This window comes from Lactuca serriola, chromosome 4 (genome assembly GCF_051521515.1).
Source record: "Lactuca serriola cultivar US96UC23 chromosome 4, Lser_US96UC23_V15, whole genome shotgun sequence".
NCBI lineage: Eukaryota > Viridiplantae > Streptophyta > Magnoliopsida > Asterales > Asteraceae > Lactuca > Lactuca serriola.
The window spans coordinates 221,407,897-221,479,985 of record NC_136411.1 but is presented as its reverse complement, the minus strand read 5'-3'; the positions used below and the strand labels follow the sequence as shown (position 1 = coordinate 221,479,985).

General features: G+C 36.8%; 2 protein-coding genes and 1 long non-coding RNA gene across 3 annotated transcripts; all 3 read right to left on the bottom strand.

The window, feature by feature from the left end:
• Positions 1-24,708: 24,708 nt before the first annotated feature.
• LOC145100548 (uncharacterized) lies at positions 24,709-25,696 on the bottom strand. Its single transcript, XR_013705117.1, has 2 exons — positions 25,399-25,696; positions 24,709-25,262 (listed from the first exon to the last, which is right to left on the bottom strand). It is a non-coding gene; the product is annotated as an uncharacterized LOC145100548 (long non-coding RNA).
• Positions 25,697-26,127: 431 nt separating this feature from the next.
• LOC145103304 (protein RER1B-like) lies at positions 26,128-27,665 on the bottom strand. The gene is made up of 4 exons (XM_079040859.1): positions 27,390-27,665; positions 26,735-27,105; positions 26,441-26,621; positions 26,128-26,370 (listed from the first exon to the last, which is right to left on the bottom strand). Exons 2-4 carry the CDS (start codon positions 27,082-27,084, stop codon positions 26,308-26,310), a joined length of 594 nt encoding a protein of 197 aa, XP_078896985.1. The 5' UTR covers positions 27,085-27,105; positions 27,390-27,665; the 3' UTR covers positions 26,128-26,307.
• An 11,102-nt stretch (positions 27,666-38,767) lies between these two features.
• Positions 38,768-40,752, bottom strand: LOC145103303 (proteasome subunit alpha type-1-A-like). The gene is made up of 2 exons (XM_079040858.1): positions 40,271-40,752; positions 38,768-39,415 (listed from the first exon to the last, which is right to left on the bottom strand). Exons 1-2 carry the CDS (start codon positions 40,619-40,621, stop codon positions 38,951-38,953), a joined length of 816 nt encoding a protein of 271 aa, XP_078896984.1. The 5' UTR covers positions 40,622-40,752; the 3' UTR covers positions 38,768-38,950.
• Between the last annotated feature and the right edge of the window lie 31,337 nt (positions 40,753-72,089).

The following is a 72,089-nucleotide window of genomic DNA, read 5'->3' as shown; positions in this document are numbered from 1 at the left end:
CTTTGATTGGTCCTAAGATAATCCAAGGCCTTATCCAAGCCCCCTTGGACGAAATCCTAAGGGTTTCCCCTATAGATTTCGTCCACCTCCTTCCAAGGAGGTTCTGGAGCCTTCCACTCAACTGTCTGATAATTGCAAACTAGTCCCTGCACTTTATAATTAATACTTTTAACCCCAAAATTAATTCTGATTAATTTCTAGCTAACTATTAATTAAACATAATGATTTTTAATTAATATATTAATATTTCAACATACTAATAAATCATTTATATTAATTTATTAATCTTATAATAAATCAATATCTCTCCTTTCATAATTTCCTTGTCCGATTGCTAGGTTTGAGGGCAACCCAAAAGGACAGTGTTGCTATCAACTCAAGTACATACCAATTATAGTTATGGGCTTAGACACCTAATCCAACAGTTATATCTAGAATTTTTGTTATTTATGTACCTAGGATTGCATGCTAGATATGTGAAGGCTTTGGAAATCATTTTGCATGTATAATAGAGAAACATAGTTCCATAGCTTCTAGGGTTGTATGTGCACCTTAAGGTTGTTAGGATGCTCATAACCCATCAGTGGTATTAGAGCCTAGGCTTGTTTTCTGTTATATTTATGTTTATGTGATTTTGCAAAGCTGGAATCTGTCCAGACTGCAAAACTCGACGAGTTTATGTAGAAAACTCGACGAGTTCATGACTTTGGGCATGAACTCGACAAGTTCTTCAAGGAACTCAACGAGTTTGTTGAGTAGAATGCATGTTGTTCGAGTTTTTTTAGCCAGAATTGGGTTAGGATCATTACCTATAACTATTTTGAATCATATAAACTGTTTTTAATGATATGGTAATGATTATCCTAATCCAATTACAAGGTAGTTGTCATACATTCAAGATTAGTGTTAATATGATTATTCTACTTGTCTTGAAACTTGATGATATGAATTGTCTTGAACTATGAGTTTGAATATGATCATGTATGTATGTTTGTTTGATTATTATGATTAGTTAAATCCATGATTATATGTTTTAATGGAGTTCATAATTTTTCCTCAAGTTATGGATTACCAAAAGTCTTTTTCATTTAAAACATTTAAAGAACTCATAGGTTACATAAAATAAAGAGTCTTTATTTTATTGGCCATTAACTCATAAGTTATGAATTTGAAGAGTCTTGAATAGTTTCAAAACTTGCCCTCAAGTCTTGGAATTTGTAAAGTCTCACACATTAATACTTTAATTCCAAATATATCCTTGGAATTTTAAATAGTTTAGAATTCAACCCTTAAACTTCTATAATATTAAAAGTTTAATCATTATATATATATATATATATATATATATATATATGTATAAGAATTAGTCAGTATTACCGCTAGTAGGCCTCATTCACGAAGCCAGTCTATAAGGGGGTATAAAGTTACTGCCTATTAAATGGCAGTTTAATGGGTGTCCACTCTCACCCACCGCTTCCTTGACTGGTGGAGGGTCGTTAGCCGAACGGGTATGATAGGACCTTAATCCTCATTAAAAGTAAAATGAAATTATAAAGTAACTAAACCTTTATTAATTCCCAATCTTAGTTACTTTAGGAAAATGTGAAATAGGTGCTAACCCATGAAATTACACTCTGTACCTTAGCAAGTTGTTAGTGGAGCGTGTGTGGTTAACCGGCACACTAACAAGGACTAGTAAGAGTGGCAAATGGTGACTTAAGTTTTATCATAGATCAGTGGAGCGCGTGTGGTTAACCGGTACATCGATTAGGTGTTAAAATTAAGGGTACCAAGTCAATTTGCATGGTTATTCACACCTTGTTTGTGATCCTCGGCATCCCAGTCACAAACTTGATAGGGCACAATCGAGATTCCAACATGCCATTGAAAGTTCAATGTATCTCAAAGATCTAGGAGTTTCAAATCCAATTAAAACTTAATAATTTATTTCGTTTATAATGGTGGAAATTGGTAAATCGTCATTTGCCTACCTTCAAATATTTTATAGCTTGGATTACGGCATCCCTCTTCCAAGTTATGAAATAGTTTGTAGGGTCCTAGCCTTAATATTTTATTTGGGTGACTTTTTAAGGATTCTTCATCTAATTAAACTTGTCCTTCTTTCTAGCCCTATGAGATGCACATGGATCTGATGGATAGGTACCATCAGAGCATGCGTCAAGAGAGCCTATCAATGATCACTTGCAGAAGATGCAAAGGTTCGTGGACCGGTTGCTAAAGCTCAATGTGGACTTCCCCGAGGACATGGCGATTGATATCAGTCTCCATTCCTTAACTCCAAGTTATGACCAGTTTCGTATGACTTATCATATGAACAAGGAGGAAGTCACACTTAGCAAACTTCAAGGGCTTTTAAGGACCGTTGAAAGTGGCCTTAAAGGTAAGTCGATTGTTACTTCTACTCCTACTCCTACAGCATCCCCTATTCTGGGAATTGGGTAGGGAAAGGGAAGAAGAGGGGGTACCATTCGAAGGGTACCAAGGGAAAGTCCCTTGATGGCTCCTCTTCAAGTGGGACCAAGAAAGGTCTCATTCCTCCTTCTTCAAACCTAAAGGAAGCACAGTGCTTCTACTGCCACAAAAAGGGGCACTGGAAGCGAAGCTGCCCCAAGTACTTGCAGGATGTGAAGGATGGGAAACTTAAACCCACCCATGCAGGTATTTATACTATATTGTCTGGTAACTCATTGCATACTAACTCTTGGGTGCTTAATACAGGTTGTGGTATTCACATTTGTACTGATTTGCAGGGCCTAAAAAGTAGTTAAGAAGTGGAGCATGGGAAGATAAACCTAATCATGGGCAATAGGAAAGCATCACCTGTGACCAAGATTATAGTTTATTATTTACTGCTTAATAATGGGTTAACTTTAGATTTGAATAAATGTTATTACTCGTCATAAATGGCGAGAAATATTATTTCCCTTCATAGTTTGTACAAACATGGTTTCACATTTTCATTTGATAATAAAATTGGTGATATTGATGCTTTTTATAATGATGTGTTTTATTTTAAAGCATTACCTTGTGATGGTGTATATGAAACTGTGTAGATTGTAGACAACTTAGGAAATAATGTATATCATATTGACTCTTTAGTGAGCTTAGATAAAGCATCCTTGTGGCATTGTCGTCTTGGACATGTCAACAAGAAGCGCATAGGCCAACTTCAGAAGGCTGGAGTTTTGGAATCATTTGACCTAAGGTCAGATGATAGTTCTGAATCTTGTTTACATGGAAAAATGACAAAGTCACCCTTCACTGGCACTTGTGAGAGGGGTGAGGGTTTGTTGGACCTCATACACACAGATGTATGTGGACCCTACAAAACAGCCACAAGGGATACCAATCGGTACGATGTGACTTTCACTGATGATTATAGCATATATGGATATATCTACATAATCAAGCATAAGTCAGAAACCTTTGAAAAGTTCAAAGAGTTTAAGCAGGAAGTCGAGAATCAGTTGGGCAGGAATATCAAGATGATCCGATCCGATCGAGGACGAGAGTATCTTAGTATTGATTTCCTTGACTATCTTAAGGAATGTGGGATAGTCTCACAATTGACACCTCCTAGAATAACACAATTGAATGGTGTTGCTGAGAGGCATAATCGAACCTTTTTGGACATGGTTCGTTCCATGATGAGTCGAGCTTCGTTACCAATCTCATTCTGGGGGTATGCCTTAGAGACTGCCGCCCATATCCTTAATCTAGTCCCTAATAAGAAGGTGGCCAAAACATCTCACGAGATGTGGACTGGGAAAGTTCCCAATCTAGACCACATCAAGATTTGGGGTTGCGAGGCTTTCGTGAGGCGTGAGTCTCATGACAAGCTTGAACCTCGAAGTGAGAGGTGTATTTTCATCAGCTACCCACAAAGATCCTTTGGTTACCTCTTCTACAGACCTAGTGAAAATGTGGTCTTTGTAGCAAGAAGGGGAGTCTTTCATGATAGAGAATTCATAAGACAAGGAAATAGTGGCAGGCAAATTGACCTTGAAGAGCTTCAAGAGTCAAGCGGTGAAGGAACCTCAAACCCAAGCGACCAACCTGAGGAGGAAACTCATGTTGAGCCGATAGATGAGTCCGTACCTCCGAGGAGTTCCACTAGAGTTAGGAACACACCTGACTTTTATTATGGTTATCACATCACCACTGAAGGTAATACATTTATTAGTGATAGTACACTAATAGATTTGGATGAACCTAATAATTACAGGGAAGCCATGGCAGGCCTTGAGTTTGCTAAATGGAAGGAGGCTATGGACAGCGAGATTCAGTCCATGTATGACAATCAAGTTTGGAAATTGTTTGACAATATACCAGGTCGTAAGATAGTTGGGTGCAAATGGATCTTCAAGAAGAAGACCGACATGGATGGGAAGGTACACACCTACAAAGAAAGACTGGTGGCGAAGGGCTTTACTCAAACTCTAGGAGTTGACTATGATGAGACCTTCTCACCAGTAGCAAAGATTAAGTCTATTAGAGTTTTGCTCGCCATAGCTGCATTTCATGATTATGAAATTTACAAATGGATGTCAAAATCGCTTTCCTCAATGAGAAGTTGGTTGAGGATGTTTACATGGCTCAACCAGAGGGTTTTGTCGATGCAAAGTACCCTAATAAGGTGTGTAAGCTTGAGAAATCTATTTATGGATTGAAACAAGCATCTTGATGGAATCTTTGTTTCGATGAGAAAGTCAAAGAGTTTGGTTTTTCGAGGAGCGAAGATGAGTCTTGTGTGTATGTTAGGGCTAGATCGGAGTATAGTTAGCTTTCTGGTGTTGTATGTGGATGACATATTACTCATAGGAAATGACATCCCAACTTTGTAGGAGGTTAAGTCTTGGCTTGGGAAGTGTTTTGCTATGAAGGACCTTGGAGAAGCTGCCTATATCCTAGGGATAAGGATATTGACAGACAAGAGTAAGAGACTAATTGGACTTAGCCAGAGTACCTACTTGGATAAGGTGTTGAAAAGATTCAACATGCAGTATTCCAAGAAAGGAGACTTACCGATCCAGCACAATGCCAAACTGAGTAAGACTCAAAGTACGAGTACAGAGGCTAAAATAGCTGAGATGAGTCGATTTCCATATGCTTCCGCTGTTGGTTCGATCATGTATGCTATGACTTGTACTCGCCCTGATGTAGCCTTTGCTTTGAGCATGGTTAGCAGATTTCAGGGAAATCCTGGCATGGCGCACTGGACTACAGTAAAGAATATTCTCAAGTACCTACAGAGGACTAAGGACTGAGTCCTTACCCTTGGTGGGAGTGATGGATTGAGAGTGATTAGGTATAGCGATGCTAGCTTTCAGACTGACAGGGATAATTTATGCTCTCAGTCAGGCTGGGTCTTTACCCTAAATGGAGGAGTAATTACTTGAAAATGTTCCAAGTAGGAGATAGTAGCTGATTCTACTTGTGAATCAGAGTACATGGCAACGAGTGAAGCGGCAAAGGAGGCAATATGGCTTAAGAACTTCATTGGAGATCTTGGAGTTGTACCAGCTATACAGGAGCCTATGTATATTTTCTTTGATAGCAATAGTGTGGTTGCCTTAGCCAAAGAACCAAGAGATCACCGTAGATCCAGACACATTAACATAAAATACCACTTCATAAGACACAAGATAGAAGAAGGACTCCTCGTGGCAAAAATGGTATCATCATATGAGAACCCAGCTAATCCTTTCACGAAGGGACTGACTAGGGTTAAGCATTTGCAGCATGCGAGACGCATCGGGCTGAAGGATGATATTAGTTTTAATAATTAGATAGTTTTCTGAAACTTGTAAAATGCAATTGACATTTGATGATTAAATAAAAGTTGTTATTTATTTATGAGTAAAGTGTTACCATTTTATCTTGATTGTTTACTATTGTTTCAATTTTGCATGTTTTGACTTCCAGAATAATCATATATATATATATATATATATATATATATATATATATATGTGTGTGTGTGTGTGTGTGTGTATGTATTATTCAAACTCTCCACAGTCGGTCATATGTTGGAAGTAGATATGAATCAAGACTGTCATGAATTTGGCTTGTAATATTTGTCTAAGGAGCATTAGACATAGCAATAGTTGCTACAACATTCATGAGTGCTCATAAGGCCTGAGTATTGGATTATATGGATTGGGCTATGATATATTTAGGATGGGCTAAGAGTATATGAGGTCCATGGAGCTTTTAACCCATGGATCCTAGGTAAATGAAGAGTCATGGGTATTAGGGTTTAACCCTAATCCTCCATACTATACAAAGGAGTCTTTGGTTCAAGAATTGGCACTAGTGTGTGTGTGTGTGTGAGCATAAGGGTGGGCCGATTTTTGTGAGCTTCATATTCTCTCAAGTATTTCCAAGTTGTTTTGGGTGATTTGTGACACCACTTGAGGCATCCACATTATTGATGCAAGGCTCACAAACTCGAAGCTACTCACTACAAGAAAAGGTATGTAATTCTATCTAGAATTTTTGTTATTTATGTACCTAGGATTGCATGCTATATATGTGAACGATTTGGAAATCATTTTGCATGTATAATAGAGAAAACATAGTTCCAAAGCTTCTAGGGTTGTATGTGCACCTTAAGGTTGTTAGGATGCTCATAACCCATCAGTCCATTCCTATGGTTATCAGGCAGATAAACTAACAAGCTCACTAGTGTTTGGTTCGAGTTAAATTAGACTTATAATAGATTGATCAAATTGGTTAATTGATTCAATTCAGTATATTTTTCTTCATTTATAGTCTTCAATCAAATTCCTTCGCTTCCAGCTTCCATTTCGCTCCAAGCATGTCTTTTATCCCTACATCACACTACATAACAAATTAAGTACCTTTTGTTCTATAAAGGGCATAAAAGTAATATATATATATATATATATATATGCACATATCAATACATGTACGCCCATCGTACGTGGATGAGTCTGCGATCATATGCAAATCCTTATGCCAAGTTTACCTGGATCGTACGCCCAACGTAATGGAAAATTTTTCCAACTTTTAAGACATGAAGCTAAAAAGGAAAATTACCTGGAACATTGGTGTTACAAATCTCCCCCACTTGAATCAAACTTCATCCTCGAAATCCACAGCTGCAAACAAGTCTGGTTAATGCTCCCTCATCTCTTCCTTAGGCTTCCACGTCCATTATGAGCCTTTCCAATGTTGTCATTGCACCTTCACCGGATTCACTTCTTTTTTGTGCAGTGCCTTAGTCTTCCTGTCAATAATTGCAATTGGTCTTGTTGTGTTTTCTATGCATCAAATACACTCTAAAACTAGCCAACGGAAAAATCGAAAAAACAATATACCTAAGTGTACATGCATCCTATGGATCTATGGCTTCATGCTAATTACATCAACCCTAGAAAACTAAAACATAAGTAAGAAAACATACCTCTTATGTAGCCCTTGATCTCCATGCTTGAGATCTTGAACCTCCATGAAGTTGCTTGGAGGAAAGGACCCAAACCAGAATCCCTCTAATGGTATCACACTCAATGAAACCAAAGAGTGGAATAAAAATAACTAGGAGAATGGTCAATTTCACAAACCCAAAGGGATTAGAAATCGTCCCTAATAGGGGGAGGAAGAAGGGTTGGCGAATACTTCAAGCCAAGGTGCAAGGAGGAATGAAATCCCTAAGGCCCTATTTATAGCCTTGGATGCCTCCTAGGGTTAAGTACTCCTTCCCATGTGGGATGGAGGCCTAACCACGAAATTTCACTCCTTTCCCATGTGGGATGGAGTATTTTTCATCCAACCCTAATTCCATAAGGGTTCTGGAACATTCCTGATTAACCAACTATCAATTAATGAACATTCAACCCTTTAATTAATTAAACTGTTAATTAATTCCCATAATATATTTCCAAAATATATTTCCAGTTAGTTTCTAATTAATTATTAACCATAATAATTAATAAACTAATTTCTCCTTTATTTATTCTACTCAATTTAGGTCTTGAGGGCAACCCAAAAGGACCCTGCTATTATTAGAAATATTACCAATAGTTAATGACCTTGGACACTATTCCAACATGTATCTCCTAGTAGTTCATGCGCTCATCGACCTAAATATCATCCAATGGGATCATCGCCGACTCATCAGATACACACTTCCGTAACTGAGAGACATGGAAAGTATTATGGATTTGAATGAACTCATCTGGCAAATCTAGCCGGTATGCAACCTTTCCTACTTGGGCGACAATCCTGAAGGCACCGATAAATCAGGGGCCCAGCTTACACGCTTCCGAAACCGGATGACACCCTTCCAAGGTGACACCTTCAAAAGCACCAAGTCCCTCACCTGAAACTCAAGGTCCGATCATCACCGGTTAGCATAGTTCTTCTGTCGACTTTGCATGACTCGCAACCTGTCGCATAGTTGCTGAATCAACTCTGTGGTCTTAAGTACCACTTCAGTACTCCTCATTACCCGATGTTTGATCTCTCCCCATCAAACCAGGGTCCTGTAACTCCTCCCATGCAACATCTCAAAAGGTGGTCGGTCAATACTAGCATGATAACTATTGTCATAGGAGAACTCGACAAATGGAAGGTAAGTATCCCAATTCCCACCAAAGTCTAACACACACGCCCGCAGCATATCTTCGAGAGTCTGAATCATCTGCTTGCTCTGACCATTGGTATGGGGATGATATGTTGTACTAAAGTGCAGCTGAGTACCTAACTCCTCATGAAACTTCCTCCAAAACTTGAAGGTGAAACGAACATCTCGATCTGAAACCAACAAAATTGGCACCCCATGCCGAACCACCACCTCTCGAATGTAAATGTTGGTTAACTTTTCAGAAAATTTACTCTCAGCGATCGGAATGAAGTGCACACCCTTGGTCAATCTATTAACAATGACCCATATAGAATCAACCCCCCACGCTGTCCTTGGCAGCTTTATGATAAAATCCATAGTAATCTCTTCCCACTTCCACATGGGAATGCATAGGTAGTGGTTGCATCTAGCCATGGGGTCTTTGATGTTTGGCCTTGACCCTCCTGCAAGTCAAGCACCGCTCTACAAACCATGATATCTCCCTTTTCATACAGGACCACCAATAATTCAACTTCAGATCCCGATACATCTTCATGGCCCCCAGATGGGTCAAAAACTTTACTTATGAGCCTCTTCCAGAACTGTATACCACACCGCACCACTAGTCGGAACCCAAACTCTACCACACTGAGTCAACAAACCCCGACTGTCTCTAACAAATAAAGGAATTTGCCCCCTGATTCGCTCTGCTTTCCAATTCTTCTTTTTCGACCCCTCTACCTGAGCCTTCTTGATCATATCCAACAAAGGCGAAATAGTAACCATCCTTAGAAAAAAAATCCCCAAAGGAGCACTCACTGCCTTATGGATCAAGGCATTGACCACCACATTGGCCTTCCTAGGGTGGTACATGATCTCGCAGTTATAGTCCTTTACCACATCCAACCATCTCTGTTGCCGCATATTGAAATTTGGTTGATCCATCAGGTACCTCAAACTCTTGTGGTCAGTGTAAATAGTACACCTAACCCCATACAGATAGTGCCTACAAATCTTGTGGACAAAAACCACAGCTCCCAGATCTGAATCATGCATAGGGTAATTCACCTCATGAGACTTTAGCTGCCTCGAAGCGTAAGCAGTCACGTGGCCCATCTACATAAGAACAACTCCCAAACCCGATATCGAGGCGTCATAATAAACTACAAAATCATCCATACCCTCAGGAAACGCGAGAATCAAGGCCTTACACAGTCTCTGCCTTAGAGTCTTAAAAGCCAACTGTTGATCGGGCCCTTAGCAAAAAGTAACATTCTTCTTCGTTAAGCGGGTCAATGACACAACAATATTGGAGAAATCCTAGATAAATCTCCTATAATACCCCGCAAGGCCTAGAAAACTCCGAATCTTAGATGGGGTTCTCGGGACCTCCCGACACATCACAGCCTTAATATTGGCTAGATCGACCAATATACCCTTCTGGTTGACGACGTAGCCCAAGAACTGCACCTCTTGCAACCTCAACTCACATTTAGAGAATTTGGCATACATCCTCTCTCACCTCAGGGTCTCCAATACTTCTCGCAAATGGTCTTTGTGCTGCTACTTGGTCTTGGAGTGGACCAGAATATCATCAATTTACACAATTACCAATCAATCCAAAATCAGCCTGCATACCCGGTTCATGATTTTCATGAATCATGCTAGTTCATTGGTGAACTCGAAGGGCATCACCATGAACATGTAATGACCATAACGAGTTCTAAAGTTCGTCTTTTGCACATCTTCATCTCTGGCCCGCATCTAATGGTAGCCTGATCGCAAATCAATCTTGGAAAACCAAGATGCACCCTGAAGTTGGTCAAATAAACCGTCAATCCTTAGGAATGGGTAATGATTCTTCATCGTTAGCTTATTCAACTTTCAGTGATCAATATACATCCTATACGACCCATCCTTCTTTTTCATGAACATGATCGATGCTCCCCAAGGCGAACTACTTGGTTGAATAAATCCTTTGTCTAGCAGCTCCAGAAGTTGCACAAACAACTCCTGCATCTCCGGTGGTGCCACATGATATGGTGCTTTTGCTATTGGGGTCGCACCATGCACCAGAGCAATCTGGAACTCGACTTTCCTCTCATGAGGCACTCGTGGCAGCTCCTCAGGAAACACATTGAGGAAATCCCAAATAATAGGCACCTCACTCATTTTCGTCATGCCTTTGACCTGAGTATTGGCCACATAGACCAGAAACCCAGAACAACCCTGTTGAAGATATCTCCTGGCCCTCGCAGTTGAAAAAAGAGTCGACCCATGCGAAATCCTCTCACGAGGAATAACCATTTCTCCCCCACTTGGGGTTTGAAATCTTTCTAGCTGGTGCTTACAATCATTCATGGCCCCATTGGGGCCCAACCAGTCCATCCCAATAATAACCTTCGATCCTCGCAGAGGAATCAACACCAAATCAATAAAGTACCTCTCATTGAATAAATTCAGAACACACCCCCAATGAATCATTGAAGCACTCATAGATTGGTCGTCAACAATCTCGACCTCTAATGGATAATACAAAAATCCAGGAGCCTCACTAAACGTCTTTCTAAGCGCAGGAGATACAAAGGATCGGCTAGCACACGAATCAAACAGAACATGAGCATTCATCCCATTGACTAAGAAATTCCCTATTCATGATCAGAAGCAACATAAGCATAAATAAGAAAAGTAATAAAAGACATGACGAATTTATGTACCGGTAACCACATCTGGTGTCGCTCGAGCCTCATTGGTAGTCAGCTGAAATGTCCTGCTCTTCACCACACGTGCCTCCGCCTTGCCCTGGCGGCTGTCGGTAATACTCAAAGTGGTCGGTGAAGGCGCCACCATTTCCCCTCCTGACAACCTCGGACAATCGGCCTTTTTATGGCTTGTCTGGTTGCAATGAAAAAAGATAAATGCACTCCGGGAGCAATCCTTACTCATGTGCCCAGTCTGACCACACTTAAAACATCTCAAACCCACCAATCGACATACCCCATTGTGTGAATTTTTGCACTTGCTGCAGCATCCTCGACCCTACTGGCCCCTAGAATGTGGCTCTGAAGTTTAGTGCCTCTTTTTCTGGCCCACAACTGTCTGCACCTGCTCCGTCTTGTTCTTCGCGAAGCTCCAACTCAATCTCCCGTTCACAGGCCCTCTTGATCATATCATTCAGGGTCTTACACCCTGAAAAGCTCACAAACTATTTGATGTCATCCCTCAACATGTCATGATATCTTGTCTTCTTCATATCCTCATCCATAGTGTACTGTGGAACCAATAGAGCCCTCTCGCAAAACTTGTATGTGATCTCCGCAATAGTCTTTGTAGTCTGGAGAAGGTCATAAAACTCCCTCTCTAGCTGTTACACCTAGATCGTCGGTGCAAACTCCATCTTAAATCTTGTAACGAACTCCTCCCATGACATGACTGCCACAGTTGTAGTCCCCATAGCTCGACCAACCTCATCCCACCAGTCATATGCACGGTCTCGTAGTAGGCAGAATGCAAACCCTACCTTTTCCCCTCAGGGCAAAAACTCATATGTTGACCATTTTCCATGCCAGCGATACAGTGACGTCTAGAGATGGGATCCTTAGCCCCAAAGAACTCAAGAGCTCCACAAGCTTTGAACTCCCTAAATGAGGAAGTCTGCACTCCTATCTGATCTGCTGCAATCTCGGCTCGAAAGGCTCTGAGTCGCTTATCCATACGGTCCATAATCCACTCCTTGATGGTAACAAACATCATAGGGGTACCATCCAAAATTCCATAGGTAACCTCGGCCGCAATAAGCCTACGCAGCCTCTCATCAATCAGTTTTGTGCTCAAGCCAGAACCTGAACCAGATCCAGAGCCAGAACCTCGTCCTTGAGTGATCATCACCATTCTCAAACTGAAAATGAAAACATAAAATCAATCAGCTTAATTCGAGGAAATCCTCTCACTACAGATCTACTTTAGAATCCCAAAAATTGTCCTTGTCTCGAGTATAGATCTCGTGTTTCCAGTAGTACTAGTCTACTACTACCTTCCGCACCAGTCTGTATTCTCCTCAAACACCATCCTATATCCTTTAAGATACACACTAAATCTATATATCAATACTATGGAATACCTCATACAAGTCCTATTATAACATTCCTTAGACTCATCTAGGAATTCTCCCTCAACCGCCCAATACTAAGAACTCTCATTCCACTCAGTTGGTTGCCTTATGCATGCAAGTTGTACACAAAATGGGACCACAAAGACTGTCAAATAATGATTCTACCCTAATTCCATAACCAAACAAGGAGCACGAAATAAGGCTAAATCAACCATTCTAGGGCTATATGATCCTAATCGTATATAACTTTTAAAGCATACACTTAGCAATTAACCGAACATATAAAATCCAAATCTCCTAGGCTATAAGGCATCACACAAATCAGGCAACCTTATCATACGATTCTTGAAAGTACCCTTAGTCCTAATCTAGCATGCAGTTCATATACCAGGCATACTAATCATAACACATAAGTATGGGTATTTTGGGAATTACTTACTTGAGCTCTGCTAATTACACGCATCACACCCTCTTTCTATTTGATAAAATCTTTTATAAATTCATTTTCTTTGAAAAGATTATCATTTCCTCAGTTTGAGTTCTGGATCGCCGGAAAGTTTGCCCGAATCCTTCAAACTAAGGCTCTAATACCAACTTCTAACCCCCCCGAAAACATGGATAAAATTTTGATTTTTAATTTAATTGAAAGCCGACAAATATTCATATCAACCGCAAACAAAGTATGTCAATATGAGAATAATCATGAAAGTAAAAATCCAAATCATAAACAAAAGAAAACTGAACATGGGTGGATGTGCTGCAATCAAGTCGGGCCCTTCCCTTTTGATCCGGAAGTACCTGAAACCATAAACATAACTGTAAGCATAAGAATTAGTGATCTTCCCCAAATTACCCCATACAATACATATATACATATAACAAAATGTGGCTGTGTCGGGTACATATCAATCCCCGGGTCTATATCAACCCATATGATAGCAAGTAACTGTGTCGGGTCCGTAAGAAGACTCACCTCTATATGAAGATAATTGAACCTCACACTCGAGTTGTTGCTAGCACGACTCCTCACACTCCAAAAGGTGCACAAGGGTGAGAAATTGTTATATCCTAAGGCTTGAGAGCACAACTACTTACTTGATGATCTTCCTTCATAAACAAAAATACATAAAACTCACTCAAAAGCTTCAAATCTCATTCCTAAGGCTAGGGTTTTCGATCTTAGGGTGTAGAGGAATGGAGGTTGGAGGTAAGGATAGGCTTGATGTCATAATGATCTTTAAATAGGGTCCAAACCCTAAAAATTAGGGTTTTTCCCCAACTTGCGTACGTCTAGTGTATGTGGATGAGTCCACGATCACATGCACAACCCTACGCCCAGTGTACCTGGCTCATATGCCCAACGTAAGGGCCAATTTTGCCAGTTTTTAAAACATGAAGCTAAAAAGGAAAATTATCGGGAACACTGATGTTACAATCAATAAAACCATTTAGTGTTAATGTCACTAAATATCAAAACAATTGTTAATTAGAACCGACTATCATCTGTAATCACAAACTTTTGTTGAAAATGTGAGTGAAATAAATTCTATTTATAATCAAAATAACTTGGAAATCGAGTTGGAGGATCTTGTAGTCAGATTTCTTGAAATCTATTTGCTCCCTTATCACAAATAGTTTCACAAGATAACTGATAAAATCTCTATGAATAAAAGTGTTAAGGAAAATACCATATTTGTATTGTGTTCATGTTCATAAGAATGTTAAAATGTGGAGTATATGAAGTATTTATGCTCGTAATATCCTTGATCAAAATGGATAATGATTAAGAATTTTATGGTTTTTGCAGAGTTAGATCATTCATATTCGTGGAATGAAATGTTGTTGTCTTTTAACTGTGATATGTGAGCTTTTGCAATATATTTTACATCAGTGTAATACTTACATTATTTTATAGGAAAATCATCAGAAAAATCCTAATATTTTGGGTCAGTCTACGAAATACTCCCAAATTATTAGTTTTTTTATAAAAAAAAATTCTAAAAATCGGTAAAAGGGACCATTTTTTCTCGGTTCAGCCGGTAACAAATTAATTTCAGACTATTTCGTAAATTAGCCTAAAATATTGTGACTTTTCTACAAAAACCTTTATTTTTACTTTTATTTTTATTATTTTATTGAAAACTCAAACAAATATATTAATTTTTAAATTTGGTATTATTAATATTATTATTATTATTATTATTATTATTATATATATATATATATATTAAATACATATTATACATATAAAACATATTTATACATAAAAAATACGTATAAATAAAATAAATACATATGAAAAACGTATTTATAATTTTTTATACCTTAAAAACATTTTTAAAATTTATTTTTCATTTAAATGCATTTATATGTTGTTTAGAAAAGAATTGGATAATGATAGAACATATCAGTACAACGAACAAATCAGAGCATATTTAAGTATGGTGGACCAAGCGATGCTTAAGTATGGTGGACTAGAAATATATGATAGAGAGACGACCATACTTAGCATGCCTAAGTATGGTGGACAAACAACATAATCAGACCAAGCCACACTTAAGTATGGTGAGCAGACGACCATATTCAACATACCTAACCGACACGATCTATACAAAAGATTTAATCAAATAAAGTAACCAAAAGTACGTCTCTTCGGTAAAGAGAATACTTGACATCAATCTTCAAAACACTTAAGGTCAGGAGTGTCTTTACATTAATCTTCATCGCCATCTTCACATAAGCCCACACAATCTTCGTATCATAAAAACTTATCTTTAAATGTATAAAAAAACATTTTTAAAGTTCTCTTTTTTACTTAAACATTTTTATACATGTAAAGATAAGTTTTTGATGATACGAAGATTATATGGGCTTATGTGAAGGTGGTGATGAAGATTGGTGTGAAGATACTCCATACCTTAAGTGTTTTCAGGATTGATCTTTGGTATTTTCTTTAGTGAAGACACGTACTTTTGGTTACTTTATCTGATCAAATCGTTTGTATGGATCGTGTCCATTAGGCATGTTGAGTATGACCGTCTCTTCAACATACTTAAGCATGGCCTGGTCTGAGTATGGTCGTATGTCCACCATACTTAAGCAAGCTATGTATGGCCTTCTGTCCACCATACTTAGGCAAGCTATATATGGTTGTTTGTCCACCATACATTTCGAGTTCACCATACTTAAGCATGACATGGTGTGCTCGTTGTGCCGATAAATTCTATCATCATCTAGTTCTTTTTCTCAACAATGTATAAATACGTTTAAATGAAAAAAAAACTTTAAAAACGTTTTTAATGTATAAAAATATATAAATACGTTTTTCATATGTATTTATTATATTTATACGTATTTTTTTTACGTATAAATACATTTTTATCTGCATAAATATGTACTTAAGTTATAGTTATATATGCATTTATTTAATAATATTAATAATAACAAGTTTAAAAAATAATATTTTTATTTGAGATTTCAATAAAATAATAAAAATAAAAATAAAGGTTTTTGCAGAAAAATCCTAATATTTTGAACTAGTTTACGAATTAGTCTCAAATTAATTTGTTACTGAGAAAAAATGGTGATAATGCAACATTTTATCAGTTTTTATGACTTTTTTTTTTTGTAAAAAAAATAATAATTTGAAACTATATCATAAAGTTACCTAAAATATTATGACTTTTTTAGAGATTTTCCTTATTTTATATGTATTTTTTAATAATTAAAATTTTACAATACTCATGAAATATAAATATTAAAGTATTAGTTTAAAATTTTATACCTAAATAACGTAATATAAAATATAAAATAATTAGTAAGGTGATTCTATAAAATAAAATTATTTTAAAATAAATATTGAAAGATGATATGTAATTAGTAAGGCTTGCAAACAATCTTGCAGAAGCTGAAAGAACTTGATAACATGGTTTTTCTAAAGTGGTTGCAAGCTTGCGTCGCTCTTAGAATTAATATCATTATTTGCTAACCAAGTATTATACATGTACTCGTTTGATACGTTTGAATTTTAAGGTTATCTAAATATAAGAATGAGATAATGAATTAAGAGGGTAATATATTTTTCGATTTATACATATTTGATCACTTAGTTTTTTTTCATCCACATTACTCATTCAACTTGTTAAACTGTACACATTTATTCCTTATGACCGGTTACTCCGATTAGCCGAGAAAAATGACTTAATAGGGTAATATATTTCTCATTTTGTACCCATTTAGCCATTAATATTTTTGTACACATTTAGTCCTTAATATTTTTTTGTTTCAAAATAAGTCATTTTTGTTTTTGTACCCATTCAGTACTTATGAATGATTTCTTCAGTTTTTTCTCACGACATCTTACATTAGACTATCATTGATGAAGTGTGGGGTTGTTGATGTTTATGTGTAATGTCTCATTTTCACAACTAAAAATTTTCATTTTTAAATAAGGCAAAAGTCCCTAATTATAAATTCATTATTAAGAAAAAAAATGTTTATTCCAAAATACATTTATCGAAAATCAGAGTAATATAAGAAACACAGAATCCTCAATACTATTGATGAGTGTATACAATCATGTCTTCGTCTTTCCACGATCAATGATAGAACCTGAAAACATAAACAACTGGGTAAGCACAAAGTTTAGTAAATTTTCTCCAAAATACTCGATACAACAAACGTATTATCATGCATAACGAACTCACACTCGTCAGATTGGAATACCTTGTCCCAATCAGTTATCAGACTGGAATGCCAACATGCAACAGGTCCAATCAGTCATTAGACTGGAATACCCAGGGTTTCTCGGCATGCCGCCTTAACCCAACCGCTCTTCTTGAGCCTCCGTGCCTACACCTTACAGTCGGTCCGCACCAGGTATCTTAGCCTACAACATATAGCAGGACCACCTCAACCTATCCCACCACCATATGGCTATCCCACGTAAGATGTCGTGAGAAAAACCTAAAGAAATCATTTATAAGTACTGAATGAGTACAAAAAAATGACTTATTTTGAAACAAAAAAAAATATTAAGGACTAAGTGTGTACAAAAATATTAAGGACTATATGTGCACAAAGTGTGAAATATATTGCCCTATTAAGTCATTTTTACCGGCTAACCTGGAGTAGCCGGTCATAAGGACTAAATGTGTACAATTTAACAAGTTGAAGTGGTAAATGTGTACGAAAATAAAAGTCAGTGACTAAATGTGTACAAATCAAAAAATACATTACCATTTTAAGTCATTATCCATATAAGTATCTACAGAAGTTGTTTAAATAGGCCCTTGTGACTTGTTATAAGATGCTTACTTGCTCTATCTTATTTAGTAATTCATTTTTATTAAATCGTCTTGAGTGTTTTTTTTTCTTGAGTATGCGGGTTTATAAATTTACCTCTAAGTGTTATTTATCAACCATAATATTCCAATCATCGATACAATCAAGGGTTCCAATCATGTTTTGGACCTGAGGCAAGAAGGGAAAAAAGACACTTAAAATATACAAATTATATTAAGTTTTTTACAATTACTCAATAATTGAAAGAAAATTACTTGTACTAGTTTCTAAATATAACATTTTCGATTATATATATATATATATATATATATATATATATATATATATATATATATATATATATGTAAGCAGGATCGGATGAGGACTCTTTTTAAAGTGATGACTCGTGAGGACACCTTAAAAAATTTGAAAAAAAATATATATAAAAAATACAAATAATAAAATCGAGCATAGTACTATGCTTGATTTTATTATTTGTATTATTTTAGATTTTTTTTCAAACTTTTTAAGGTGTTCTCACGAGTTTTCACTTTAAATAGAGTTTTCACCGGAACCGGACAATATATATATATATATATATATATATATATATATATATATATATATATATATATATGATTTGTATATAGAACCTTTTAAATGATATAGTTTAAACAAAACAAAATACAGTTTCATTTTCTCTTAATTTTGTTTTAATAGAATACCATTAAATTGAGTTAAATTATGGAATGAAAAAGATCAATTATATATCTTTTTATTACAAAGCATCATTGAAGTTTATAAGGAAAGTAAAAAATCAATACTTTTTAACGAATATAACTCAAATGTTTTGTCCTTCAGTTAAAAAACTATATCAAATGATTTGTGAAAAGCTTGATTGAGTTATTGCATGTTCTTTTATCTTTTATTCTATTAGTTTTCATTTAAAATTTAATAGGGTTGATTAAATGGTCATGACTTTTAATGCTTTAAGTTTTTAGACACAATGAAAAAAAAACATAAATTCGATCGGTTTAGTATAGTCACGTGATTAAGGAAAAATAGTAAACGAGATAGCATGATTAGTTTTGCTATATATATATATATATATATATATATATATATATATATATATATATATATATATATATATATATATAGAGAGAGAGAGAGAGAGAGAGAGAGAAAGATCAAAACTACATAGTTTGGAGGGTTTTATATAAGCTTAGGTACATAAGATCCACGTATTCCTTAATCCTATATATATATATATATATATATATATATATATATATATATATATATATATATATATTGTGACATCCCCATTTTCACGGCAATAAAAGACCGATTTTGTTTATGTTTTACAAAAATCAGAGTATCTCTTTTAATAAAAAGGTTGTGAAATTTGTTCCTAATAAAACATGATAAATACGTTATCAAAGCATTTCCGAAGAAAAGTATTTTTATTCATTTTAAAACATTTGGGATGTCATTGTCAATACAAAAACATAAGCATAAACAGAACTTACATTCATTATCACTAGTGATTTATATCTCCTTAATCTCTCAGTGTAATGTGACTTCATATCAACACCTGTGATATAAATAAACTGAGTGAGTCAGGTTGGAAAACCTGGTGAGTACATAGGGTTTTCAACCTATAATAATATAATTATTATGTTTAAACATTTAAACAATCAACCCAATTACCCATCCTCATTATCTTCTTTATTCTACCCTAAGAATTCAAGTATTCCTCGTTTATTTATTCCTAAGGGTTATCCTAAGGAATAGGCACGAAATTCATCGTTGCCAAGGTTTACTCAACATGCACTAAATCCATAGTTACCAAGGTTTATCTCGTTTATTGAGAGTATCATTTTCCGAGACTCCTCTCGCAATACAGGTCAATGAGTTTTATCTCGTTTATCAATGGTATCGTTTCCGAGAATCCACTCGCAATACATGTCAATGGGTTTTTAGAGTACACCTGGTGAATACACAGTTCAAAACACCTACAGGTTGCGAGCCTGCTAGTGTCCACTGGACTGTCTAGAATAGTTTGTGGTTGTCACCCATACTCTGCTGAATGACAAGGCCAACACTAGGGTAAAAGGCTTCTCACATGGTTCACCTCTCACCCTTACCTCATGGTTTATATCACCTATTCATCATTTTATTTTTGTCACACATAAACTATTTCATCTACCCATGCTTTACGCAACACATTTTGTAGATATAAAATACGTATACAATTTAAAACATGTATAAAAATCTTTCACCCAGCATAGAGAGCAAGTATTCAGACAGTATACACACATAGCACATAATTTATATAAAATACTTCATATCTATGTGTAAGCTGAAAGTAACTATGCACTCACTTGATTAGGTGGTGACTCGGCACTCGGACAGCACTTCATTACTCTTAAAATAATTTTCCTCGACAAAACCTAGTATCATATCACTAGGGTTTAGTCTAATGTTAACCGCGACTAATTAGTAGTCTAGCTATTATTACTATTATATAAGCATTAACACAATACTTTTCACCCACTATATACAGACGAGGTCAGACATGGAACACCGGAGGGCAGGATCATTTTGGCATATAAGCACTTTTGAATCCAGCAACCCAAGCAGCCCTCCAAACCGGATCCCCCGTACCGCGAGTGGTTAAAAAGATATTATAACAACACTTATATAACTCATAATAATAGCTCAAATATTTATTATAAGTTCCTAATAACATTACTATATTGAAACATAAGTTATACTAAAGTTAGGGTAGGCGCAGCTCACTTACAATGAGTTTTTCTCAAAACCAGGCTCCGCTGGAGCAGCGTTCCCGAGCCGAAAGGCTCTTCTTCTTGGAGCCTTCGGGCGCTCCGGGGCTTCCGCCTCATGCTAGGGAGGTTCCCTAGGCTTTTTAGGGGTTTCGAGGGCTAGAGAGAGGTTCTAGAGAGAAAGGAAGAAGTAGGAAGGTGTGAGAATGAATGGAGGCCTCACCACTTATTTATAGGGGCTGGAGGAAGGTTCACGTCATGAATTTTTGATATTCACGTCGTGATCCAGGCTGGCTACAGCCAGCCGCAGCCTGGTGCTGACACGTGGCATCCCACACAGGGTGAAAATCAGTCGATTTTCAAAAATTCATAACTTTCGCATACGAGCTCCGTTTTCGACGTTCTTTTTTTCCACGCGTAGGTAAAAACAAGATCTACAACTTTCATTTAGACTCCGTTGGCTAATTCTTAACTGGTCTTAAATTTAACAGTACGAGGAGATTAGACTGTTAAATGACCACGAAGAATTTGTAACTCCTTCATACGGACTCCATTTTCGTCTGTCTTTTTAGCGTTGAGTTCCTATTAATGAGATCTTTAACTCTCATTTAGGTCGCGTAGGCCAAAAGCCGCTCGAACTAAAATTCGAGTTTCGGGTCGTGCACTGCTATGCCAAATCTTAGAAAATTATAACTTCCTCATACGAAGTCAGATTTGTGTGTTCTTTTTATAGATGTTCTCGGTTTAACATATACTACAACTTTTATTTAGATCACTAAGGCTAAAAAGTCTTTATCAAAGATTCACTATTTACGTCTCCCGGTGTCGTTCCGGTTTTGCCGCGAAACTTCGACGGGCCATAAATTCTTCGTTATAACTCGGATTTCGGCGTTCTTTATATGTACGGAAACCTTTAGACATATTCTACAACTTGGTTAAGATTATTTATTCTAAATAATCTTTTGTCGAAAAGTCGTTTTTGACACTTATTGTATCTAACTTGACTAGTCCGGATCTACGGGCGTTATATATATATATATATATATATATATATATATATATATATATATATATATATATATATATATATATATATGGTTAGGTTATTTTGTTTTTACTAACTATTGTGTGCCAGAATGCACAGATCTGGACCATCGGATGGAATATAATCAAATGTCATGATTTGAGGGTTTATGGTAGTAGAATAGGATAGTATGTACCATATAATCACACAAATTTCAGCATAAGGGCATTTTAGTCAATTAACCTATATTAAAAAAGGAAATTTTCGGATTTTTAGGGATGATTAATTCCTTTATTTTTTAAAAATCTGAATATTTTAAATTAATTCAAATTTAAAAATCCGATTTTATTCTGTCAGAATGATAGAATGTCAACCATAAACTAGTAAATGTATTTTTCGATTTTATTCTGTCAGAATGGCAGAATGCCAAACATAAACTAGTAAATACATTCTAAAAGAATACACAAAATCGATTCTTGAACTAATAATATATCAAAAAATTACATTGTATGATTGTGATTCATTGAATAATAACAAACATTCTGAAAGAATAAACAAGTATAATTCTTAAAAAATAACAACATTCTTAAAAAATGAGTGTGATCATTCTTTAATTCATTCTTCAACCCTTTCCCATCAGGTCTTCAAGCCATTCTTGAAGCCTTTTCTACCAGAAATTCATTGCCAAGTAATTTGTAGTGATATACTTGTAAAACCTGCACATTAAACATACAAATAATTAACTACAATTCTATCAGAATACAACAAATAATATTCTTACAAAATAAACTATTCTGCAAGAATATTATTTAAGAATTTGTATTATCAAGAATATATCCAACAAACAAAATAAGGAACTAGCATCAACCTATTCTGACAGAATAAGGAACTAACATTCTTCGGGTTCCATATGTTTCTTCTCGATATGTTCAATGTATTTAACTGCAAATTCTGACAGAATAAGGAACTAGCATCAACCTATTGTTATGAAAATGACATCCAACCCAATCTAAATTGAGTTATATAGTTCTGAAAGAATAAGGAACAAAGTGAAGTAAAAACATTAATGATTTTTAACTATTTTTTCATTGAGACATTTTATCAAACATGTGGTGTGCTTCTTCAGTTTCTTCAAAAAAAATTAGTGATAGTCTTACCAATTCAGTTTCTTGAATTCAAGAAACAACCCCAAACAACCATGAGTTATATCCTATCCATTATCATAAATTTTTTCAGGAAAACCCAAACATCCAAATTTACATGGATTCAAATCAAAATAAGATGAAGAAGAAGATCACCTGTTGGCCATGGAAACAATAAAGAAGATCAAAAACTGCAAACTTTATGAAATTGAATGTCCCATTCGAATGAAATAGCAACTTCGATTCATAACGAATTAACCTTTTTTATCAATTAATTGAAAGAAACAATAAAGAACATCAAAAAATATATACCTAACGATTATAAACAAGATTTCAAAGTTCAAACGATAAAGGCTTTATACAAAATCTCGGATAGATCCCGATGATGATGAAGGTTGATCAACAATTTGATGGTGGTGGAATAGCCACTTGCTGCGGATTTGGTCGACAATGAAGACCACCAAGCATAAAGAAGTTGGAACAATGGTGGTCGGCGGATTAGGAGGTGTTGGTGATGTACGTCTCTGGAAAAAACAGTGGTGTAGGGTTTTAATAGGTAAATAAAAATTGATCCCTTAAATAAAGGGATATCAGTTGTTAATTTTGGATATTCATTAATACATATATGTAATATTACTAATTTACCCTTATTTAATTAATTAATTAATTAATTATTTGCTAATTTCTGATTGGTGCATTTAGGCACATAATATTTGCTAAAAACATTTGAACTTATCTCTCTCTCTCTCTCTCTCTCTCTCTCTCTCTCTCTCTATATATATATATATATATATATATATATATATATATATATATATATATATATATATATATATATAATCCATAAAAAAAATTTGGATCCCTTTAAAAGATTGGTCTTAAACGGTTGCCCTATTGTCCACCCTCTAGGACGGGCCTGGATACAATTCGTATTCCCCCCACTATAAAATAAATTAACAAGCTAATAACTTTGGACAACATATTGGCTAGAAGTTATCGACAACCGATGAGACTTATCGGCCGAGTCCTTGATGAATTCCGTGTCCCCGTCCAAAAAATAAATCCATAAAAACTTGTTTAAAAATAATGATTTGAAGAAAAACTTGTATAGAACGAAATCTAAAAAGGATGTAACAATGTATTATAAAAATAATAAAAAAATTTGTTTCATATAACTAAATCTAACTTGTAATAAATAAATAAATAAGAAACATTACAAAAGCAATTTATGACAAATTCGTAAAAAGAAACAAAATTTATGAAAATTTAATAATAATAATAATTAAAAAAAAAACAAATAAGACAATTTATGACAGTTTAATAATAATAATAATTAAAAAAAAAAAAGGCATAGACCTAATTCGTCAAAAGAAACAAAACTTATGACAAATTCGTAAAAAGAACAAATTGGCTAAATGAGGGAAAACTTATAAATCTGCAATAGAACATCATAGTACCCCATTTTGAGCAACTTTATTACGTTGTGGCTTCAGGACATAAAAATGTAAAAAGTGACTTTTTTGGATACAAACAAAATAATTAGTTAGCTAATAATCGTTTTCACCCGTGTGGTGTACTCAATGTTAGAATCAGAAATCGATGTAGAGCGCAAGGGTTGCACTTGACAAGTATGCCAATAATATAACTCAAATACATATGATCATACAACGAAATACTTCTATAGCACAACTAAATACTACTTTTATGCAAAATATAAATCCTAAACATTCCCGTAATATATAGACACAAAGTTAAAAAGATTCATTATTATTCAATGAAATTAATTCATCTTGAAACAACAATCATGAGCTTTAAATATACCATCACTAGGACTTACATCATTCCTATTGTTTTGGTCATAACACTTGTCACAAGTTATGTAAATATATAATATATCTTCTTTAAGGGTCCCAAGAACCCCTCTTTCTTGTTATTTACCAATTTTCTATGAAAAAGTATTTATCTACTTGATTTGTTTTACAACTATACAACACGAACCACACGGTTGATCATGAGTATTTCATATGGTTTCATATTATGATACTTTGCTTTTTGGCATGGAAGAAAGTTGCTAGATCTTGAATGTTTGTTTTAGCAGTAAGAAGGTGAGAATTCACAAGTGATGTTTCATGTTCAAGTATTGGCTTCACCTTCATTGTTGGTGCGGGTGCTGGTACTGGTACTGATAAAGGTGTTGGTGCTAGTACTGATATATTAGACTGAGAATGTGTGATAGATCCAAGTGCCTTTCGGGACAATAAACTGATAACTTTACGGCTCTGGCTACCATTATACTTTATTTCCCCTAACATAACATGATAACATCGAAAAACTTATGTAAAAAGTGCACATTTCATGAAAGCAAAACAAGAATCAAATTCCAAAATAATGATGTATGTAAGATTTTGTCAATCATGTCAAAAATAAAAGCACATACATACCGTTATAATCCAAGGGTTTTGCAGAAGCAGACAAATGAACAAGAATAGGAGTGATGATAGTGAGAGCTGCCCAAAAGAACAATATAACAAGAAAGGTTCTACCCAACATTTTCATCAACAAGATATGTATGAAAATTTGGTTTGATGGTTTTATATGACAATCTTCAAAATGGTCTCTAATTTGAAGACCCTTTGATAAAGATGGTTTCCTTTTTCTAGAAATGAAATTCCCAAATCCAAACCAATGTTGTTATAATGACATGTACATCTTGCATTTGCACTTGTACATAGCTCTGGATCTAACAATTCCATCTTTAGGGAAAAGACTAGAAAGAGACCATGACTAATATAATGAGATTAGTTGTAAGAAATGCTAATTATTAAAACAACTACTCAATTAACAATATTTTTTGGAATTAACAATATTTTTTGGAAATGAAAAAAGTAGTACACTCACTTTCTATCGTTGGTAGTTGAAAGGTGGTTGTACCAATCACATAAAACTCTCCATAGCATCTCATACACTTTTCACACAACACTAACACATATAACAAGGGTATTTACGTCTTTTCATAGTCTCCCAACACATATAACAAGAGTATTTACGTCTTTTCACACAACACTTTTCACACAACACTAACACTATAACAAGGGTATTTACGTCTTTTCACAGTCTCCCGCCAAAAACTACAATTTTTATCCTATTTGATGTATGAAATGATACAAATATTGCAAATAAGCCAGCAGACAGTATTATTATTATTAGGAAAACATGTCATCTTAAAAGGGAACATATTTTTTTGTTTCTAAAGTGTTATAAACGAGGGATACTTTCATAAAAATTAAAAAAAAAAAAAAAAAAAAAAAAGTTACTCCTAATCCTATCTTGAACCCTACTCAACTGCTTCTTCAACCTCGATGAATGGGTGAACCACCAGCACTACCTCCAGGCGACTTCCTCCCACCGTATTTCTGTTAAAAAATTAAATATATTTTTTATATTTGTATTTGATTAAAAAAATAATAATTTGATTATTATTACCTGTTTCCCAGTGGTAAATGGGACATATTTGTATTTAATCATGTGCATGATTTGGCGTTTCATTGTGAGAGCGAATAAAACGATCCAATAGCAAAGCAGAATTGGCCAGAAAACAGGAACATCAAATAGAGAAAAGAATGTCATCAAGAAAGCTACCATGAAAGCTTTTGTGATTGCATACCTGTAATTTTCAAAAAAAATGAATCAGCTACAAACAAGATCTCTATATGAGAATCCAACATTTAAGAAATCGATTACTTTTAAGTGATTGAGAAAACCCTAAACTAAACTCACCAAAACTTGAACTCTGGAAGACGACGAATGAAAGGCCTAAATTCATCGGATTCTTTTGTGGGAAGTGAGGCTCCATCAAGAACTTCAAGCTCTGGATCAACTTTGGGTGAGAGGAATCCAATTAACAGGTTTAAGATGTAAATCCCAAGTCCATAAGAGATGATGTAAAACCCTTCGAGATAATAGACTCTCAACACATAAATGGATGCAACACCGAGTGTCCCTAGCCACCTATGAACAGGAAGAGGTGTAGATTTGTCGAGATAAAACTGAAACACTCTTGAGAATTCACTTTTCCATTTTGCTACTGGTGCCATTGGGGAGGTGGAATCAGCCCCTAATCCTTCCATGGAGAACAAACTTTGATCTTTCTGTAGTCGGAATGCAAAACATAAGAGATAATCAGCAAGAACAATAGTTATGAAGATGAATCCAATTACTTATCAAACTCGATGAATCTGTCAAATTAAGCAGTGAGATGATGATTTTACAGGACCATTAAAATGTAAAACGACGTACTCCAATTCTGGAAACTAGATTGAAATTCTTAAAACCGGTAATAACAGAATTAGGTCAACGAAAATGGTTGTGTTAAGATAGTGTTGATAATTTGTTAATCATATATGGAAAGCGAATCAAACAAAAAATTGTTTACCCCTTTGCAGATGTTATCAAGCGATAGAAGAGGTCGAATCCTGAGTATTGAATGATAAGCACGTGAAGGGTGAATCGATCATGAAAATAGGTGAAGTGAGAGTTTAAGAGCTCAAACAACCCAGGGGAAATCGTTGTTTTAGGGTTCTTAGCGTTGTACCTGATACGATAATTATCCAGAATCGTAAAACCGAATGGAATTGCACCCAATTTGCTTTGTGTTATTCGGATTTTGGAATTGGACCATGTAATTTGGTATTGTATGTTCCGGTTGTTGCAACAACCCGACCCGAAAGATAAGTCGATGTGATAAGGATATTATATTAAAAAGCTTGAAATAATTTCAAAATATTGATCAGTTTTATCACTTGAAATATATATGCCACTTCGTTATCCCTCCACCACTTCATCCACCGCATCTCAAGTATGATCATCACAAAAAGAAAAAAGAAGGATATAATTTGTCAGTAAAGAAAATCATTTGGCATCACGTCATCTTAGCTAAGAGACGATTGTAACACCAATTCTAGGTAATAATTCTCTTGAGTTTATGTTATTTAAAGTCTTTAATCGTGGTTTTTGTGGTGGCCACGACGTGGTCATAGCAAGAGGAAACGCATATATTTCAGGTGCACCACAACGTGGCAAGAGTCTTGTCACGACGTGGTGACCGTCAAAGTGCAAAACCTTAATTTTATGGATTTGAGTCTTATTTAAGGGATGTGATGGCTAGGGTTTGCACACCCTCAACCTTCATACCTCTCTTTCAGCCTAGAAGCATTCATAGCCACCATTGTTGAGTTTTTGAAGTTTTGTAGTGATTTCTGGTAAGAAGAAGAAGAAGGCATCCATTGTGTGAAGATCCAGCAAGCAAGCCCATCCTCCACTTTCTAGCTCATCTTTTGGACCCTTGACTCTTTAAGTTTCAACCTTCATGTTTCATTCTTCTAAATCTAGGTTTCTTTGCATTGTTCTTCAAGATTAGTATAGTTTGAGTAGTTGGACTCCATAAAGTTGGCAACTTTATGGATCATTGGGGTCCCCTTGTGGATATAGGTTACAAATCTAAAGTTTAATAGAGTCTTGATGTTATGCATGAAGTTTTGGGTTTCACTTCCTCCATTTTTTTACTTAGCTTGGGCTCAAGCCATGTATTGGACATGTATGCCTAAAAAACAACGATTTTTATGATGTTTGGAGTGTAATAAGGCATTCTGGAGAGTATGAGTGAGTTGTTTGAATGATTAAGAGCTTAATGCATTAAGTGGGTCAGGCCAGTTCCCACGACGTGGAGATTTAGCCTCCACGACATAGCGTTAAGTGGTCTTCACAACTGTTTTATCATGAAGTCACCATGGCGTGGCAAATGCTTAGCCACGATGTGGTGAGCAACTGATGGACTTTTGATCATTGACTTTTGACTTTTTGACCAAGTTTGACTGTGACGTCCTGAAAACCCAAGGTAAAATTTTCATTTTTAAAATAAATAATCATACAACGACTTGTTCCAAAACCAATCAAAGTGAATATATTATTTAAACATCAGAGTAATATCATTAATTGCCAATGTGGAAAACTCTGGGGATGATGTGCAGTCACGTCAGACCTTTCCTTTTTGAACCGAAAGTACTTGAAAGTTGAAACCATAAATATAAAACTGTAAGCACAAAGCTTAGTGAGTCCCCAAAATACCGCATACCACATATATGTACAAATATAACAACACGTGGTTGTGTCGGGTCTGTATCAACCCCGAGTCCATAATGACTCGATATAACAGGTTGTAGTTGTGTTGGGTATGTATCAACCCTGAGTTCGTAAAGACTCTGAGCCATATAGCTCGATACATAAAGCATACAAGCATATAAATGTGAGTCACAAAGATAACAAGCACATACATGCATATCAGCAAGTGTCACAAAGACAACCATCATCCTACAAACATAATCCAGTGGGCCGACATTGGTGCCTTTGACCCACGAGTACAATGAAGAGACTCACCTCACAGTCTGAAAGAATAATTGCACCAATCACTGCTCTAAAAGTTGTCTCTACCGGTCACCTATACAATTAGCAGGAACCCAAATCTCAAACTATAAATCAAATTACCCAAAATGCCCTTAGGTCAAACTAGGTCCTCCCTAGTCAAAGTCAAAGTCAACAGTCAACATTTCCATCAGTTGACACTCACGCCGTGACTAGTCCTTGGTCACATCATGAGAACATACTCGACTAAATTCCAACTCAACTCGGTCCCGGATAACCCACTCAGTAGAACTCATGACGTGAACCTTCCTTGGTCACGTCGTGAGCTCAACCGGTTGAAAATATCGCGTAAAAACCACTCTCGCGTCCTGACAGTCCTTGTACATGTCTTGAGCCACGTCTGATGCTAAATCCTAATGTCTTAAGTCCTTAATCCATTAAGTCATCCATTCCAACTTTCCAAAGGGCTTTCATACATCATAAGCAACATAAAAATCTTTGCTTTATGGACATGCATGTCCAATGCTTGTCTTGAACTTGATTAGGTCAAAATGGTGAAAATGAGATCCAAATCTCATTCATGGGATGAAAACTCAACCAAACCATAGATCTAGCACACCAAACCTCAAAGGGACCTCATGTATCCATAAAGTTGCCAACTTTATGGAATCCAACCACTCAAACCACCTCCAACATGAAAAAAAAAAGTCTAAATCTAATAGAATAACACATAAAGGTTGGAACTTAAGGACTTACCATGGTCTAAGGTATGATCTTTAAGGTGCTGAGGGAGATTGCTTGCCATATCTAAGTACCAACAACATCTTCTTCTTCAAAGCACCAAAATCTTCATAAATGGATGGAAGAAGAGAGGGGAGGCTGAAAATGATGAAAATGAGGGTAGGGTTTCTCTCAATATGATTTAGATATGATGGGGGCTCATAAAATGCCCTAAATACACGAAACTAACCCTTATATATGTTGAAAACCCTAAAAATCGTGGGCTTAGGCTGCACAGTTCTCATGTCATGAGCTCTTAATGCCCACGTCGTGATCACAGTTTAAATCAACATTTCCATTTAATCGCTTCTCATGTCGTGAGCTCAGTTTTTCCCCAAATCCTTTCCAGCTTTGAATAGTCATAACTTCTTCATTTCAACTCCGAATTCGACATTCTTTATATCCACAGAAAGGTATTGAAGAGTTTTACACTTCTATATAGATACTTTTGGCTTATGACATGCCCAAGTTAAAACCTTAACCCTTGCAAGCGGCCTGACACATAACTTTCCCCAGTCCATCATCAGTTCCAAATACACAATTTATAGGCCTTGATCCTCTTACCAATAATAACATCTGTTAATAAATCCCAAACCTTACTTCCTTAAAAGCCTAAATCCTACATATAACTAAATTGCGGTCCACGGTCCTGAATCATAGAACAATCGGAAAAAGGCGTTACAACTCTCCCCCACTTTAATTAGATTTCGTCCATGAAATCCGTCTTGGTTAAAATCTCAGAAATATTCCTCAAGCTCCTTCTAACCACTTCGACATCAAAATGTCTATACCGATAAGTTGAGAGGCCTATCATAAACCACCGCTGCCGAAAAACAACCTAATAACATGAAAGTACTTGATCGCAACAAATACCATTCATTTCCCAACTGAAAGACCAACTTCCGGTGGAAACCACTTAGCTGCAAACTCTCAAAACTACAACCACAACCAACTCCTCCAAATCACTCCCCGAAACTGGGAACCCATCAGTCTAAACTTCAGAAACCATACCCTAAGACTGATGTGCATCCATTCATCTTACGTGTCCCTAATCCCCGAATAGGAACATCACCAAAACATGTAGAAAGAACACTCAAAATATCCCAATCGTGCGTTTCAACCAATCCTAAATCCAGGAATTTTCCCAAGGCCTGAAATAGCCACTTGACTTCCTGACTAGTGGTCACTAACCCACTGCTCCCACGGACATAATAACGGTCAAACCAAAAACCCCACACTGCATCCTAAATCCTTATTAGCTTAAGTGCACGACCACTTGAAAAATCATTCGAGACATAACAACAAACTTTATGACCTAAAGTTCCAGATCCAAAACACACACCGGTAGCCAACCCTAATAACAACCCACAATTGCAGCACTCAACCAACAGATTTCGATGAACAGCTAATGCATCCAACAAAACAACAATCATTATCCATATGATCCAACCCAGCTGGCCACTGAGTCTCTCGGCTCCCTAAACCGATCTATCACCCAACCATGCCAACAAGGGTGACAATTAGAGACCCAAGAGTCTCAATCAGATGACCATTGGTTCTTACCCATATAAATCATATAGCCACTGGTTCGTGATACATCATGACACCTGTTATCCACTACAAGATAAGCTCACGACACTAAATCGATCTTGCCGTCACCACATCTATAGCCTGAAGAATCACGACCAGCCCCACAGGGACCTAAATATACCCAACCTGCATTCCACTGACTTGTAAGAACCCAAACAAGATCCCTCTCAATGTTATCCTAACTCAACATGGTCCATACTCTTATATCATGCCCAATTCCTTACATATCACAGACTGATATTAACGTAAAACTAGATGAAAACATGGTCGCACACAACCAGCGGAGGAGATAGACAGTCATACTCTTGTCCTGATTCGAAGGTTATAACCCAAATGATCACCATGCTAACAATACTAATCAAAAGGTCTCAAGTTATGTTACTCAATCCACTTGTAGCCATCCTTGTCATAATCGAGGCACTACTACAACGTACTCCCCTAAGGGGAGACACATACCCAACCCTGGATATACTGCACCCTCTCGTCCTCACAACCTTACCCCAAAGGGTGAGGTACTAATAGATTGAACAAAATGACGAACCTTAACTGTTAACAGAAACATCATTATGAACGATTGATACAAGATCCCACACGTAGATTAAAACTGAACAAATTCCATTGTCACACCCCAAAACCATGAACGGAGGAAACGTTATGGGGCGGAGGACGTCATGTATAGTATCACAACAATGAATAGTAGTAAACAAGCCACAACATCATCCATTGCATTAATAATATAATTTCATACAGTGTGTTTTGTTAAGTTATATAGACACCAAAAATACATATCAAAATAAAAGACAAGTCTTGAACGAACTCCATCTTATCAAAACCTGGCACCTGTACCTGTCTACTGGTGACCTGAGAATACAAGTTATTTTGAAAGCGAGTATCAGCTTTAAAGCTGGTGAGATCATAAGTATATTAGTGTCTGCATCTGTATGAAAGTATTTGTAAGATGTTTTGTACGATGTTTGAACTCTCCTAAAAAACCCTATGTTTCCTACTAAAAGTATCCTTCTACTAAGGCATCTAGTATTTGCGTGTGTCTCTTGTAAGAGTGTGTATTTTTCCAAGTCCGACTATCATTAACCAAAACTATAGTTTTTACATTACCATGCATCGTGTGAATGTTCACGAAGTGAATGTAATGGGGAAATAATATAGTACTGTTGTATTTGTAATAAGTAACTACTGTTGTACTAACTACCTTAAACCAATTGTAATTTAAAGTAACATGTGATCGACCTGTATCCTGCTACCGACTCTAGTAAAACGACAATGTAAGACGCCGTAAGAAATGACATTTGGCACCCGTAGACTTGCAAGTCCCACTGTAGCGAGCAACAAGGTGTAGGATAGTCAATCCAGTATAGATCTATACGCAAACTCATACGCTCCCCAATTAAGGAGATTTTGGATACAAAAACGGTCATGGCAGGTAGTGCCATGCCCCGTTTAATGGCTCACATAACTGCATGAATGTATATGTAATGTATGTGCTAGCTGTATTGTGTGTTCTTTCTCTGTCTAGCCTGTATGTACTGTTATGTTCTGCGTGTACTAGTTGTAATGTGGGTTCTCTCTCTATGTAGCATGTATAGAATCATGAATGAACTGACTCATTGTATGATTCTTCGTTCTAGTAATAGTATTAGTAACTTCCTAAACTACGCCTATCGTAGTTTACTAGTAATATGATCTGTATGTATAAACATGAACGTATACCCTTGCTACCCAAGGGTATTGAATTGAATGATAGAACTTTTATGTCTATATATGTATACATAATATATAACTAGTATTTACACGACCTTCGGACGGATAACCGATGCCCTAAAGCCACATCCCAACGAGGAAAAGGAGATAAACGGGCTAGCCTTCCTAAGTCCTTTAAACATTACTTATATAACTATACATCCATAGGCATGCATTTGACAATATAAAAGTATAAAAAGAGTTTAAGTAAAAGTATTTGATAACAGAAGAGTTTGTAAAATAGTTTGAAACAAAACAGTTTGATAACACGGTTTGAAAAGTAAGAAAAACCACTTGTTTGGTAGTTATATTAATCACATGTGATTGATGAAATGACTATAATTATTCAACTTGTATTCCCCCCCCCCCCCTATAAAAGCATTTAAAAACATTTAAAAGGTCAATTTAAGGGGTATGAACTCACCTGTAGTGAGTGGTATGGATGAACTGATGAAACAAGATTGCTAGGTGTCAAGTGAAGACTTGGGCACACACAAGGATCCTAGTTACATATAATGACACATATATGTATCCAATTAGTCTTTAAACAACTAATCAACAAAGTTAAGACATCCTAGGACATGCTAAACACCTTATGTAAGTGTTATAAGTCCCAAGGATTGCATCTAAGTGTTGTAGGACATTGCTATTGAGTTTAGGGTTCAAGGAAACCCCCTTAAATGAGTTTACGGTTTTGTGACCATCACTTATTGAGTTTACGGTCGTAAACTCATACTCCTTTGACCATGTTTTGTTTTGAAGCCCTACAAGTCCTTTAGAAACATTTCTACTTGATGGTTAAGCCTTTGGAAGGGATTAGGGCACCATTTCTCTCCTTTGAGGAGTTTACGGCCCTAAGACCATTTCCTTTTGGGTTTACTACCGTAAACCCTTATGGAATATGGTATTTTAATGTTTTCAAGTCCTAAACATATTAAGGAATGAGTCTAGACTAGTTTCCAAAGCTTGTGAAGGGACTAGGGTCATGTTGGCCCCTAAATTAGGGTTTACGGTCCAAGGTGTTCTTGGACCGTAAACACCTTTGATCTTAGGTTTCAATGGTGTTTTATTGATGTAAAGAAGTGTATCAATCCTTAACATACTCTAGGATATAAGTACTTACAATATAGAAGCTTGAAAAGGTCCAAAAGTCCAAGAACACTAGTGTGTGTTCTTGGTGTTCTTGGTGAAACTTGAAGAATCAACCTTTTGGAAAGATATCATGGATAGAAGTGCGTTAAATCACTAGATTAAGTGATATACTAACTTGTAAGGGCTAGAAACACTTACTAGATGAAGATCTTGAAGAATTCTTTGGATGATACTTGAGAGAGTTTGAGATTTGGATCTTGAAAGTTGGAAAAAATGGTAAAAATAACTAAGTGTCACCTTTATACCACTTCCCTTTAGGGTTTACGGCCGTAAACTCTAAACGTTTGATGTGTCGGGACTTTATTGTTGCACAATAAACCCTAGGACATCCTCTCTCCTGATATCTCCTAAGTTGTTTCATCCTAAAATACTCAAACTTATTCCAAAAAGCTTGAAAGTTTCCAGAAACTATTTTGAATTCTATTGAATGGAAATGTTGTACAGAATAGAAATTTCGGGTTGTCACATCCACCAATTCGTAACTAGCTCTAGAAAACTTCTAAGGTGATCTAGAAATGCTGCCAAAACCTAAGCCTGCTATGCACCAAAATTCCACACCATAATTGAGGGTAATTATACCCAGAAACTAAAGACAATATAAAACACACGAAACTTGATGGTAGGTTGAAGCATCATAGAACTTCAATTGATACAACCTGAAACTCTCGAAGAACTCCCACTCTTGATGATGAACGAAAAGGCCAACGATCGAGACTGCATTGACAACTAACCCAATACGCTGCCTGCACAATACTCCTGTTAGACTAAACATACCAAACTCTGAAGCTAATTTACCAATAAATATTACCCACCCTAGAACAGGGATAGCAATCTATACAACAAGTCGAGGAATCCCTCAGCACTTGATGCTCAACCTGAGCATCCCAAATACCTCTTGATCTATTCAGCAACATTCTGAAAAGAACCACTGGTTGCAACAAGCTCCTTATCTAACATCTTCTTGCCACGAAGACGAATCTTGCATTCCTGAACACATACATCTAATGATAACTTGCTTTTCACCTCTGTCCTGACAAAATCCTATAACGAAGTTCTGCGTACCCGAACCGCAAATCCCTAAGACTCATTCTTCTGAAATCATAAACTCAAACATAACGATGATCCTTCAATCAAACTAACAAATTCTCCCCCACTTAGGGTTCGAACTACCACCAAATGACGTTACAGACAAGCCACGTCTCAAATCGGTTCAATAGGACACGTAGCATCCCCGAATCTTTAGAATATATAATACAACATAAGTTGGTCTTCCAGATAAAGACCAAGTGAACTCAAGGTTATTTTGAATCTCATATGGAGACCTCGAAACCCTTTCAATCATAGCCTCCTCTAACTTCAGAATCCCCTGCAGATGCACAAACAATACTTCTGACAGTCTACTCATAATACGGACTTCCCATTTACAAACAAATGGCCTATCACAATCCCTACCTGCAAATCCCCAACCATCAATTCATCGCAAGGATCATTCATAAATACAATGGGAAACGTTCTCATAGTCGGGATACATAAGAGACAATAAAAGTTATCATTTCCAATTCACCTTCCTTGATCACTTGGAACAATCAATTAACACCGGAACCAACCAAATTCAAAGGAAGCAGACCCTTGATCTCACTTCAAGGCAGCCATACCACAAAAATCCTCTTGTGCATTTTCGTGCTGCCATACTTGCCGCTAACAAACCACAACCATCTACCACTCAATTGGCACTACCTCGAGACCTTGAAATAAACTAACTCACCTAGGTATGCACCATTCAATCCCAAACTGACAATGCCACTAAGGCCCAAACAACCACCATACTCATCCTCAGCCTGAACAACCATAACTGATAAACCGAATAAGATGGGAACACATTGTAATGAACCATTGTGGCAAACCATACAATCTACCCTCAATAAGCTCCTTAGAATCACTAAAATTTTTTCCTCAATCAGTACGGATCCTATGCTTTTAGTAGTACAGGCCCAATACTACCTTCCACACCTATCTGTACTTTCCTCAAGGATCGTTTTAGATTCTCTAAGTAACTACTCAATTTGGTGTCCTAAGTACCTGCTAAACAACACAACCAAGCCCACTAATGCACTTCCCAGGTTCTCCTAAGTCCCGACCTCACCCTGTCATCAGTTGTTGAAGAACTCTCAATAATTTCAGTTAACTACTTCATGAACACAATCACGTGCCACAAAGCCTAGATAATCCTTCGATTGTAAAGATTAATATTTTTATTTGAAAATCTATTTCGCCAAATTACATGATTTCATGATTTCACAAGTACTTCATGAAATTACTTTTGTATTAGTGAAATAGTTTAAGTAAAATTAAAGTCATCTCATCCTATCATATTCGTAAAATAAAAGATAATGTTATGATAAAATCAGAGACTATGGTTTTAGTGATATTTCATTTCCATTTTAGCAATGAGCCTAAAATTATTTTATGTATTATAAGAATTATTCACCAAAACAATCCCAATTTTGCTATATTCAAACTAACTTATTCAATTTGGTTCAAAGTTCAAACCTATAGAGAAGAAGTTGAAGGGCATTATGGTCAAACAGAGCGATGCTTCACTTTTCTGTATAGTTTTGGTCAGGTGGTGTCAACTGTAAAAGGGGTAGTGCCTAAACACAGTCAAACGCTAATCGACTATGGCGACAGGAAACCTAGAAAGAGCAGCATACACAATCGGGTTTTGGATCCGTGAAACGGGTCAAGCCATGGATCGTATCGGTTCCCGTCTACATGGCAACAACTACTTCAAAGAACAACGTATGTATCAAAATCAAATCCCTAATTCCGATTATTTAACTTTTATCACATCAACATCCTTTCAATTTGATTATTGAATTCCAATGTGGGTTTGTATATGGTATATCCATTTGCTGAATAATCATCTATCTTAGATTGTCAAAGATATACTTTAGAATGGAATGCCTGACATTATTTGAATTTCAGTTAGAGAGGGTCTTGACTTGACTAACGCGGATGGACTTGATTGACAATAAGTAGAGAGGAGGTGAAAGAGAATTTTGAGGAAGACAAGGAGGAACAAAAGTCATAGCTCCGGATCAAATTTCTATTAGTGCATGCCATGATGTATGATTTAAAATGTTGTTCGAGCAAGAAGGACAGAGAGAAAGATGGAAGTAGCAAAGATGAGGATGTTGAGGTGGACTTGTGTTAGAACTTTGTTGAATATGATACAAAATATGATTTAGAAATTCGTTGCGTGTTGCACGGATCACAAAAAAAATTGAGGGAAAGATGATTGAGGTGCTATGAACATGTCCACTGGAGGGTAGTAGAGTCGATGGTGATTGAAGGTAACAATAGGAGATGATGTCCTATAAAAAATGGAAAAATATTGTGAGAATAAACATGAATGAGTGTGTTTTTTCAGATGATATGACTGTTAACATCTATCTCTCATATCCATTCTATTGAGATTCATGATATCTATAGATGTTGACAACATCGTTTAAATTAATAGATTGAAGTTCACATTAAAAGTATCCATAATGGTGAGTTTAATGGGAGAGTTGAACGAGATGGCAAGTCTATGTGTCATTCAATGGATGAAAATCTATCATTATAAGATGCCACATTGACATTCAATGAATTTGGAGGTCAATGGCCATTGAACTCTTCAATGAGAAAAATGAAAGCTTTTAATTGTTAAATATTTACTATAAGTTACATTTTGTAACATTCTATTGAACTTTATAGAGTTTCATGCATTGTAAGAAAAAAATAATAGAATTGTATTGATTTTAGAAAGATGATGTGTCAATCTATTGAAATCTATAAAGTTCAACACATTGTGGATGTCTAAGGAAATACAATTCATCAAGAATGCAAGGGAAATAAGACCATCTCTATTGGGTAAAGATAATGATAATGCAAATATTATGCATGCAAAGGTTGAAAACTTGAAGTATAGCATAAAAATTATTTCCGATATATAAATAAAAAAAAACCTATAAAGTTCACATGATTGTCTCCATTTACTTCACATTTTTTAAGTATATAGTAGTTAACTGATCTATAAACTTAAACTCATAACCCAAAAGTTATAAAACCTCGTTTGACACACCAATCAGGCTTATATAAGTTTAAATGAGAGTTCAGATTCTTTAGAAAAGGTTTCATCATTAAAATAGAATCTCAAAAGACAAAAAAAAAAACCACAAATAAAAAGCTTCCAACAAGTAAAGTAATCATCTCAATTGATCACATATTCTAAAACAAAACAAACACCTCCACTTCTCAAATATCCATCGGAGCAGCCTCTTGCTCCACTGCAGCTCCTCCCTGGTCAGCAGCAGCACCACCAGCCTCCTCTGCAGCAGCACCACCAGCCTCTTCACCGGAAATCTCAAACTCATTAATCAACCCCTGTACAGTCGCCTGATCCAAAATACTAAAAGCTTCCCCTACACCAACCACCGCCACTGTGCACACACTGCTGGTGAGTTTTTCACCTTGCAAAGTCTCTCTAATGGCAAAAAGTGCATCCTTGATGAGGTCATCACGTGTTGACCCCGTGAACTTTTCAAACTTGCGTTCCAAGTAAGTCTTTGCAGCTTGTGAGCGGGACCCGATGGCAAAAGCTTGGTATTCAAAGTAATTGCCGCTAGGGCAGTTGTAGTAGAGGTGGGCCCCGGATTCATCTAACCCCGCCACCAGTAGACCAACACCGTATGGGCGTTTCCATGACCTTTGAGTGCACACCTGTCAAGATTTGATTGGTGTAAGAAATTTGATGTGTAATCTTTTGAAGGAATGGAATCTGTTGAGAAGATAAAATTAAGCAAACATGGAATTCAAAGGATTCAAATTTCAATCCATTTGGTATCCAAACACACAATGGAATGGAATCTTGAATTCCATTACAACTTTCATTTTTTATGAATGTAACAAGGTTAAACTCATATATGATACTAACTTATATACTCAAGGGAAACCTATGGGATTTTGAGCAAAATCAACTATAAACTTCTGCACTCCATTATTATAAAATGGAGTATGCTTTAAGTTCTACTCTCCAAAATTGTCAGATGTGTAAAATGGAGCAATAACTTGTTAACAAAATCATGTTTAATAAAGAAATCATTTTTACAACATTGCTAACAGAGCAAAGTATCTATCATGTTCATCTCAGATGCAGGTTATCATCAAAGTAGAAGTTTATACTCAACCAGATATCCAAATTCTAAATAATAATTGAAAATACATCGAGCTCAAGTTTACTACTCATAGCAGAATGTATCATTAACCTTCAAGATTTATGAAGGGAGTTCTGAAAGAGGATGATGGGGCAATATAGTTGGGATAACTTTCTATCCACCATCAGCATTGCAAATTTTACATATGGACAAAAAGTGAGTTTTCCATGATTTGCCTCTTATACAAAGTTTAAAAGGTGTGTGAAATTAACAATGTCATTATAAGTCATTTTTCATGATCAATTTGACGATTAATTGGAAGAAGTAAAGAGAAACTTCGGGAATTTCCCCTAAGTAAACCCTAAAAAGTGAAAGCATTTTAAATGAATACAGATATACGAAGAGTGAAATTTTTGGGGACCTGAGCTTTGTCGGCGAGCTGAACAACTAAACGGCCAACAGGAAGAGGAGACTCGTAGGTATAACCGTAATTGATACACTCGGATCTCATGTAACGGGACAGAACACGGCCGTCAGCGGTGAGACCAGCGATGGCGACGCCGATATGGTCGTCGACCTTGAAGATCTTCTTCTGATGCGATGAAAGTTCCGAATTAGCTTTATTGACGCAGGCGAGAACAACATGCGTCTTGGATCGGAGACCAATGGCCGCGGATCCTTGCTTTACAGCCTCCATGGCGTACTCGACCTGAAACAACCGCCCCGCCGGCGACCATGTTGTGACGTCGGTGTCGTACTGGTTTCTAAACATCTTTATCGATCAAATAATGTTTTCAATCGGAAAACTATCTCTCTGTTGGTGAGTGTGTTCGTTTGTGACGATGAACTCTTGCGAGGGTTAAGGAGGGGCTTTTCTTTTTCTTCAAGCCAGTGTTTTGAGAAAAAATGAAAATTTATTTAGTTTTATTTTTTTTCTCGTTAAAATATCCATAAATGGTCCCTATAGTTTATAAATATTCATAAAATATCCTAATGTTTATTTGGTGATTTTATGAAAAATCCCTATGGTTTCAATTTTTATCATGGTTGGTCTCTCACCAATATTAAAACACATTTATACCATTTTTTGTTTGATTTTATATTTCGTTTAACTAACTTTATGTTAAAAAAAAATTAAACCCCTCCATCCCTAACCATTTCTTACCCTACCCCTTATAATATAGCCCTTTTTATTCCTTCCTTTCCTTGTCGTCAACAGGTGCTTCCCTTTCCTCCTTCTCCGACAACTAAAGAACGAGCACAACAATTATCCCTTTCTTGAAGTTGGTGGAGATCAAGATCAGAATCGATAGAAAATGACGCATGTCTCCTTTGCCGAAACTCGGACGAGCAGGTCACCGAAGAAAACACATTATCGATCTTCTCACCCCACCGACCCCCTCTTCTCGATTCTTAAAACGGGGGCTACCAAACACACATGGATGATTTTCTTGTCGAAAATCAGATTCGAGACCCACTCACTTATACTTTGGTTCGGGACCCACCTACAATTTGATTGGAGATGGAGAAGATGGATATGTTGGTATGATATGGTCACTACCCCATCGAGCATCTATTAGCAACTTGAAGCAACACAATCGAAACCCCCAAATCCCTTCGTGTATTTTCAAGATGATCGAAATCCATCTTTATATCTGCATTATCAAGAAACATCCAAAATTCCCAACTCCATGATAGAAGAATCATTGATGAGAGAAAAACTTGAACCAACTTTCATTTTTAGGAAGTCAGTGGTCGTTTAGAGCCTCGAATACAAAGGCAGTGGTCATCTTAAAGCCTCTAATTTAATCGAAGGCAACTTGTGCATAATTCTGTGTTTTTGGGTTGTGATCTATTGTTGGTAAACTCTCGCGGAGTTATAGGGTTTTGATTGAACGAGCAGTGGTGATGAAGGTGGTTTGCAGTGTTGACGGAAGTGAGGGGTAAAGGAGGTAATGTCTTGGAGAAGAATGATGATGTGGGTGAAATTTAGACATATGATGGAGCAAAAACCTCTTGCATGTGTGGAAATTTTTGAATGAACAAAAGCAATAGTTAGAGAAATTTGGGAGCATATGCGAGTGGTGCAACTTTGTCAACAACAATAGGTGAATAAAATTTGAAAACAATTGGAATTCAAAGTTGGGACACATTGATATTAAAAGTGTATCCTTAGAAGGATGTCATCCATTTTAGAAAAAGGGGAAAGTTGAGTCCCCGATTTATTAGATCTTTTCAGATTCTGCAAAGGGTTAGTAAGGTTGCTTATCATCTCGAATTACCAAATGAACTCCAAGGCATTCATAATGTCTTCCATGTATCCTATTAAGAAAGAAGTTATTCAATGAGACGCTGTAAGGTCTGCAAATTCTGGTTAGACATTTTAAGGATTATAAATTATAAATATTTGTTTTATCGAATAATTAAATCTTCGAATAAGGTAATCGTAAATAAATAAGAATCCTTCATACACAATACGAGTTATATAAATGATATTTTTATATTGTGTACATGTTTTATGAACATATATTATGGGCTTATAATATTTTGTTATAAAACATTATTATTACAAATTTAACGAATTACGTTAAATAAAATATTATTTAGAATAAATAATCTTAACGGAAGTTGTAGTGGTCGTGATGAAGATTTTTTGTGTATAAAGAACACTCAAGTCTGACTTCGTATAAGGAAGTTATGATTTTTCAAAGTTTCACGTTCAACCCTTTACGACAACGTGTGTCATAAAATATGAATCAGAGATAGGTTGCTTATTAGCCAAATTATTCTAAATGAAAGTCGTAGTAATCAAAATTATGAAAGTGTGCACATAAAGAACATCTAAATTTGTCTTTCTATGAGGAAGTTATGAATTTTCAAAGTTTCGGTGCAACATAGTACAATAGTGTGCGACATAGAAATTGAAATTAAAATCGGTTGATTGTTAGCCAAAACAATGTAAATGAGAGTTGAAAATCTTGTAAATAAGAATATGTCGATATAGAGATAGTCAAGAACGGAGTTCGTGTGAAGGATTTATGACTTTCGCACGGATTTTAACAATATAATCTCTATAAAAGTATGAATTTAAAATATATTAAGAATTAGCTGTTGAGATCTAAAGGAAAGTTGTAGTACTCAAAATACCTACGCGTGAATATAAAGAACTGATGGGTTTTTTAGGTAACAAAAATCATATTTTTGGCGAAAAACCTAAAACCCTAAGTTCGCATACACCCTAAAGGATTTATGTTCTCACTATGATATGCAAACAACAATTTGAATTTAAGAACCCTAAAGTACATTGATATTTTAGATTTAGGAGAAGGGATAATATAAAACATACCTTTTAGTTACTTTTGTAAATAAACTAGTAATCCTTCTTTGTAGAACTTTAGAAAACTAGCACCAAAAATCTCGTGCCTCTGATGGCTCACACCGAGACCCTAGCAGTTGGAGGCTATTGAAGATAGAGGAGTAAAAGGTATAATTTTCGGCTATAGGGTTTCTTGGAACAGTGAAAATTGAAATCCTTAATCCATGGGGTATTTATAAGGCTTAAGGAGGTGTATAAAATGTTGGTTTCCTTTTGAATGACCCTAACCCTTTTCTTTCCCCCCAAGCATTCCTAAGCTTCCTAGAAGCCCTAGAAAAACTCCATAAATCCCATAGAACTGTCCACCCTCCAAGGGAGGTTATAGAATCAGTCAATGTTCAACTTTTAGACATTGACAAATTTAGTCATTCTACTTTTAATTAATCAAATTAATCCCAAAATTAAATTCCAATTAATTTCTTATTAACTCTTAATTAAATAATATAATTTCTAATTAATATATTTTTTTATTTCTAATTAATTTATTAATCATATATCAAATTAACAAATCGTCATTTCTCTCCAAAAAAAACATTCCAGTCAACTACTAGGTTTCGGGGAAACCTAAAAGGACTTTGCTAATAATTTAAGTTTATAATAATTTAATTAATGGCTTAGACACCTAACGCAACAAGAACACTGAACATGGAGCTTGTATGCAAATTTATAATTTTTCGAAGATTGTGAAAAAAATACCTACGAGGCGATGACGTGGCGACACCAAAGTGCGGCACGTGGCAATACGACAACCTCTTCTCCTAACCGAACAATCGACATGGCACAACGACAACCAAACATGTGGTATCACCTGGGACATAACACGTCGCCTGGGCACGACGTGCCCATGTCAATAGCGCGACACGCTTTCGCTCCATGTAGCCTATAAATAGATGACAAATTCGCCTCATTTCTCACACAAAATCCTCCAATTCTCTCTGTAAACTCTTTTCTGACCTCGAGCCTAATATTTTAGAGTTTGTGAGCATTTTAGCAAGTCTCTACAACGATAAAAAGTCCAACAGAAAGAAGTGTTCGGTGTCGAAGTTCTGCCTGCGACTTTCCGACTTTTTACTAGAAACTCTGTAAGTTAATTGCACTTACTATGTTTTAGGTGTAACTTATATTTATATTCATATCCATTATTATGAATATATAAATAAGATTTATCAGTGATTCCATTCAAAATACTAATTGATCTACTTACGTGAGTGATGTCTAGGCTAGATCTAGTAAGGTGTTTAAAGTGGATTTTCCAAACAGTATACTATGTATACTAAGCGGACCATGTATCTGATATGATCTTACATGTTTGTTCCTTACTTGATAGAACTTGAAGTATTTCGTGGAAAATTAAATAATCCATAAATAATTTATTAAGCTTATAAATACGAACGAATACTAAAGCGTGTTAATATTCATATTTAGATTGTATAAAAGGGATAAGCTGAAATATTAGCCGATGAGCTAGCTTTCCCGTTGATATTCCACCTCAATCAGGTAATTGCATAGTTATTTTCATGAACATGATTTTAATACAAATATTTATTAAAAGTATTTAATATATGTGTAAAGTTTATATGTGAATCATGTGCTTATTAACTGGAATATGTGTTAGATGCATACTTAATGACATACGTTGTGCATACCAGATATGGTTCTATATGTATTAAGATATATATATATGATATTAATAATAATAGAAGTATTACTATAAGAAGATAAAAGTATGTTAATACCTAATACTTTGTATTAAATATGTACCCTAAATTAGGATAGAGTTGCCCAAACAGAGTTGGTATTGGGACTTGTTTACATCGATCATAGTTTAGTTTAGTTTCTAAAATAAGACGTATAAAGGATGTTTAGATCCAATTAAATTAGATAATACTATAGTCATACCCCATATCACGAGAATATCATGAAGACTGTGTTGACATCGAATAGTGAATTGGTCTAGTTACAAACTAAGGTTTGTCAAGGACATTTAATTCAACTTAAGTTGAAAGAGTGTTAGTTAAACCCTGTATTGTAAAGATATTACATAGGCAGGAAATTTGTGTTGATTATAGGTGTTGTAATAGACTAAGACCCAAAAGAGATTCTTAGTTCAATTAAGATTGGATATTAGGTAACATCAAATTAAGGGTGCATGTTAGATGGAAACGGAGAGTAGAACTCTATTCGATGACACTGATGATTTGGTCGGGTACGGATTACGTACTGGAGTACTATATTGGTATCCTCCCTCCTTTTTCGACAACCATAAATGGTGTGTATGTTTTAGACAGCCAAAAATGATGTATTTGTTTTAGACAGCTAGAAATGGTGTGTTTGTATTAGACAACCAGGAATGGGGTGTCTATATCCGACAATCGCTAGACGTCTGGTCATTTGCTGGAGTAGGATGACAACCATTGAAAAAATCAGTCCTATGGAATCACTAACAGACTCATAGTCTATAGGTGTTAATGAACTACATGTTCAGTTGATGTACTCCATTCCCCCTCATGGTTTCCTCTATTGATTGGCGCTTGTTGCCAAGGACTCCCCGAATCAGTATAGTCAACTCGTTGCTTACAGTGATCCATCAGGATAAATCTTATATGATCACTATTATAGGATCAGTATGTGAGGATCGTCGGGATAGGTAATTAAAGGTAGTTTGTATTATAGATATTTATGATGTGTTGTTGTTTAACAAATGGTTTTGGAAGTAATTGATTATGGATTAATATCATAATAACATTGTGGGATTGAAAATCTCATGTATCTCACCAGCTTTCCAACATGACCTACTCAATTTATATGCATCACAGGTCGTGGTGTTAAGATTATTGAAGATATGAATATGATGTTGAGTGATTGAAGAGAAGACATGCAACAATATTCAGGACCGTTAGGTCTTTATGTTGTAACCTATGTACTGTATTGATTATGGCATTCTTGAGTTTGAGATAATCAATTGTACTCAAAATATTTTAATATACTGGGATTTTCCACAAACTAAGATATTATGATTTTTTATACGTAAAGATTTTCTTTTTGGTTCTGAAAAGTAAGGGATGTCACAATTAGTATTAGAGCATTAGTTTAAGCAAACTACAAATTATGAGGGTTTCTAGACTTAAACTTAGATTGTTAAATGAGGATAGTGAGGCCTGTGTCTAATATATTTTAGGTTGTATACCTTAATTGACACAAACACTAGAATACTTTAGGGTATTTGCCTTAATTGATATTATGTGCTAATAAATTATTATATAATATGATTTTGGTTGAATACCTTACTTGCTATTAGGTGCACTGATATACCTTAAGAGAGACGCCTTATATGCATGGTTGCAGAAATCGGGATTAATCGGTGATTAATCGTTTGGCGTTCTCCAACCGTCGATGATTAAGGTATTAATCGTAAATTTAGGATTAATCAGATTTGACGGGATTAATCGGTCTTACAGGGATTAATCGGTAAAAAAAAGTAAACAAAAGTCAAAAAAAGTAAAAAAATGTCAAAAAAATCAACTTTTCTTTTACTCCAAAATTTTCAAAATTTCAAATATTATACCAAAATGTTCATATTTTCGTATTTTCAAATTTTCAAATTACAAATTTTCTTGTTTTCTAATTTTGAAGTACTTGTTTTCCTTAAGATATATTAATATTTGATTAATTTTAATATTTTATTAATAATCTATGGTCCTCGATTAATCCTCACCAAGACCGATTAATCCCTTAACACCAGTCGACCGTCGAGCTACCGTCGAGCGATTTTTTCAACCTTGTTTATATGATAATATGTGATAAATCATAAATAATATAGAATGTCTTAGGTTGCTTACCTAGATTTCTATTACTTGAAGAGATGTAAGGTATGTTGCCGACATGGATTTGGAAATTTTATGTACAGGATTCTAAACGTATACTTATTGTATTAGAACTGGCATATAACTTTTCGAGAGAATAATGTAACATTCAAGTTTTGGTATGTTTTCTTTTAGCCATTTAATGCAAATTCTTGTCATTTTGGTCCTTGGCTAGTACACAGGGTATACTCTATGGGTACGCTTAGCGTACTAGCTATATGCTGGTCGCGGGCATCACCTATGTACGTACGATTTGGGCAAACCCTTAGAAAGAAAAGAACTTAAATCAAAATACTTAATAGCATGGCGATACATTTATACAAAACTTCTACCCCGAACACACGCAATGGAGCCGTAGACAGTAAAGTGAAATCCAATCCACAAAATAATTTGATCTATGGACAACATCTTTTATAGATATTCACGATATGTTCCCTATGGTAACTGAGTTCATGAATTATGGCCAACAAACAGTACGAGCTGCAAGGTATATTGGTCAAGGTTTCATGATTACCTTATCACACGCGAATCGTTTACCTGTAACTATTCAATACCCCTACGAAAAATTGATCACATCCGAGCGTTTCCGCAGACGAATCCACTTTGAATTTGATAAATGCTTTTTAGGATTTGCACCATATTTAAACCTCATTATATCACCCCCTTGGACATGTTTGACTAGCCTCCACCTCCCTTTACCCTAAAAATGAAACCCTAAGTGCTTTTTGGTGAGTTTTGAGCTTGAAAGTGTGTTTGTTGGTGTTTTGTGTCACACCCCCAAACCTGAACGGCGGAAACATTCGGGGGCAGAGGACGTCATGTGCAGTATTATAACAATTGAATAGTAAAGACGGTAAAAACAACCATCATATACATAATTGAAAAAGTTACATCGTTGTAAGCATTACATGCTTCCAAAAGTCAATTACAATATGATGTTCAAAAAGTTTGTTTAACACCTTAGTGTCAAATCTTCAAAAGTTGTTGATAACCTGTTTTTACCGATTTCCTGATAATACAAGTTATTTGAGAAAAAGTGTCAACATTTAAGTTGGTGAGTTCATAAGTATTTGCATGGAATGTATGCCATTCAATGAGTTGAAATCACGTTTATTTCCAGAAAATCCGGTATTTTCTATAAAATGAATTGTAAACTGTCCGTTTGTAAACTAATCGTATCTATCCCGGAAAATCCTATATTTTCCGTAAAAAATGGACTGTGGTCTTATATATTCCAAGACTGAAAAGTACAAGTATATATGTCATACTTAGTTTTGTAACATGTAGTTTTATTCGAAAATAAAACCATTTGAAGAACTGTGTGATTACGTAAAATAATTATAATATCGATTTTACATAAAAATAACGTATTGTCGTTTATCATGTGAGTTTTCATAACTGTGCTATTAATGAATTGTCTACCTCGACGTTCTTCAGGCATCGAGATGATATGACATTTGTCACCCATAATCTGTCGGTCTGACTGTAGCTAGTAGTCCGGGTGTGGGATCATCAGTCTCGTATAGATCTATACACAAGTATCACTCTCTCCAGGAGGAGACTCTGGTTATAAAACATGACTTCCATGGATACCTTTGGTAGGTACAATGAAAACGAATGACTCACAAATTTGTAACAAGTTACGTGTTTTGTAATGAAAATGTTCGTACATGAAATTGTTATTCTGTTTGTTACGTTTATAATATAAAAATAATCGTATTTTTATATAATCATTTCCTTGCCCTGAAAAGGTAAAATAATGTGAATGTAACCCAAACTATACCTATTATAGTTTAAAAGTAATGTTTCGTTGAAAATGATAACCGTTTCATTTTAACGTATTTTGCATGTAACTGTTTGTAAACTTGGTAATAAAGTTGTTCCGTATGTTTGATATTTCTACGTAAAGATACTTTAACATAATATAAAACAATAATTTGTATATTAACACAATTTCTTGTGTTTTACTTGTATTCTCCCCCTAAAAACAAGAAAAGTTATGAAAATGTAGGGGTATGAACTCACCTAGAGTCTAATAACGACGTTGATAATGGGATAGGAAACAGTGAACTTTGATTTAGAACACGTAACGATAGCCTTATCCTAATGTTTAAACACATGTTAATGTGTGATTAAGATGTTAATAATCATAAACAATGTGAACAGTTTCAATAGTTCAGTGGCAAATAGGGAATGAAAAAAGTTTAGTGACTAAATGTGAACAAAGTCGAAAGTTTGTTATCCTTTCATGTCATTATCCCTTTCCTATATGAGTAAAATATAGAAATTAAACACTTAGCCATAAATTCTTAATATAATATCTTTAAGATTTTCCTTCGCTTGAGCTATGTGTATTCCTAAGCCTCTTTCTGGATTATGTTGACTACTTAAACTAAGACCGTACATCTTAGTAAAATCCATCTGTATCATAATAGTTAATTCGTATGGAACAAGGACCGTCAAGTATAAGTTCAAGATCACATATTTAAACGAGTTGACATCCCGCCACCGGTTGCTAGCTATAACCATCTGCTGACGAGTCGCGCTTGGGCGTTGAGGTTTCCTTCACTAATTTTTCTTCACGATAAAAAACTTGGTGTGGGCTTAATTTCAACACAATCTTTCAGTGTTGGTGTAGAGGTGTTCATCATAGTTCGGTTACGAGATCTCGACCTTGATTACATTCGTTATGGTACAACTATGGAATATGAAGTATATGAACTCCTTTTATTGGGGAATGAACAAATTGAATTTTCGCAAAGTTAAAAGGATGTAATTTAAAATGATGTAAATCATTATAAAATAATCCCACTAAAATATAAGTAATAAACATATTGTTGCGACTAGAAATATGAATATTTTATATAAGTAAAATATTATTTTTACAAACCTTGGTAAAAAAAAGTATATATTTTTTTGTTTTTTTTGTTAAATCACAAAAGGTAAACCGAGTCCAAACCTAAAGAGCTCACCAACAATTCGTTTTTGACGTATTTTAAACTTGTATTCTCAAGGAAGTAGAGCAAAGAAGTTCCAGAGCAGGACTTATGGCATCATCCTTTTATATTAATTATTTTTTCTCGCAACACTTCGCTACTATGAAGTTATGTAATGACTCTTATGTCAATGTAAGATATTTTGGAATTATGTAATCGTGAAGCCTTTTGTATTTTATAATGTTCATGTATGCTTGACTATGATATTCATTGGCGTCGCACCTCCCCGGTGTTTCCGCCGTCGGCTGGGGGTGTGACACTAACCGACTCCCTTGTAGTGTCCTATATATAAGCGATGTTAGTTAGAGAGAGAGAGAGAGAGAGAGTATCTTTTGTGAGGTTCTTAGATTGTTGTGTTCATTCGATACCTTGTTTTATGATCATGATTTCAATCTTGTAGAATCTATTCAAACCTACATGTAGTATCAGAGCATGAATTTCTTTGAGCTCTTTTCAAATCCCTGAATATGTTCGTGTTCTTCGAGTTTTTTGTTTTCTACTTTGAATTTCTAAGATTTGTTCCGCATTTTTCAATATAATTGCAATTTGATATGAAATTCTTTGTTCAAATCACTCGTTTCAGTTTGAAATCTATTTTTCTCATTGATTTGATTCTTACTCAAAATTTTATTTGAAATCATGTCAAAAGAGGATGTTCATGATGTATTTTCAAATTATCCAGTAGTTTTGGATCATCTACTTGTATACTAATTCCGTTTCCAGAAGACTATGACGTTTAGGTATTACACTTTGATGATTATATCTTTGGAATTGAAGGCCATGTATCATACATTTGGCATTCAATTAACAAAGGTACTCATAAATGTTCTAAGACGAAGGAACATGTTCTTAATCTTGCTGATTATAGCGGTCTATGTAAAAAACATAAGGATCCTTCTGTTGAAGAAAACGAGAAGATAGGAGGTGATCTAAAGGCTAAAAGAGATCTACGTTTCACTCTTCCACTAGACACATTCAGACTTGTAAGCTCTTTGCCAACTACTCATATGGAAGATATTGAAGGAACTTCACTCAGGAGATGTTGATCAAACTCATTCCATACAAACATTACTTTCTAAGTTTGGTTCACTTCGATAGAAGACTGGAGAGAAAATTGATCAAGTTGCGAGTAGGTTCAATCATCTACTTAGCAGAATGTTGAAGTATGAGTTGAGAAGACAAACAATTGAAGAAAAGGTTACTTTCATGAATAGTCTACATTCTGAATGGAAGATGATAATGTCAGCTGTGAAGGCTCATGAACAATTTAAGAACTATTCATTGGCACAAGTTATCAGAATTCTGAAGATTCATGAAGATGAGGTGATGGAGAATGCTAAGTTAATTTTTTTATGCAGGTCTATTGGCTGTGGTTGCAAAGGAAGAAAGTGCAAAGGGAAATAAATCAAAGGTTACTATTGATGATTCTACCTTAGATGCAACTGATGAAGAATTCACAAGCTAAGAGAAAGCCCTCATGGTCAGTAATCCAATGGAGTTCTTCATGAAAAATATCTCAAAATTTAAAGAAATAATGCGAGGACTGGTGGTGGAGGGAATGGATACAAAGGAGGAAAATCATATTCTGAGAAAAACAAAAGTGAAGGACTTAAGAGTTTTCAACAAGAATAAGAGAAGAAAGAAAAGAAGTTATTAGGAGATTCAGGATATGATTGAAACTATTGTAATGGGATGAATCACTTTGTGAGAGAGTGTATGTTGCGAAGGAAAATGGGAAGAAGGATAAAGAGAAGGATGAAGCTTACTATATTGAAAAGATTGAAGACTTGAAAAAGCTGAAGATTTAAGGGAAGACATTGGTTGTTGAGGAAGGAAATAATGATGACGGAAACATTAAGGTCTGGTCAACTAACTCAAAAGATGAGGATGTTTGTAGACCTACTCATGGATCTTGTTTTTCTGTTAACAATTTCACATGTGTGAAGGATGGGAAATGCTTGATGGTGAAGAGTGTCAGTTCTGAGGATCAGGAAGGTTGTTCTGAGAATGGTGGACTATCTGATGGTGAAAATTCCTATGCTTCGTGTTTTTTTGCAAAGAGTACAGGAGAGAATATGGAAGCATGCAACAAGGTGACATATAAGGTACACTCTATTTGTAAATATTTAGATACTCCTGTTTATCAATATAGTGATGAATTGATTGAATTATAAGATAACATCTATGAATTAGGTGAAAGACTAAGATGTAATAGATTGAAAGTATCTAATCTTGATGATGATCTTAGCTGGTGCCAGTTTTGGAATGAGGAAAGGAGAATTAAGATAGAGCAATTGGAATTAGATATTATTAGAATAAAAATGATGTTCGTATTTGGAATTCGGACAACCGAATGCTCATGAAGCAAAGTAATATTTTTTGTCAAGCTGCGGAATGATTATATAGACATATTTCTCAATTATATTTAAACTGCGAAATAGTTGATGAAATGCACCAAAAAATGCTTCCATTCTTAGAATATCATGAAGAGGAAATTGATGTTGAATGCTATGAATGTGAATCTTTATTATATTTTAATCAATCCTTAAGTGATGCTTATAGGGTTTGTTTAGAAAATGTTGAAGAATTTTTGAAAAATAAAGAAATAAAGAATATGTTAAAAGACGAGGTAACTAAAGATGATAAGAAACAAATTAAAAAGAATTCAAATGAACAATATAACTTGTTGTGTGAGAAATTGAATTCAAAAGAGTATCGTAATGGTGAGATTAACTCCGATTTTGATGAAAGTGTAATGAGTGAAATCTCTATTAAAGATGAAGTTGATTGATCTCATTTTGTAAATTATGATGTTGAACCAAAAAGGAATTCAATTTTTGAAGATTCAATTAAATTTGAACGATTTGTTGAGAATGATGGAATTAAAAATCTGAAAGAAAAAGTTGTTGTTCTTCGAAGAGTCCAAAAGTTGTCCAAATCAAGTCTTTGTTATGAAAAGACTGGAAAAAAAAAACTAATACCATTGACTTGACTTCTATTATGAAGACTGATAATGTTGAGTCTTGCGATAATCATTTTTGGTATGAACTAAGAGATAATGGTGAGGAAACAATAGGTCTTTCGGAGAAAACTTCTTGGAGAGTAACTAATAGATATATTTCTGAACCCTTAAATGTTATCTCAATTTCACAAGTTGATGTAAAAGATTATGATTCTAAAGATACAAAATCTATTTCAAAGGAACAAAATGTGTCAAATGATTTGAAAGGTAAGTCAAAAGTGAATAATCAAAATAATCAAACCAACAAGGGTATAAAAGAAAAGATCAAGGCTTGGTGTAAGATCCATAAAATTCATGAAAAATTTAAACTTTTAAAACCATTACACAAATCATCATTGTTTACAGATGTAACACCCCAAATATTTCAACAAATTTAAACTTTTCAAAACAACCCTTTTACTAATAAAAGTGTTTACAAAATCATTGTATCCAAAACATTATTTAAAATCACTGTTTCCCAAGATCATTACATAAAATCAGGATTTGTACGTCACACCTTCGCCTTGATATGATTCTCTGAAGTACCTAAAACCATAAACCAAACTGTAAGCGCAAATCTTAGTGAGTTCCCACAAAGTACCACCACACAAACATATAACATATACCAACAAACAACATACTATGGGTCCTATCAACCATAGGGTTGGAATACGCCATGCCCTCAACGATCGGGTTGGAATGCCAACATACTATGGGTCCAGTTAACCATCGGGTTGAAATACCCTAGGCCCTCAACCATCGGGTTGGAATGCCAACATACTATGAGTCCAATCAACCATCAGGTTGGAATACCCCAGGCTCTCAACCATCGAGTTGGAATGCCAACATTCTATGGGTCCAATCATCCTCGGGATGGAATACCCTCGATCCCATTCAACCATCGGGTTTGAATCCCCCGCCCTATTGGCTTACTCACAGAGTAGTGAAGCCTCAGCCACCGACCAAACATGTGCACGTATAACATATAATCATATAACAGTCTATAAACAAACAAAAAAATCTACAGATCACAAAGCATAACAACATTCTATCTACCAAGATACCGATCTAACATATCATATAAGCATAGCAACATCCTATCTACCATGATACCGATCTAAAATATCATAACAACACAGTAGCATGCATAACAAGATATCAATCCAGTGGGCCGACATTGGTGCCTTTGAACCTTAATTATAGTGAGGACAAATCACCTCAATCCCCTGATACGCAAATGACTGCTTGCACCATCGAACCGGATAACCTTGCGCCAACTAACAACAAAGAAATCCAATTAATAATTATGCCATAATCCATTAACCGTAGTCTCAAATCATAAGTCCCGACTCCTAGGGTAAAAGACCATTTTACCCTTTCCTTAATGGGCCCAACTAAAACTTGGTCTAAGGCCCACTAATGGCCCAATAACACAACTCGAGGCCCAAACCAAACCTAAGGCCCACTCAAAGTTCTGAGGCCCAACCAGGGCCCAAACAGATAATTCATAGCCCAAAGAAACAACCCAGCCCAACCAAAGCCTATTCCAAAAGAGTCCAAGTCTAAGAAGCCCAAAAACCCACTAACCATAGGAACGCACAACATTCATTGGTTGTACGCATGACGTTCCCGACAACTTCCAAATTTTTAATCCCTTAAGCCCAAACGTTCAAAATCTCAGAATAGCTCAATATAAGTGACTTAATACATAAAGTTGAAGGCTTTAAGCGTTTTCATGGCTTAATGAAGCCCCATCATCAAAGATGAACTCTAAAGGTCAAAAATCACTCCAAAATGTCTTAAAACTTCTTAATACCTTAAGACTTCAGTCAAAACTTCCAGATCTGATTCAAAGGGACTCTTAAGTCATAAAATTTCTAACTTTATGACTTAGCATAACTTAATGGGACTCAAATCCAAACCCTAAGTCCCAAACGTTCCCATGAACGCCATGTGTTCCCACCTATGTACCTGGTTTGGTCCAAAACCCTTCAAACTTCAAATGATCATAATTTTTTCATCCCTTATCCGTTTTTGACGTTCTTTATATCCACAGAAAGGGTAACGATAAACCCTACATTTCTATCAACTTAGACTTGCCTTAAAACATCCCGATAAAAAATCCAATTTCCATAAAAGCCCTGACTGACACTTTACCGAAATACCCCTAGTCTACAAAACACGAACTGAACACCTAGATCACCTTAATTACTTTACTCACACCTAAATGGGTCTAGTTCTCACATTTTTAAATGCCCTAAGCCTTGTAATGACCGATCATCAGGCCACAACCTTGAATTAGAAATCGATTCGGAACAAGGCGTTACAACTCTCCCTCCACTCGAATTAGATTTTGTCCTCGAAATCATTCCTTCCCAACCCACGCGCCAGGCGACTTGAGCGACACAACTATAATCTTGAGCAAAAAACACCCTATTCCCAAGGTGCCGAGCCTAGCCCTAGCAAGGCTCTTCAAACTTGAAAATGACCGAATCTTATAGCATCCTAGAATAATCTCATGCAGGATTGCAACAACTTACTCTACCTGAAATCTGAAGTCTCGAATTGGTCTGACTCCCTAACAGACCATCCATACTGACCCAATGCTAAAACCATGTCAATTGTCCATCAAACTATCTACTCGACTCATGATGATAACAATTCTATGAACACAATGAGTTACAAGATATTCATTTCCTTAACTACGGACCGATACACTGCTACTATAATTCTGAAGCCCCATAACTTGCTCGACCTTCACACAGGTAGAACCATTCCAAAGCAAAGTCACATAAGCCTTTTCTACCATCCGCATTGAAAACATCCCTATTTACACTGAACCCTTCAGCTGATGCCTTTGACATACAAATTTGTTAACCCACCTCTCCCTAAAATACAAACCTTACATGAATACACTCGTGATTCCCAATGCTAGTTTCCACCACAAATCCAAATCGAAAATGGAAAATCATGAAATTTTCTCATAATCCTTCCCAAAGACTAATGAGCATCCATTCATGAATCTGCCATGCGATTACAAACCACTGCTCTGACGAGCAACGATGGTAGATCCAAGAATTTTCGTATTGCATTCAACCCTTATCAGCTCAGGTGTACCCCCACCTGGAAAAACCACACGAGACCTTCATAAGGAGCTTTATGGTTTGCAACTTCAAAACCGATTCCCAACTCGATAATCAGACCCTTAACAAAAACTTGCAAACCAACAAAATTGTGATGCATACATTCCACAGAGACTTTCTGATACCTGACTAATACTACCAACAACCTTTAGCTACCCCATTTATCTGAACCAGCTGATTTGAGAGTTTTCTCCAATTCCATCAATATGCCATTACCGAAGGTACCACAAGCAGGAGAAATGAGAAATCATGATTTCTGGGCCCACAACCCATAAACACCCCTACTGGTAACAGACCATGGCCTTACCACGATGCACATTCTTAGAAAACCCAAAACCTCAATCAAACAAGGAAGAAATACCAGAGTTCCAATGAAACGACAACTCTCAAACACGACCAGAAGACAACCCCAGAACTATCGAAACAAGATCTTACACCTTGATTAAGGCTGAAAAGGTCCCACCAATACACACATAGCTCACCAAGGCTTTCCGAATACTGCCAAAAACCTGAGCCTGCTCTAAACCAAAATTTCACACCCCCAAATAGGGTAGACATACCCTGAGGCAAAAGAAACATAAAACATTCTGAACTACATAATAGGTTGAAACATTCCTTGAAATTTAACTGTCACCACTTGAATCTGTCGGAGAATCTTCGCTGAATGAGGAACCCAACAACCAATGGTCGAGGACAGAATGACACTTAATCTAGAGAATCAAAACCCACACTGAACTGAACATACCCGATTCCGGCAATGATTTACCGATCAACATCTGCCCAACTAATCTAAAAATAAAAATCCAAACAATGAACTGGCCATTTCTCAACGACTGATACTCAACTGGATAATCCCAGTTCTCCCCCACTTAGGGCTTGAACTACCACCCACTGGTTTAAAACCAAATCATAACTCAAACTGGCTTAAGCAGGGACCACCATTCCTAACCCTGGAATGAATAATATGATGGGTTTGAGCACTCTAACAACCTTATGGTGCACATGCAACCCTAAATGCTTTGGATCTATTTTTTCTCTAATTATACATGTAGTTTGATTTTCTAAAACATTGTCCTAACTAGCATACAAAGCATGGGTACTTGAACAACAAAAAACTAGTTAGATGACTTACTTCTTTTTGTAGCTTGTTAACTTGGACCTTTAAGTGCCTAGCACCCCAAGTGTGATGCCTCAAATGGTTCACAAAACACCACCAACAATGAAGGACTTGAGAGAGAGTGACTTGCAAAAAAATCGGCTCTTATGATCTCCTAGAACAACTAGTGCCGATTTTAGGAGCTAAGGGGCTTGTTTTATAGTCTGGTAAAGTCTAGGGTTACATCCATGTAAACCCTAATAGACATGAGCTTTCATATTACTTAGGCTCCATGGGTTAAACCTCCATGGACTATCCATGGACTTATAGCCCATCCTAAATAACCATTGGCCCACACTATAAGAATCATTGATTCACTAAATCAGTCCCCGTATATTTAATTAATCTCTTTTGATCACTAAACTAATTCCAAATTAATCCCTGACCATTACTAATTAAATAATATGATTTCACATTAATATATATAATATATTAATAAATTATAAATAACCTCTTCTCAAAAGTCCATCTTGTCAAATTGTTCCGGTGAAATGCAACCCAAATGGACCATGCTATTTTCAGGTCAAGTACATACTAAATATAGTTATGGACTTAGACACCTTATCCAACATAATACACGCAGGATAACCTTCCAGACAAGGATCAACCAATCCTAAGAGAATATTGATTTCAGCTGAAGACCTCTGAAAATTTTCCAATCATGACCTCTTATCATTAAGGTTTATACACAAAAGCATATGCAACCCTCCTTGCCTGCAATCCCAGCCGACAATTTGATACTTGTCCCGCTATAACCAAAGAATACGGACCCTTGAACACATCACAAAGCCTCCATAACACATCAATCCACCTGCGCACTCCTATGCTGACATATTGTCATCAAACTCCGCGATCAACAGACCCCCATGTTGGGTTTACATCTAATTTTTGAAAATCACAAGTTTGCTCACTCCTTCTCCGAACTCGGAAAATTGAAAAGGGCATAACCCTTGCCATATATAGCGACAACCCAATACGTCAATCAACCACTCAACTCCAAGCTGCAATCCCCAAGCCTATCATAACAACTGCTTCTTTCTTGAATCTTGCGACCCAGTGCACGGCCTTGAGAAAAACCCTCGAGACCTCCAAACTGACATACTCATATAGGAATGATCCATTCAAACTAAAATGATATCGCCACTGGGGCCCAAAAAAAATTAGCAAACCCATCCTCATGCATGAGCAACCATAACCAAAAGATCAACAGATACGGAACCAATGCCACGAACCATGATATCAAACCATGCTAACCTCTCCCGACCAGCCCTTTTAATCCCCAAAAATCTCCTTGAATCGAGTATGGATCTTGTGATTCTGGTAGTACGGGCCCAATACTACCTTCCACACTATCCATACTTTCTTCAAGGATCATCTCGGGTCCTCTAAGACCCATCCATAAAATACTCCCAATACCCGCTCCACAACGAAACAACCGCGCAAAATACTTCCTAGGCTCTACTAGGATTCCCACCCACCCCCTGCCATTAGCTGCTGAAGAACCCCGCCACCAATGTCATATAACCACTTCATGAATACAGTTACATGCAACAAAACTTAAATAATCCTTCGACTAAAGGACTCGACCCTACAACGGTTGGCTCAGACAAGAGCTGCATAGCAGGACCAAACCACTTATCCTAAGATCATTTAACCTTCAGTGCATGTAATTCAATGTATACATTTGATGGTTAACTCATAACGACATGGGTTCCACAAAGCACAAAGCAAGCAACATTCGAGCAGAGGAGCTTACTAGCACTAAGACACAACAAAATCAGACAGATCCTCATGTGAAACTCTTGATCTCTATATCCCAGCATCTCGTATACACGATCAACCTGACCTCACTCACTTAAGAGTGGAAAATAATACTCACGCTGACCCACTATGAACCCCACCCACTCTATGGAAACCACTACCTTCTCATCCAATAATGCAATTGGCCGACTGACCCCACACAACTCACCCTACCATTAGCTGCCACGTGACACTCCATTGGTGCTAGATGACTATCGCATGAATACAATCACATTCCCCACAGTTTAAACAATCTTAGGCTAAAAGATTGAATCCCACAATGATTGGACTCAGACAAGAGCTGCGAAACAGGACCAAAACCCTTAACCTAAGATCATTTAAACCATGTAGCACGTGACTTAGTGTATTCACTCAATAGCCAGTTCACACGCGAAAGAGTCATACAACAATCAATCATAGATTCTATAAGAGATAAGGCATCACATATCAGGAAATTCTATCATACAGCGCTCGAAGATCCCTAGCCTATCTCTAGCATGATGTTCTAACATATCACAAAATCAAGAAACAGTGTGGTAATTTGGGGTCTACTTACTGGCTCCGACTGATCGGACACATCACATCATCTTTTGGTTATTTTGAAAGCAACTTTGAATTTTTTTAAAACCTTTTCCTTAGTTTGAGACTGGATTCACACAAGTGTTCCTCCAATTCACTCAAACCAAGGCTATGATACCAACTTGTAACGCCCCAAATATTTCAACAGATTTAAAACAACCCTTTTATTAATAAAAGTGTTTACAAAATCATTGTATCCAAAACATTATTTAAAATCAATGTCTCCCAAGATTGGTGACATAAAATCAGGATGTGTATGGTCACGCCTCCGCCTTGCTACGATTCTCTGAAGTACCTGAAACCATAAACCAAATTGTAAGCACAAAGCTTAGTGAGTCCCCCCAAAGTGCCACCACACAAAAAAGATAACATATACCAACAAACAACATACTATGGGTCCAATCAACCATCACGTTGGAATACGCTAGGCCCTCAACCATCGGGTTGGAATGCCAACAGACTATGGGTCCAGTCAACCATTGGGTTGGCATACCCCAGGGCCTTAACCATCGGGTTGGAATGCCAACATACTATGGGTTCATTCATGTCACAACTAGGAATTTGATGCCTTGTAAACATTAAACAATGATAACAAATGTGAGCCAACAATGTGAAAGCGCTTATGATGCTTATTCAGTTCCAACAAAACTTCATCAAATACTTCATTCAAGCACTAAAAATAGTCAACAAAGAATTGGAAAACCATTGAAATCCCGGTTTAAGTCCATTTTGGGCTAGGATTTCCTTATTGGACCTAATGGATCAATAAGTTTCCAATTTAACTATCTTCAACCTAGAACCCTCAAATGGGCCCTAATTGGATCCATAAACATGAAACTTAATATTTTGGGCCTTATAAGCCTAAAAATGAACTAGGTTATCTTTAATGGGCCTTATTGGGTCACAACAAATTTAAATTAGCCCTAATTGGTCATAAAAATCATTCTTTGATTTTTATTGGGCAAAAAATCATCTAACATAACCATAAAATGGGCTTAAGCATACAAGGCCCAATCCTTTTCTTTTCCCCTCTCCATTCTCGGCCCAAACCACAAAAGAAAGGAAGGGTTGGCTTTTCATTTGCCACCTCACTAATATTTGATGGATTTCCATGCAAAGTCTCATGCTTCCAAGTAACCATCTTATCATCTACTCTCTCTTCCCCTCTCTTTTCTTCTCTCGGCCGAACACAACACAAACACACACACATTTCACTCAAAACTCTCTCAAGGAAACTCCTTCACTCTTCACCAGGTTCTCGAAATTTAGAAGTTTTTCAAGAAGATATTTCCACAAAATCATCATCTAAGGTAAGTTCATGCTTGGATCTATGATCTAGATGCTTTGTTTTATAAAAAATCTCTTCTAAATCTATTCAAACTTGTGATCTTGCATCCAATAAGCCACTAAATTCGAGATTTACCAAGAGGACTTGCTAGGATCGAAACTTTCTTCCTTTCTCTCTTCAAAGCCGAAACTACAACTCAAGGTGAGCTTCATACCCCTCTCTTTTCAGTTTTCATGTGTTTTATGGGGGAGAATACAAGAAAATGTGTAGATCTATGTGTATATGTATGCTATGTGTGATTTTATGCATGTATATATATATATATATATATATATATGTTGGGTTGAAGATTTGTTCAAGGGTTGCGTCTTTGGGCTCGGCTATTTGTTTATTTAATTTGTATTCCGGTTTGGGCCTGTCCAACCGAGAGCCCATTATGTTTATTATTTAAGTATATGCTTGCATGCATATTAGGTTGATGATTTTAGCGATTGATCTAGAGCATAACGATAGTATTTACAGATTTCTTTGATCGTTCTTGTAACCTACCAATCCTCTACAATTGATGTTCTTAATCGAGCTCTTCTGAGGATTTTGTTTTAATCATTCGACACGTTTGATTCACTCTTGCCTTGTTCTTATTTTCGTGTTCTTGTTGTTTTATATTCAATTACCTGTTTAAGATCTAATCGATCTTCATTGATTAAAGTTTTAATCTCATCAATTGGTATCAGAGCGGGAGGCTGTGTAATCGATACACATCTTTTCTGTGAAAAGGTTTTAATTAGGGTTTTTCCGCAATTACTAATATTTATTGAGCCGTCATCTCATTATTGACGTATCTTGATATTTATTGTTTTGCCCTAATCTGAGTTATTACAAGTCTGATCTTTTAACAGGTTTTTTCGATCATAATGGACGAATCGCAATCAAATCCTATCAATATTTCCAACAGCATCGGTTCGACGACGAAGATTCCAATCCTATATACCCATGATTATGAAGTCTGGGCGCATCACTTCGAAGACTATGTTATAGGATCTGAGGATAATGGATACCTCATATGGGAAGCAATCATCAATGGACCTTTTTCTCATTCTGCAACGTCAAGAATTGTTAAAACTCAAAAGGAGTATAACGATCTGCTGAAGGATGTCAAAGATATTGCACAAGATGAAAAGGATAAATTCCAGTGTAATATCAAGGCGTTAAGATTGATAAGATTCGCTCTTCAGTCCGACACCTTCAGGTTGGTCAGCTCATGCACGACGGCAAAGGAAGTTTGGGATAGACTTTGCGAACTGTACTCTACAGACGAGGATCTTGAACATTCTATCCAAACCTTGCTCTTATCGGAGTTTGGAGAATTCAGGCAAGGAGCCGAAGAAACAGTGACCCAGACGTTCGATCGCTTCAATCATCTTCTTAGCAGGATGATCAAGCATGACATCGAAAGGAAGCTTATCGAGCAGAAGGTTACGTTCTTAAATGGTCTAAGGTCTGAATGGAGAGCAGTGGTGTCTACAGTCAAAGCCCATGAGCAGTTTAAATCATATTCTTTGGCGAAACTGGTGGGTATTCTCAAGTTCCAGGAGAAGATTGTACTGCAGGAGAAGAACGTTGTTTCAAGCCTTGGTTCGCTGGCCCTCCTATCAAAAAGTAAAGCTGTGATGGAGGATGAAGACCTTAACTTGGAGGAGTATGACCTCACATCTGAGGATTATGCTATGATGGTGTCTAACCCCAAGAGGTTCATAAAGAAGAGATTCCCCAGCAATAAAAACCGAAACTGGCAGGGGAGTTATAGTTCAGAAAAGGTTAACAATGAACCGAAGGTTGAAGAGCCCAAGAAGGAACCGAAGGTGGACGGTGATTCTGGAGTAAGCTGTTACTACTGTGGTGGGAAAAACCACTATGCTAAAGATTGTGTCCTTAAAAAGATGGCTGAAAAGGATGAGGAAGCTGTGCTGCAGAAAAGGCTCGATGAGATGAGAAAGAAGAAGTCTACCGCTAACCCTTCCATGAATGCTCTTATTGTGCAGGGTTCGGTTGCTGATGATGAGTTCGGTAGCGTGGAAGTTTGGTCTACCGACTCAGAAGACGATGAAGTGAGGAAGCCTACTCATGGAAAGGCTTATGTGGCAAAGGAGGAGAGCAGTGGAGGAAGATGCCTCATGGTGTCTGATGTATCTCAGATGAGGGGATACAACACTGATGGTGGAAGCAATGAACCGAAGGGGCAGGAGGACATGTGCTTTACGGCCAAACCACTCAGCCAACAGTTCAATGAGCTTGATGAACTGGTAAAGAAGGTACAATCAGTTTTCGTTTCATTTAAAGTACCACAATCCTCATATGAGAAAGAACTAAAAAATGTTAATACAAGAATTTCTCATCTAGATAGTAGTTTAACTCAAACTCGAGTCACCAATTCTAACCTAACTGATCAATTAAGCAGGGTGTCGTCGAAGAGTGAGGAGCGGTGCATGTGGATCGAGTTGAAGGAGTCTGAATTAGTTAAAATTAAAGACAAAAACATTTATTTACAAAGAGATAATTTAAAGTTGTTAAAACAACGGAATGTTTTTTGTTTAATTGCAAAACGTCTTTATTCTAATATTACTCAGCTTCACTTGGACTGTGAAATAGGACAAAAGATCCATCGCATGATTTTGCCCTTCCTTGAGTTTAAGGAGGATGAAATTGATGCCGAAGCCTATAATTGTGAGAGTGTGATATCATCTGATGACGTCAATCCGACCTACATGTATGGACTGGACAAAATAGAATCTTTCATTAAATCCAAGGACCACAAGAACATGCTTAAAAATCTTTTGGATGAAAATGATAGACTTAAACTGAGAACCGAAACCATACAAAAATTTGACTCTTTAAACGCCAACTTGAGCTCAGAAAACAAAATTGATGTTGAAAATGCATCCGAGCTTAATGAGGACGACAACATGAGTGAAATTTCTGTAGAGGACACGGTTGACTGCTCCGAATTTGTAAAAAGCGAACCTGAAAACCATAAGAATCTAATTTCTGAAAATTCAGTGGAGTTCGCTCGATTGTCCCAACAAAAGTCCCCGATCTTAGTAGAGAAAGCTGTTGTATATCAAAAGGTCCAGACTACTCCAAATCAAGTGTACAAGGTCACTGGAGTAACCGAACATCAGACCGTTGAACTCACAGCTATTGTAAATGAAGACAATGCTGATGGATGTGATGAGTTCTTCTGGTCAGCTCCAATCGATAATGCAGATGAAACGGTAGGCTTGTCAGAAAGGACTTCATGGATGAGTAAAGGTAGATATATACCAGAACCTCTGAACAAGCCGGGTAATTTCGATGTGCCAAGTACTAGTGGTACGAAAGACATTCCTCAAGAGAATGGAAGTTCTGTAAAAGAAGACATTCCTTCTAGTTCCTCAGTTCAAAGTGAAACTCCCAAAACTCAAAGTGAACCAGCTAAGGAGAAACCGAAAATGAAAGCCAATATCCATCATCAACCGAAGCAGATGAGGAATCTGAAACGTGAAAGGAACCAGAGATATAGGAAGAATCTCTCTGAAAGGAAACAGTTCTGGCAATCCCAGAATGCATATTTCTCTCATCAAGACAAGAATCTGAAGTTTGAAAACAATCTTGTCAAAAAGCATGAGAGTCACAACAACCGAAAGCCAAGGTTCGGTTCAGAAGAGAATACCAACCGAAACCAAAGGTTCGGTTCTGAGAATGACTCCAACCGAAAGCATAGGTTCGGTTCACAGAACGACTTCAACCGAAAGCAAAGGTTCGGTTCTGAAGTCAAAAGAGATCAAAACTCTAAGGTCAGTCCCACCAATGATCAAAAGCAAAAGGGTCACCTAGAGTCTCCAGCCAAGAAGTCATCTCAATATAAGCCCACTCCTTCTCATTCATCTACTTCTTCTAATTCTTCCAATTCATCTCCATCTAGCTCTAAAGCTCGTTCTGTTCGTTCTCAAAAATCTCATTCGACAGCTGAACAAAAAGGCAAACAGAAGGTCGATGCATCCAAACCAGAGGCTAAACCAAACACACCTAATCCGAACAAAATCAAAGTTTTTACCATTAAAAAGAAAGATGAAACGAAACTTATAAAACAAACATATCTTGTTGACATCTCTCTTACTATTCCTGTTCCCATGAAAAGCTCACGAGGACCCAAGAAACTTTGGGTTCCTAAATCTGCTTAACTTTTGCAGGTTATAAGTGACGAGCAGTTCGACGAAGAATGGTACATCGATAGTGGCTGCTCGCGTCACATGACAGGGAGGAAAGAGGAGCTCAGGGAATACATGTCTCTTTCAAATGGTGGCAACGTCAAGTTTGGAAACAATTCTTTCGGCACCATAAAGGGATACGGAATGATAACTAATGGTGATTTTACAATAAGGAAGGTGGCATATGTGGAAGGACTACAACACAACCTCATCAGTGTATCTTAGCTTGTTGGAGGTACAGGTCTCAAAGTCTCATTCGATGATGAAGGTTCTGAAATTATTGAGAAGAAGACAAAGAAAGTAATTCTCAAGTCGGAGCGAAAGGGTGAAATGTTTCCTCTAAACCTTAAACCCATCAAAGGAAACCCAGCTATATGTTTATTATCAAAAGCTCAATCTGACGAAAGCTGGTTGTGGCACAGAAGACTCTCTCATCTCAACTTCAAAGATATTAACAAACTTGTCACTGGAGGTCATGTTCGAGGCCTTCCACTGCTCAAGTTTGACAGAGATCATTTGTGTGCTGCATGCGAAATGGGGAAGCAGAGTCGTCAAAGTCATCCATCTGTAATTAACACAAAAGTTGTTGAACCACTCGAATTACTTCATATTGATTTGTGTGGTCCATCATCTATCGAAAGCATCGGCGGTAGCAAGTATATTCTTGTTATTGTTGATGACTTTTCACGATTTACATGGGTGTTCTTTCTAAAGCTCAAATCTGAAGCGACTCAAAAGCTGAAAGTGTTCATCAAGCAGATTGAGGTACAGCTCAAGAAGGTCGTTCGCAACATCAGGAGCGACAATGGTCTGGAATTCAAGAACAGGGAATTTGAAGAATTTCTAGCAGAAAAGGGAATAAGTCACAACTTCTCAGCTCCCTACACACCTCAACAGAACGGAATTGTCGAAAGACGAAACCGATCTTTGTGTGAAGCTGCCCGAACTATGCTAAGTTTCGCTTCCTTACCTCTTTATTTTTGGGCTGATGCTATTTCTGCTGCTTGTTTTACACAGAACAGGTCTTATCTCAACAAACGATTCACGCTCACACCATACGAGATTCTCAACAACAGAAAGCCCAATGTGAAATTTTTCCACGTGTTCGGCTCACGGTGTTTCATCTTTAACTCTAAAGAACACCGCAACAAGTTCGATGTCAAAGCCGACAAGGGAATCTTTCTGGGCTACTCTCTCACATCCAAAGCATACAGAGTCCTAAACAAGCATTCGAGAAAAATTGAAGAGACATATTACGTGACATTCGACGATAACTATGTCAAAAAGCTACAGGCCAAAGAAGATACAGCAGGTGAAATCTTTCCTCAAACTGGCCAAGTCACAGTCTCGATCGCTAATCTATATGAAAAGTTTCTGGAGCTATTTGACGAACCAGAGAAAGCTTCTCTCTCAGAAGCAGGAGCAGCAGACAACAAGGTAGACCATATGAGGCAAATTGTCGAAGAAGCTGCCAGGAGAATGAACGAAGGAGGATCGAACTCTGATGAACCTCCATCCAACGATGCTTCAGTTGAGGGGGAGCCAAGCTCATATGCTGAGGGGGAGCCATGCTCTACAACTGCAACCGAAAGTGATTTACCAACCGAAGGTGCATCAATGCCTGAATACCAAGCACCACAAGAAACCTCTGAACCTCAAGTTTCTCCAATCATTCCAGAAAGCTCATCTATCGAGGGGGAGCAAGCTGATATGACGCTTGACTATGAAAGCCAATCCGAGCCAGAAGAAATGATCAACGCTGAACTAGACCCCACCTTTGATCCAAACTACCCTCCTCTTGTCAAATGGACCAGAGATCATCCTATCTCTCAAGTGGTTGGTGATGTCTCTGAAAAGGTCCTGACCCGATCACAACTCAAGGCAAAGCAGACATCCTTATTTTCAAAGGTTGAGTTTTGTATGTTTAACTCATTCGTATCAAAAGTTGAACCGAAGACCGTTAACACTGCTCTCGATCACTCCGATTGGGTTCAAGCAATGCAAGATGAACTGAACGAATTTGAAAGGAACAAAGTCTGGCGCCTGATTCCAACTCCTCCAGATGCCTCGGTTGTTGGTCTCAAATGGGTCTTTAGGAACAAAATGGACAAGGAAGGGAATGTTATAAGGAACAAAGCTCGTCTGGTAGTAAAGGGATACTGTCAGGAGGAAGGGATTGATTATGAAGAGACCTTCGCTCCCGTAGCTAGGCTAGAATCTGTTAGAATCTTTCTTGCTTACACTGCCCACAAAAACTTTGAAGTTTTCCAAATGGACGTCAAGTGTGCATTTCTTAATGGAGAACTCGAAGAAACCGTGTATGTGGAGCAACCTCCTGGGTTCGTGAACGAAAAGTATCCAAACCATTGCTACATTCTGGATAAAGCTGTGTATGGACTTAAACAAGCTCCGAGAGCCTGGTATGAAACGCTAACTAAATTCTTAAAGATGTCTAAATTCAAACAAGGTTCGGTTGACCCAACCTTCTTTCGCAAAAAGGAAGGTAACCACCTTATGATAGTTCAAATTTATGTCGATGACATCATCTTTGGCTCAACGAATCCCAGCCTAACAGCTGAATTCAGAAAGCTGATGGAGACTAAATTTGAAATGAGCTCAATGGGTCCTATTAACTTTTTCCTTGGTTTAAATATTAGACAGGGACCCGAAGGCATCTTTATCAATCAGGAAGCTTACACGAAGACTCTCCTAGCAAAGTTTGGTATGATGGGAGACTCCAAAGTCAAAGTCCCAATGGCATTCGGCACCAAGCTAACTCCATCCCTAGACAAACCGGCCGTTGATATCACGCTCTATCGTCAAATGATAGGCTCACTAATGTATCTTACTGCTAGCAGGCCTGACATCATGTTCTCTGTATGTTATTGTGCTCGATTTCAGGCAAACCCACGCGAACCACACATGCTTGTAGTGAAGAACATTCTACGCTATTTGAAGCGAACTGCCTCCTTAGGTCTATGGTATCCTTCCAACTCAGGCTTTTTCGTTCAAGCCTATTCAGATGCAGACCTTGGAGGATGTGGACTCGACAGAAAAAACACCACTGGCGGCTGTCAATTCCTTGACGGGAAATTGGTTAGCTGGCAATCCAAGAAACAAACGTGCGTGTCGTTGTCTACTGCAGAAGCGGAATACATAGCCGCTGCTTCTTGCACCTCTCAAGTGATTTGGATCCAGAGTCAACTTCGAGACTATGGACTCAATATGAAGAAGATCCCACTATATTGTGACTCTGAAAGTGCAATTAGGATCTGTCATAACCCAGTGCAACACTCTAAAACCAAACACATAGCACTGAGGTATCACTTTATCAAGGATCACGTGGAAGATGGAAACGTCGAAGTTCATTTCGTACGAACCACTGATCAACTGGCTGACGTCTTTACCAAAGCTCTTCCTGAAGCATCATTCAACAGAATACTGCAAGGGCTAGGTATGATGGAATCAGAGTCAGTACCTCGAACTACCTCTCAACCTCAAACGTAAGAAGCGAAACTGACTGAACGTTCGGGTTCGGTTACATCATCTGACTCGCTCATCACCACAAAGGTAGTTTTCTTGGTTGTATATTTCTTGTACAAAGTTGTTTATCTTATTATTAAAAGTATTTTCTGATTACATGTCTAAATTCCTTGGTTTTCCAAAATTTTCCAAAACCGAAACCAACCGAAGGTTCGGGTTCGGTTTCTCAAAATTTTCTAAAACCGAAACCTACCGAAGGTTCGGGTTCGGTTTTTCAAAATTTTCATTGATTTAGGAAACCAACCGAACGCTCGGGTTCGGTTTTTCAAAATTTTCTTGAACCGAAACCAACCGAACGCTCGGGTTCGGTTTTTCAAAATTTTCTTGAACCGAAACCAACCGAACGCTCGGGTTCGGTTTTTCAAAATTTTCTTCAACCGAAACCAACCGAATGCTCGGGTTCGGTTTTTCAAACTTTTCCCAACCAACACCAACCGAACGTTCGGGTTCGGTTACCATATTTTTCAAAAGTTTTTTTTAAGTCTATTTTTTCTTGCTTATTTTTTTATTTTTTTATTATTTTTTTCTTTTATCTATTTCAAAAACTCCACAAATAATTTTTTTTCTTTCTTTTAATTTTGTTTGTGTGATTGTTCATTAATGGGGATATAATTGTTGGATTACTTAAATGTCCCTAGAAGCATGCTGTTGTATGTGTCTCAAGCCTCATAAGATTCTGAATAAAAGCCTTCATGACCTGGTATAAACAAACCTTGTCTTCCCAATAAGGCTACTACATTTATTCTAATCGTGAGCTACCTCACTCTCTTCTCACATGAGTTAAGAGTTTTTCTGCTTGGTCCTTATTTTCGCAGAAGAGGTACTTTAATTTCTTAAACCATCTCCATTACATTTCTCCATTATATTCATTTCATCAACGTAACCCTTGAGACTCTCAGACATTACCACTGAGGTTTATGGTTACACAACATCTGTGTTTGTGATCTTAGTTTCGTGTCACTACGAGCTGAGTGAAACCCAAAATTCAACACCTAACGAATTGACGGTGAACAATTAATTTGCTCAAGTTTTCACCAAAGAATTGACGAATGTACCTTCATGAAATCTCAAATTTTATTTTGTGTGATTCGTATGAAATTGTTATTCACCATAACGTTTCTTCCCTTGGGATCCAGTTTTTAATTTTTTTCTGAGATTTCATACTTTTCCAAGCCAACTTACACTAAATTCCTACCTACTTGTTCAACAGACTACACCGGTCTCACAAGTACTTTGTTCACTTTCTTTCTTATGTCAAGATTAGAATTGCTGAATCAAAGCGAAAGCCACCTTTACTTAGCCTAATTAAAAGAAGCCTTTCAACACTTCTTAATAAATGTTTGATCGTAATTCAACGGGAATCCACATTAACACTTTAAGGTCTCTCTTGACCTTGAAGGAAGAGATTCGTGCCCAGGATCATCAGTTTCGTGTCATTATTGACATCACAGTAAATCCTAAAAAGAGTTGCTTTATTTCTTTTATTTTTTACACTCTTAGCACGAAAATCTTTGATTTTCCAAAAATTCCGTTACTAATTATTACAGGCTGTATTATTACTTTGGTGGTTAATTATTAAGATGTGGTCAAAACTCATCCACGTGGGCAGTTTATTCAAAAGATGCGATTTAAAAGATAAGACAAAGGGTTGCTGACTCGACGGGAGTTAAAAGGATTGAATTTCAAACGACGGTAAAAAGGGGCGCGTGTGAATTTGAAACGCCCATACTTTTACTGACATCATGGACGCGTGTGCGATTTACAAGGGATTTCTCTCTGGCACTTAAAGGCGCGTGAGGATTTGAAACGGTTTTCTTCTGAAACGGCGCTTGTTGGGTGGCGTGATCCTAGGAATCTGACACTCTCTCTCCTACGTGATCATCGCATAGAAGATTTGAAACGATTTTTCTCTCTCCATTCCCTCACTATAAAAGGCAGTCTAAACTCTCATTTACCTTTTTACTGCTTCCGGATTTTCTAGAGAGCAAAAACTCCCAAAAGCTTCACTGTTCGTCTTCTTCTTCTACTACCTTCAACAATGGCGGAATCATCCTCAGTCCATGCTACCTCACAAATCCTTCCCATTCGTCCTCAACAATGCTTGGTGATTGACCTTACACCGCGGGCGTATGATTCTTACATGTTTCCGATCATCGAGTGCTTGAAGTACTCGCAAATCGCTCCTGCATTATCACGGGTTGAGTCTGTGCCCATGACGATGCTCTCGCAGGTGTATGCGACTGCCTATTACGACAAAGCAGTCGAGCGGGTATTCTTTGAGGTTGCTGATCACAAGACCTCGATTTCAAGGCAGAGATTCTGCACTCTGCTTGGGTTTGCTGCTGATTCTTCAAGGATCAATCCGGAGACGATTCCGGTGGGTCTTCTTTACAGTATGTTTTACAATATGGGGTACACGGAGGTGCTCGTCTCCGTCGCCAAGTTCAAGAAGTCCTGCTTGCCGCCGCAGTGGAACGGCATGTTCACAGTCCTCTTCAAGGGCTTGTCGGAACGGAGCTCAGGATCTGACGGTGCTAGTCGACTTTACTTGTCGATCATGTATGCAGTTTACAACGGAGTCAACTTGGATTTTGGGTTGGTCCTCTGGCAACAGCTCATCCAGAGCCTTTCTTCTTCATCACGACATTCTGAGGTGTCGTATGCCCGGTTCTGGACTCTCATTACAAAGTGGGCAATGGATAAGTTCGATGTCCCCACTCCTGAAGGTGCATCGATGTCTTCAATCGGTACGTTTCATACCAAGAAGATCATCGTTTCTGATGCGTCTAGGTTCTCTTTCATTGGCTCTATTCCGGAGACAATGTACGGTGCTGTTCCTTCTGACAGCAGGATCATCAGGATGATCAAGGAGTTCAAACAGTCAGGGCCAAGGGAACTCACACTGGAAATGCTAAAGTCCATCCACGATGCTGACAAACCGGTGAACAGGGGCAAAAAGGCGGAAAAAGGGAAGCAAGTGACCAAAGCTCCTGAAGGTCCTTCTCCTAAAAAGAGGAAACAATCAAAAGCTGCACAGTCCCCACAACCGAAGAGGAGGAAGACTCAACCGAAGCAAAAGCTTGTTATCCCTTCTTCTTCGAGTGACTCTGAAGGCGAGAGTTCGGACTCGGACGACTCTCAAGGTGGCGAAACCCCTCAAAGAGGCAACACCCCACCCCAATCACCTACCCCAGAGATGGAACTTCATAATTCACTAGTTCCTTCTCCTCCTCAAACCATCCCTACTT

Coding starts and splice junctions, on each gene's coding strand:
- LOC145103304 (XM_079040859.1), bottom strand. CDS start 27,084: ATGGAAGGATTAGGGGCTGATTCCACCTCCCCAATGGCACCAGTAGCA. Junction 26,622..26,734: donor CTTCCAGAGTTCAAGTTTTG/GTGAGTTTAGTT, acceptor TGAAAATTACAG/GTATGCAATCACAAAAGCTT. Junction 26,371..26,440: donor CATTTACCACTGGGAAACAG/GTAATAATAATC, acceptor ATTTTTTAACAG/AAATACGGTGGGAGGAAGTC.
- LOC145103303 (XM_079040858.1), bottom strand. CDS start 40,621: ATGTTTAGAAACCAGTACGACACCGACGTCACAACATGGTCGCCGGCG. Junction 39,416..40,270: donor AGCTCGCCGACAAAGCTCAG/GTCCCCAAAAAT, acceptor AAATCTTGACAG/GTGTGCACTCAAAGGTCATG.